The 72089-nt window shown below is 38.2% G+C and overlaps 1 protein-coding gene and 1 pseudogene across 3 annotated transcripts; both read right to left on the reverse strand.

The window, feature by feature from the left end:
- Nucleotides 1-8086: 8086 nt before the first annotated feature.
- On the reverse strand, nt 8087-32904 carry LOC311584078 (disintegrin and metalloproteinase domain-containing protein 26A-like). Of its 2 annotated transcripts, none has more exons than XM_084758127.1 (2): nt 32573-32904; nt 8087-10580 (listed from the first exon to the last, which is right to left on the reverse strand). In XM_084758127.1, the coding sequence occupies exon 2, from the start codon at nt 10455-10457 to the stop codon at nt 8334-8336; it is 2124 nt and encodes a 707-aa protein (XP_084614253.1). In that variant the 5' UTR covers nt 10458-10580; nt 32573-32904; the 3' UTR covers nt 8087-8333. The 2 variants fall into 2 exon arrangements, with proteins under 2 accessions (XP_084614253.1, XP_084614254.1); XM_084758128.1 differs by lacking the exon at nt 32573-32904 and adding an exon at nt 27926-28028 and having other exon boundaries at nt 8110-10580.
- Nucleotides 32905-46743: 13839 nt separating this feature from the next.
- LOC311585005 (disintegrin and metalloproteinase domain-containing protein 25-like) lies at nt 46744-48793 on the reverse strand (annotated as a pseudogene). The gene is made up of 3 exons: nt 48770-48793; nt 48200-48677; nt 46744-47490 (listed from the first exon to the last, which is right to left on the reverse strand). The product of its transcript is annotated as a disintegrin and metalloproteinase domain-containing protein 25-like (transcript).
- Between the last annotated feature and the right edge of the window lie 23296 nt (nt 48794-72089).

The raw sequence follows: 72089 nt of genomic DNA on the forward strand, positions 1-72089 counted from the left end.
AAAGCCTTGGGTTGGATTATACCCCAAAGCTTTCATATGCTGATGAGAAAAATGTATGTATTCTTTGGTGTTTGGGTACAATATTCAGTAGCTATTTTGATGTACACTGTCAATTAATTTTGATATTTATTTGTATTTTTTCTCCAATAGATTTCTATTGAAGAAAATAGAGTATTGAAACCACTTGTTTTTAATGGATTGATGTTAAAGTCTCTTAGGAAATAGCATACACAAGAATTTGGTGTATGCATGTTGAAATCAGTAAGATTTTTTATTAAGTGCCCCTTGGATTAGATTTATTTGAAGTTTACTCTATAGGCTATTGTGAGAATTAAACCTGCTTGTTTCCTGATATAGGCATGATTGGCCAGATTAAACCATGTATAGAGTATGACATGTGGTATTCAGCAGATGGGATGGCGATTTTGGCTGTCAACTTGACTATATCTGGAGTAAACGGGAATCCATAAACAGAGAGCACACCTGTGAGAAATTTTCCTGCTTGGTTTGAAGCGGGTGAATCCACGCCTTTGATATTGAGGCTGGAAGGCGTACTTAGGCCGATAATGAGGAACTAGAAGGTGCTTCCTCATGCCTTTCATCCAATTCTTGAGTCTGAAATACACGCCTTTAATAAGGGCTACACCTTCTGCTGGAAGTCTATATAAGGACATAGAAGAAGGAAGCTTTTGCTCTTTGCCTGCTTGCCCTGGTCTTTCTGGCACATCCTGTCCTTCATGGGAATTGGAACCCAATTCCAATATACAGAATACTCTCAATTACAATAGTTAACATGTGGAAAGATGAGGCTTCAATCAGTGAAATAGGACTAGAGCCATTGATACTGTAAAAAAATCAGTCACTAGGGGAAGGTCTATGTTCTGAGTTAGGAATAAAGGTTACCTTGATGACGTTGTTATAGAAGAGTGGTGTACATACCCTTAAGTGCTTAGAACAAGGTTGAACAATGGGGATGGGTTGAGCCATTTACAAAGATAGCCCAGGGTTCAATAAACCTTTCACCAACTTTTTACAATTATTAACTACAACTCTGAATAGAGCAATATCAGATCCAACTTCTAGAAAAAATTTTAATTGAATCTTTAGCCCTTAAAATGCTAATGCTGAATTCAAAAAGGCTGTTAGACCTTAAGTGCCAGATCCGTACCTCTTTATGAAAGGATTAAAACTACCGGATATAGGAACTAATGCTCACAATTAAATTGTGTTTGGACAAACAATTACAGGAGATATAAAGACACAATGTGCCAATTGCTGTGGCTGTGAAAGATCAGGTCACTCCCAAAAGGACTGGAGACCAACAACTCCTAAGGAAAAATTCTTCTATAATAATAATAATTCAGGGAGAAAGTTCCTGTAAAATGTAGAAGACGTGAAAGGAACAGACGTCATGAATGTACATCATTCAAAGATATTCAAGGCAATTTTTTAATGTCAGGAAGTTGACCAAGGGGGCTTTGCACAAGGTCCAACAAGAAAAAATATAACATGAGCTGTTGATGTACTTTTAAACAACTATTTTTATTTTGGGTTCTTTATACCTCTTTATCTCTTTTCCACCCCAATACCTTCCAACACCCCAACACCAGGTAGGGAAGAAAAAAGGTTAGTAGGGAGAGGAGGCATAGCTTTCCTTAGTTGCTTCTTGAAGCTTAGGGTTGTCAGGTTCCTTGGGGCAAGTCCAATCCTCATTTTAGGATATCTCTGACTTCTTGTCTTACTGCATCAACAGCAAGCAGGACCAGCAGGGAGGAAATCCCAGCAGTCTTCCTCAGAGCCCCCAGTCTCTCTTTAGGTCTGGCTTTTATTCCCACTGGCAAAGACCATGTTCCTGTACAAGGTAGTTCACAGCTGACGAACATCACTTGCCCTCTTAGGAGGCAGTTATCAACAGGACAAACTGGAGCAACCCCCATATCCCATACCTGGGATTAAAACAAAACAAAAAAAAAGTTTACATATAAACCAAAACTTCCACAACAATGAGCCATTTGTTTCCTGTTTACTAAGGAAAGGGTATTCTGAAAAGTAACTTGTTATAAAAACAAAAACAAAAACCTAGTAGTTTGATTTTACTAATAAAAACACAGGATCCAGATGCTGGGGTGAAAGCATACTAGCTCAGAAAGGCAGAGCAGCACCCAACTGACCTTCCTACTCAGCTCACTTCTCAGAAGAAAAAGTCTTTTTTACTCAAGTCATGTCCCAGATGGAAAAAGCCAAAAGCCAAAAGCTCTTTCTTATTCTCAATGCTGTCTTAAATACACTTCTCTCAATGTCCCTTCTTTCTGTTTAATCCTTGTCAGCTGGTTTCTTCCTCTGCCTCTTGACCTAAGGTTAACATTATTTAATCTTGTTTACAGAAAGCTCTTAGATTAAACGTGTGTGCTAGGGCTGAGCCACACCATAACCACCTGTTTACAATAAACAGAAAGCTCTTGAATTGAAGGTGTGCATTGGGGATGAAACACACCAAACAATAAACAGGATTTTACAGTTCATAGTCTCAGGGTTCACAATGAGATCAAATATCCTACACAGCAACTAGAAAAAATAAAGGCCTGATAGGACAAATAGGGCTACTCAATAGTTAAACAAACCATTTAACAGAGATAGAGTGATTCCTGTGGATGAAACAAGAGATTCTAAAGATATCAAAACAAAACAAAAGAAAGAAACAACAACAACAAACAACAACAACACCCAGATATCTTGGCAAACTACTATAAGTAAGAGAGCAAAGTTAAAATAACAGATGGATCTGAGATTGAAGAATTGGTGGATACTGGGACAGATATAATTATGCTCTCACAAGAATCTTGAAATCCATTGTGGCTACTTCAAAGGGTATCTACACAGCTCCTAGGAATTGAGACATTGTCTCAAGTAAAACAAAGTTTAAAATGGATTAAATGCACAGCACTAGAAGGTTATGTAGGATCGTTAAAGCCATGTGTGGCACATATAGCTATGAACTTATCAGAAGAGATTTACTGCAACAGTGGGAAGCACAGATCAACATTCCTCGAACTGTAGAGACAGGCTGTAAAGAAGGAGATGTTCCTAATAAAGAAATTAAAAGATGTTTTTAAAGACAGTTACAGACTGGCCACACTGACCATAAGCAGGATGTAGCAGACACTGACTCTTAACCTTTATATTGGAGAGCCATTGCTGGTAGATAACCAGCAAATGTTAATTGTTTTACTTGTGGTAAGAAAGGTCATTTCAAAAGAGGTTGTAGGCTAGGTGTTCCTGGAAAACAATGTTGTTTTTTTTTTACATATATTTAAAAAAGGAAAGGCCCCAGACTTCCGGAATATGCAGAAGGCATGGCAAAGGCTGACATTAGACTAATGAATGCAGATGAACAAGAGACAGACAGGGTAACCCACTGTTGGGAAATGCTCATAGAATGTAAGGGGGAATTAAAATCTCCCAGAGATGGATTGAATAGAGCTTTGTTGAGTTTAGAGTTTTTGAATGTCTGGGAGATATATATCACAGCTATATAGTCATAGTCATTAAAAAAAAAAAACAGCAAGAATTAGTCTCAATTCTGAACATGTATGCTCCAAATGCAAGAGCAGCACACTTATAAAAGAAACATACTAAAGCTTAAATCACACATTAAGTCATACACAGTAATAGTGGGAGACTTCAGCATCACACTCTTGCCAATGGACAAGAAACAGAAGCTAAAAGGGGGAAACAATGAAACGAATAGATGTCATTAATCAAATGGACCTAACAGATATCTACAGAACATTTTACCAAAACACAAAAGAATATACCTTCTCAGCACCTTGTGGAACCTTCTCTAAAACTGATCATACACATTGTCACAAAGCAAACTTCAACAAATACAGGGAGATTGAAAAAAACCCCTTATGGATTAAGCTGGAACTGAATAATATCAGAAGTAAAGAAAGTTTATAAACTTATGAGAACTGACTAACTCCCTACTCAATGACTTCTGGATCAGGGACAAAAGAAAAAAAATCAATTAAAGACTTTCTGGGATTCATTGAAAATGAAGGCACAAGATAAGCACATTTATGAGACACAATGAAAGCAGAGCTAAGAGGAAAGTTCATAGAACTAACTGCTGCTGTAACAAAATTGGAGAGATCCAATACTAGCAACTTAACAACATATCTGAAAGCTCTAGAACAAAAAGAAAGAAACAAACCAAAGAGAAGTAGACGAACTATGGGCTGAATTCAATAAATTAGAAACAAAGAGAAAAGAAAGAATCAATGAAACAAAAAGCTGATTCTTTTAGAAAACCAAGATAGACAAACCCTTGGCCAAACAAAACAAAACAAAACAAAACAAAACAAAACAAAAACAACAACAAAAAACTATTCCATGGAATAGAAACAGAAAAATCATTACCAAACTCATTCTATGAGGTCACAGTCACCTTGATACCTAAACCACATAAAGGCTCAACAAAGAAAGAATTTCTGACCAATTTCTTCTATGAACATTGATGCAAAAATACTCAATAAAATACTCACAATCTGAATCCAAGAACAGATAAAAAATATCATTTCCATGACCAAGTAGGCTTTATCCCAGACATGCACAGGTGGTACAATATATGAAAATCCATCAATGTAATGCTTCATATAAGCAAACTGAAAGAAAAAAAACCACATGATCATCTCCTTAGATACCAAAAAGCATTTGACAAAATTCAACACCCATTGATGTTAAAAGTCCTTGAGAGATCAGGAATACAAGGTACATGCATACACATAACAAAAGTAATATACAGAAAGCCTATAGCCAACATCAAACTAAATGGAGAGAAACTTAAAGCAATTCCACTGAAATCAGGGACACCACAGTGCTGTTCACTCTCTCCATATCTCAATATAGTACTTAAAGTCCTAGCTAGGGCAATAACACAACTAAAGGAGATCAAGAGGATACAAATTGGAAAGGAAGAAGTCAAACTATCACTATGTGGATGGTGTAATAGTGTACATAAGCGACCCTAAAAATTCTACCAAGGAACTTCTACAGCTGATAAACACCTTCAACAAAGTGATTGGATACAAAATCAACTCAAAAAATTTTAGCCCTCGTTTATATAAAAGACAAACAAACTGAGGAATAAATTATGGAAACAGCACCATTCACAATAGCCAAAAAAACATAAAGTATATTGGTGTAACTCTAACCAAGCAAGAGAAATACTTGTATGGAAAAAACTTCAAGTCTGAAGAAAGAAATTGAAGAAGATATCAGAAGATGGAAAGATCTCCCATGTTCATGGGTCAGTAGGATTAACATAGTTAAGATGGCCATCTTACCCAAAGCAATCTAGACATTCAATGCAATCTCTCTCAAAATGCCAACACAATTCTATACACACCTAGAAAGATCAATTCTCAGCATCATAAGGAAAAACAAAATCCCAGAATAGCTGAGACAATCATATACAAGAAAAGATCTTCTGGAGATATCTCCATCCCTGATCTCAAGCTGTATGAAGAGCAACAATAATAAAAACCCCATGATACTGGCATAGAGAAAGACATATGGATCAATGGAATCAAATTGAAGACCAAGAAATAAACCCACATACCTATGGACACTTGATTTTTTGACAAAAAAAGAAAAGAAAAGACAAATTTCCACAATGGAAACATCTTCAACAAATGGTGCTGGTTTAACTGGATGTCTCCGGTAGAAAAATGCAATAGACTATTGTTTATCACCTTTCACACAACTAAAGTCCAAGTGAATTAGAGACTCTTCATAAAATCAGACACATGAATCTTTTAGAAGAAAAACTGGGGAAGAGCTTTGAACTCATTGGCACAGGAGACAACTTCCTAAGCAGAATGCCAAAAGCTCAGGCTCTAAGATCAACAATTAATAAATGAAACCTCATTAAACTGAAAAGTTACCATAAGGCAAAGAACACTGTCAACAGAACAAAATGACAGCCTACAGACTGGGGCTGGGGAAAGATCTTCACCAACTCTACATCTGACAAAGGGCTATCCAAAATATATAAAGAACTCAAGAAATTAAATACCACCAAACCAAATTATCCAATTAAAAATGAAGTGCATAATGATACAGAGAGTTTTCAACAGAGAAAGATGGGGAGGCCTGGTGGCCCTCAGAGGAAGGATAACAGGCTATCAAGAAGAGACTTGATACCCTATGATCATATACAGGGGGAGGAGGTCCCCCTCAGTCATAGTCATAGGGGAGGGGAATAGTGTGAAAGCGGGAGGGAGGGAGGACTGGGAGGATACAAGGGATGAGATAACAATTTAGATGTAATATAAATAAATTAATTAATAAAAGAAATACCAAATGGTCAAGAAACAAAGAAATGCTCAATGTCCCTAATCTTCAGGGAAATGCAAATCAAAATGACTGAGATTTCTTTTACCTTACACCTGTCAGAAAGGCTAAGATAAAAAACTTGAGGGACAGCCCATGCTAGCAAGGATGTGGGGAAAAGGGAAGACTCCTTCACTGAGGTGGGAGTGCAAACTTGTGCAATCACTTTGGAAATCAATCTGATGCTTTCACAGAAAATTGGGACTAGTGCTATTCTAAGAGCCAGCTATACCACTCCGGGCCATATACCTGAAAGATGCTCTACCGTACAAGGACATGTGCTATGTTTATGGCAGCTTTTTTCATAATAGCCAGATTCTGGAAACAACTAGATGTCCCTCAACTGAAGAATGAATAAAGAAACTGTGGTATGTTTACACGATGGAATACTGCTCAGCTATTTAAAAAAAAAAAAAAAAAAAGGAAATCTTGAAATTTGCGGGCAAATAGATGGAACTAGAAAGGATCATCCCAAGTGAGGTAATGCAGACTCAGAAAGACACCCATTGTATATACTCACTTATAAGCAGATATTAGCCACATAATACAGGATAACCGCACTGCAATCCACAGACCCAAAGAAGCTAAAACAAGGAGGACCCTAGGGAGGATGCTTAACTCTCATTCAGAAGGGCAAACAGAATAAACACCAGAAGCAGTTGAAGAGTAGGAACAAGATGGGAGCCTACAATAGAGGTCTTCTGAAAGACTCCATCCGGTGGGGGGATTGAAGCAGAGGCTGAGACTCATAGCCAAACTTTGGGAGTCTTACAGAAGATAGAAGGACCTGAAGTGGACAGGAACTCCACAAGGAGACCAGTGGAGCCAACAAATCCTGCCAAGGGGTAGGTGCTGAAGAGACTGATGTACCCACCATGGACCATGCATGGCGTGGACCTAGACCCTCTTCCCAGATGTAGCAGATAGGCAGCACAGTCTCCTTGTGGGTCCCATAATATGGGGAGTATGTACTACCTCTGACCTGGACTCTGGTGCCCTGTCATTTATCATTTTCCCCTAGTGGGGCAGCCATGCCAAGCTACAGAGGAAGAGGATATAGGCAGTCCAGATGAGACTTGATAGGCTAAGGTCAGATGTTAGGGGAGGAGGGTACTCCTTTCTGAGGACTAGGGAAGGTGAGGAGGGGGTGAGGGAGAGAGGGAAACGAGGGAAGAAGAGAGGGACCAGAACACAACAAGGGAAGGGCCTACAATTGGGATGTAAAGTGAACAATAAAAAAAAAGCATAAAGCTCAGCAGAGGTAATTGGCCATATGGCACTCACAGACTACAATAAACAGGATATTAACTTACGAGCTAGTAGGAAAACATGCAAAACTTTAGCCTAGGTGATTATAAATAATAATAAAGTATCAGAGGGATCTGGGGGTGAGGTTTAAAAAAAAAAACACAAACTTCCAGAAAACGTCTTACTATATCTCATTCTGGCTCACCTAGGGCCAGATTTTAGCACACATGAATTGCCATCAGTAAATAGGGTTCGTGGGTCCTTCTCTGTATGTGCAAAGCAAGAAGAAAAGGGAAAGGAGTTTAGAACTGAGAGAAAGCAAATGCACAGAGCCACACATAGAGGTCTGTGGGTTAGACCTGTGCTTATGGAAGACAGACATAAATTTCATTAAAAGTAAGGCAACAGATTGTTTATAATAAAGAAAAGTGTGAATGTGGTAGGACTTTCTTTTATTTGGTGGTAAATGATTCTGATACTTAAACATGGCAGGTCTCTAGAACGTTGGGCCTGGGATCCCAGATACACACAGTGATATTTCTATGTTCAGAAGTCTACATACTAATAGATAGTGAAATTCCAGTAGGATACATACTTTATATATATTTTATTATTTTTGTTGTTGTTGTTGTTGTTTCTGTTTGACGTCGTCCCTCTCAAGTAAATTTTAGCGTGAAAGTTCAGGTTTTTGCCTATTCCTCTTCTGACTCATCTTCAGACATTTTTTTCTTCAGAATTAGAATAAGGAAAAAGAATAACAAAACCACAAGAGGAATGAAAAGAAACCACAGGTTATTTTTACGCTTAGGCGGCTTCTTAGTAATTTTCCCTGGAGGTGGTCCACTGTCTATACTACCTCCAAAGCCCAATGCTAGACAGTATGGTGGGGCCCATTTGAAACGACAATGGCAGTGGCGTTTATTGTTGCAAATTCCATGCATATTGCATGCTCTTTCTGAACAGTTGGTGTGAAGCACAGACTTACTGACACAACTCCCTTCAATGCATAGATGGTGGGATCCACAGGGGGTGCCATCTTTCACTGATCCACTGTCATACAACCTACTTCCAAAATGATATTCCATGGACCAGCACGTCATATTTTGGAAGTGAGTCCAGTGCACTGTTTCATGGCTTCTTCCTTGTGGAATCTTTTGCACATTCTCACACTGAATTCTTCCACAGAGTACATCAGTAGGATTGCATCGCCTATAGGTATAGCTGTCGTTACCACAGTTACCAAATCGGTCACCCCGTTTGTTCATTTCCATGTAGCAAATCTCATTCGCACTCCTAGCTTCATTGCCAAAAATTCTCTGACACTGTTCCTGACGTCCATGACATTGCATTTCATAGCAATAACCTTTCGTGCAAGGACTGCCGTCCTCCTTATATGCGTCTTCTGGACACTCTGCTGAAGTGCCATTGCACCACTCTGGAAGGTCACATTCACTTTGCTCTTCTCTACACACTGTGCCTGGTTGAATGAACTGGCAATCTTTACAGCAAAGCCCAAAAGCACATTGAGCACCAGATCTGAAATTACAATTCTCCCCACAGCATGAATCACGGACACAGGAGTCAGAGTCTCCGCAATCACACTGCTCTCCTTCTTCGACTATGTTATTCCCACAGGTGGCTGTCGTGTTTAATGCCATTGCTACATCTGGAATATTGTGCACACAGGTTTTTCTCATAACAACTGAAAACATTTCTGAATAGCTACAGTTGCTGAATTTGTCAGAATTAGATTTATATGGGGCCATTATGCATTGTCTTCTCCCACAAGCACACCCGTACCCATCATGAGACATGCCCAAATTATGACCCATCTCATGCGCTATAATGAATCCCATGTCTGACATTGAATCAGAAACAAAACTGTTAACTGCACAATTACTACCTGAACAAACAGTAGCTACATTAGCTAACCCTAAATACTGACCATATCCTTGTCTGGCAAAAAGATGTATGATATCATGTCTAATTTTATTGCCAATGTTTTTTGCCTTCCAATTGCAGAACTTAGTTAGGACATTAAATATACTTTCTTCCACATTGACATGATTTTTTTCAGTCCAAATTTCAAGTGAGGTTAAAACCACTTCTAGATCTATTTGAGCATAATATTTATTTATTGAATTGACCATTAGCAAAATATCGTGAAGACATTTTGTGGTATTGTATTTTCTATGAACGTACCGTTTATTGTCTAATACCACAAAGTATTCAATATACTTGTGGTGGGTCCACCAGTTCTCAATTGGATTTTGTAAAAGTATGGAGTCACTGCTTTCTTGAAGCTTTACTTGTCGTGCTATTTCCTCTTCTGTTAAGGCACATCTCATGGGAATCGACTCTGACTCCTCACTGTCCATTTTGTAAGCCAGATGTTCAAATGTGGAAGTTGACCCCTTGGGCATGATTTCGTAAGTTGTGCCATTTATCCCTAGTATGCCTTGCAAGCTCCCCAAACAGGTGTTAATAATTACTGTGGATTCTGGATCTTCATCCACATAGCCGTGGTAGTAGCAATCACCCTTCACAAAAGGCTGTTCTGCTAGGAGATCTCCTTTGTCACTGTAGGTGAACAGTAAGAAGCTTCTGGATATGAAGCTTTTCTTGGGCTCCAAGGTGATAATGTGTCGCTGTCCCCCAAAGTACAGCCTGTAGGAGAGCCAGTCTGCAGGAATACGTTTCCGAAAGTCAGTGACCCTCAATGGTACCACTACTTCTGGAGGGCTACGGTATTTAGAATGTCCAGTTGGTGACCATTCAGAGAAGAGCAACATCCACAGGCAGAGCTGAAGGAACATGGTCCTTTTGTGGATCTGTGGGCCTCAGCTTTGCTCTCCTAGTCCTCACTTTGTCTGGATGCATGCAGCATTGGCCTTTAATGATGTGTCCTCTGGTAGAGTTGATAAATCAGAGTACCAGGACTAAAAGAAACAGTGAAATGAAGGGCAGACAAGGTTATAGGTAAATCATGTTCAAGTCAGGCTAGAAGATGAAACAGCAGAGATTGGGCTAAAATAATGACTTCCAACGTGTGTGAACAGTGTACATAAATTTTGTTTAATTGTGGTATAATATACTTGTTCATCTGCATTTATTTCTTAAAATTTAATATCTATCCATTGACTTGTGTTTCTACCAATAAAAGTGTGTGAGTGCATGTGTATATGTGTGTTTCTATGTAGAAGCCAAAAATTAGCCTTGGATTGCTTTCCTATGTCACTACCCACACCTTGGTTATTGACACAAAGTTGATCTCTAACATGTTGCTTGCTAAGAAGGGGATGTCAGCTGTCCAGGAAACCTCAGCAATTTCTATGTCTCTGCCTCCTTAGTCCTGGCACTAAAGGATAGACCACTAACCCAAGCCTTTTACTTTGGTTCTGAGGACCATTGTCATGTTTCTATGCTTGTGAAGCATTTACTTTACCAACTGAACTATGTACATTGTCTTGTATCATAAACTTAGTATATGATTACTTGCAAAAATAATCAAGTTAGGAAAGAAATGTACTACCAAATACAATGTCAAGAGCCTACAGAAGAAAAGCAATCAATCAATGGTATTTAAGAACAATATAATGAAATTATAATTAAATTTCTGACATGCTGGTTCATTATCCATTACTTTTGATTTAGATTCAGTAACTATTGTAACATGTATATTGAGTGGTGCGAGGAAAAGAATTATTTATTTCTAGTACAGTAATATTGATATTGTACCAACAATTGTACATCAGAACTAATGACTAAAATTATAGCAATAAACAGAAAATTAAGAAAAACATTTTAATGAATAATTGAGGAAGCTGAGTCTTACATTAATGTAATTACTTTTAGCAATAACTTTATCATCCAGAACTATGAAGAAAAGATAATATTTTCATCCCAAATTTGATACATCTTTAACAACAGAGGCTTCAAGTTGACCCTTAGATGTCACCTTTTATTTTACCTTTTTTTCCTCTCCACAACTTTACCAAATTCATCAATAGCTAGTTACTTACCAACAAAGCTCTCTATAATTTAGGACATATTATCAGACAAAAAAAAAGCTCTAGAGTCATAATAATAAAGTAATGAAAGGAGAAGTCATCCTCAGATCTGAACTGACAGAAAATTAAGGGAGGTGTGTGTTCACTTCCGAATAGTTTGTGCTTCTGTTCTTCAATCTGAATCTCCTGATCTCCTGGAAGACTTACTACCAGGTGCTCGGATGACATCTTCCCTTCTAGTTATACCCTTGATCATGACACATTTGTAAAGTCCATCTTAGTAGGAAAATTATTTTTTTTCTTTTGTTTGAGAATGCCCAAGAGAACATACATTCTTTCCTTTCTTGTCTTTCATGGAGAAAGTTCTAGATTCAGGAGCCTCTCATTTCTCAGAACCCAAGAGTTCCTCTACCACTTCTGCTAGTTATTTTGTTTCCTCTTCCATGTTACTAAGTCTGACTTCCTTCCCTTCCTGTGCTTCATTTCTTGATATCTTCGATGTGAATTAATCCCATTTCCTAACTTGTAATTTTTCTCATACATTGTAAAATTAGCTGATCTCTGTATTTTTGTTGAATATGCAATTGTTGTTCCTATCTATTTACACAATTTTGAACCTAATATGGAATATTCAGCGTGCTCCCAATGTTAGAAAATAATTCCTCTTCTTTTAGAAAATCCTCCGTGGAATCTAGTGCCTGCCTCTAATTGTATCTTCCTATGGTTAAGGACGCTATCAGAAGATTTTGAACACCTGAACCTGTAGTTGCTTGATCTATTTCACCCAGCTGTTATTAAATGCAGTGCATAAAAATGAGTATCAGAGAAGATCGGTGAGTAGCTGTAGAGGGACACATTTCTCTGGCAATTTAATTAGCTGACACTTGAGAAAATATCAATCTGGGACTAGTGTATTTTATAAGTGCATGAAGGCAAATGATGTCAACAAGTTTACTGATTAAGATTGCAAATGTTTGAAATCTTGATTACCTGCTATTGTGTTTCATCTATCCATCCATCTTTTAATATTATTATATTTCATAAATTTATATTTTATATTTATATTATATTCTTTCCAATCTTTGGACTTCCACTAGAGCTCATCTCCCAGTCTACCCAACTTTGTGTTGTTCTTCTCTAATAAAAACAAATAAAACAAAAGAAGAAAAAAACACAACAAAAATATGGAGTTCAATTTAGGCTGGCCATCATTGGATCAGTCCTACAGCGAGTCAGTGAATGAGGATGATATAGCCTATGCACTCCATCAAAGAAAACCATTTTTTTTCCTACTTTTTGCAGTTATCACTTGAAAAGAGCTTCCTGGCTAGGGGTAAGGCTTCATAAGCTGCCTTTAAAAATTGTTCTAAAAAAATAAATAAAATTGTTCTCACACACAACACGTTTTGATCATATTTTTCTAGGGACAAGAATTAGTGTCCTCTTCTCGTGCTTAGGATTCTGTCTTGCTTGTATAGGTCTTGTTCTCATAGTTTCTGTGAGTTCATTTGTGTGTCTCTGTTCTGTTCTATCTGGGGAATTCACTTTTCTTTCTTTTTTAAAGACTTTCAAATTACTTAATTATCAAGGAATCGATACAAAAATGTTACTTTAGCCATTAGCAGATGTTTACTATCATTTTGTTATGCCTAGAAAAAATATTTTATTAGTTATTTTTTTAAATTTTTTACATATATATATATCATTACACATATATACAATAAACTACCTATAACAAGAAAAACCATGACACATCAGGAATTATATAAATGTTACATTCTTAGTGTTTTGGATATTTATATTTGACAGTCTTGAAGAAAACATTTTTCCTATCTTGGTGCATATAAAATTCTGAATGTAGCTCAGTCTCCAACATATCTTGTCCTTATCAAATTAAAACATCTATCTAGACCTAAAAGCATCTTAACACCTAAACAACTAAGCTTTATTATAAAACTAAGCTACCTGGTCTTCAACTCCATCAGAGACTTGAGAAGGGATAAACTTGATTACCTGAGTATGTTGGGAGTGCAGGTTAGTAGCTTTCCAAAAGAGAAGACAAGAGACAGTTTTCTACCTGAACAGTCAGGCAAAACTTTCTATAATGTTGGAGCATCTTCTTCAGCCTCCTGGCTCAATATATCTGACAGACAAATTTGTGAAGCAGGAACTATTGAGGACTTTCTTACCCTGTCTTAGCAGAGTTTGGCCATCTATTCTGCCTGTATCCAAGCTTGCCCTTTTAAAAGGCAGAATTCTGTCTGTGGTAAAAATGAGGACATTTTGCCCAGTGATTTGTTTGCTACATTTGTAGCCATCTCCATAAGGAGGTTCTTTGATGCTCATCATCTGCTTTGAGGTAGGCTGGGTGTTGCCAGGAGTTAACCGGTCTCACTGTCAGTGAATCTTTAAAATAATAAAAAACATTTTAAATGCCATAGTCTGCATGTCTCTGAGGTTTTTGAACTATTTTACTATTTTACCTTATCTTTCTATAGAATCTTATCTATCTGCCACTCCTAAGATGTAAATTCCTGTGATAAAAGTAGACTAGTAATTGACATGAAAATGATTTGATCAGCTAAAAATTAACTTGCATAACTTATTTATCCTAAACATCCTACAATAGCAATTTCAAAGTATTGGGAGTAAACCTTGTATTATGATTGAGTTATATGGGTAGAATACCTCATGTTAAAGTATATATTAGAGAATATATACACACACACACATACATATGTATATGTATATGTTGGTGTGTATGAAGAATAAACTTACATTTGAATTCTATGCTAATAATTATTCTATAATATAATAATAATAAAACCAAGTCTTGATTCTTTGCAAAGATAGACAACCCAAATAAAACTCTTGCCCACAGTAACCAAAAAGAAAGAGAAGACCCATATTAATTTACAGATGAAAAGGAAGCCCTTAGGCACATTATTAGTGAAAGCCATGATATCCTGGAAGCAGGCTATCTGAATGAGACCAGATAGGCTGTGGTCATATAGTGGGTGAAGACATCCCCTATGTCAGCAGTAAAGGGAAGGGGAATAGGGAAAAGGAGGGAAGGACATAGGGAATGGGAAGATACAAGTGAGGGGATAACAATTGTGATGTAATCTGAATAAATTAAAATAAAAACCAGAAATAGAAATAATTTCAATAAAACCATAAGGGCAGAAAATAAAAAGAAATCCTGAAGTATCACATACAAACAATATATTCCACTAAAAATGAGTAATCTTCAGATAGACCACCTGTTAGTACACAAAACAAGTTCCAGAAAATGGAGGAAAATTGAAGTCACAATTCCATCGAACCACCACGGATTAAAGCTGGATATTAGTAACAAAAGCCTCTTTTATTTCTGCCCCCTTTCCCTGGTGACTGTCCACATCTGCCCTTGCAGCTTTTCTTTTTCCTTGTTCCACTGGTTTGTCTGAAGTGTTGATACCCAGGAACGCATTGTCTAGAATCAGGTAAGTGATATTCATTCCCCTTCATCTTCTCCATCTCCATCACCTGGTTTCATCCCCTCCTCTGTGGTAGACACCCTGCAAGGGCTAGTCTTCTTATTTTGCATCCAATGCACAGAGACTCAAAAGATCCTTTTGGCAGACCCAGCTTTTCTTCTTGCAGACCCTCTCAGCTGCTTTTATAGCTCATATCCATTACTTCCTTTCAGATCCCAATACCTAGAAAGAGTTTCTCCCCAGGACCCACAGTGACCACACATGATAGTGACACAGAAGCACAAGATCAGATATTAACAGCTAGAATTACAATTACCCAGAACCTAGATGTGTAGAGGACAGATAAAAAACACAATCAATGAAATTCAGGACAATATGTCTTCACCAGAGTCCAGCAACCCATCTATAGTATATAGTGAACTATGACATAGCTAAAGCACAAGATAAGGACTTCAAAATTGCTATTATGAATATGTTAAAGGACCATAAAAGTACATGAATACATCAATTTATGAAGTACAAAACCACAAACAATTAATGGAATGGAATAAAGAAGACAGCTCAAGATATGAAAGTAGAAATGGGATGAAAAAAAAAAGGCCCCCAAACAAAAGGAAAACTAGAAATGAAAAATTTAGGAATGCAAACAGGAACCTTAAAGGTAAACCTTACCAACACAATACAAGAAATGGAATAAAAAGCAGAAGCATTGAAAAACATGAAAGAAGAAATGGATATACAAAACATTCAGAAAACCTGGGACACCATGAAAAGACCAAATCTATGAATAATAGGAAGAGAACAAGTAGAAGAAGCTCAGGTCAAAGGGACAGAAAATATGTTCAAAAAATTATAGAAGAAATATTCCCTAACCTAAAGAAGGAGATATTTATCAAGGTACAAGAGCCACCCAAGACACCAAATATAATGTATCAGAAAAAAATCCCCATGACACATGATAATCAAAACATTAAACATACAGAAAAAGAGAAGAATACTAGAGGCTGCAAGTGGAAAAGTCAAAGTAGCATACAAATCTACAGCTAACTGATATCATAAACCAAAAAGACCCAGCTGATAATCACAGGAATATTTCATTCAAGCACAAAAGAATATACCTTCTTCTTAGCAGCCCATGAACCTTTCTCCAAAATTCACCATGTACCCAGAAACAAAGCAAATCTTAACAAGAACATGAACATTTTTGAAATAGCATCTCGTATCCTACCTGATCACTATGGATTAAAACTGGGCATCACCAACAGAAGCAAGAAAAAGTTTAAAAACCCATGGACACTGAACAACTTATTACAGAATGCAAGAGGTAGAGAGCATGGGACTGGGAGGAGAGGCCAGCGTGCTATGACTGGGATGTAAAGTGAACAAATAAATAGATAAATAAAATAAGAAAGAAATGTAAACTTTTAGAATTGAACAATAATGATTACACATCATACCCAAATTTATGGGACACATAAGAAGGCAGTTAGTTCTAAGGGACAAGTTCATAGCACTAGGTCTGTACATAACCTGAATGTTCTAAAACAAACAGAAGACATAGTACCCAATGAAATAGGTGGCAAGAAATACCAGGGTTGAAACCAATATAATGACAAAAAACAAAAAGAATACAAAGAATCAATGAAATAAGGAGTTGTGTCTCAAGAAAATAAGATTGACAAACCCTTAGCCAAAGTAACTAAAAGGCACAGGGAGAAGATCCAAATTAGCAAAATTAGAAATGAAATGAAATGCATAATGAAAGTCACTGAGGAAATCTGGGGAACCAAAAGTCCATAGTTTAAAATATTGTACTCCTAAATATTTTATATAGCCAGATCATGGAAACAGCCTAAGTGTCCCTCAATAGAAGAATGGATAAAGAAACTGTGGTACATATACACTATGGAATACTACTCAGCTATTAAAAACAAGGAATTCCCGAAATTTGTGGATAAATGGATTGAGCTAGAAATGATCATAATGAGTGAGTTAACCCAAAAGCAGAAAGACTCAAATGGTATATACTCACTTATATCTGCATATTAGCCCAAGGGGCATGTCCCATGAAAGCCTTCAGTTACCAGGAAACTGGGACAGAGGGGAGGACATCCCATTGAGACTCTGGATGAGAGATGCATGGGAGAATAGCAAAGTAGAAGGATCCAGAGGGTCCTACAAACCTACAAGTAGAACATTATGGTAGGCAGATTTGGGCCCAGGGGTCCTGCTCAAACTAAGGCACCATCCAAGGACAATACAGGTGGTAAACTTTAAACCCCTACCCAGATCTAGCCAATGGTCAGAACAGTCTCCACAATTGAGTGGAGAGTGGGATATGACTTTCTCACGTACTCTGGTGCCTCACATTTGACCATGTCCCCTGGAGGGGGAGACCTGGTGACACTCAGAGGAAGGACAGCAGGTTACAGAGAAGAGACTTGATACTCTATGAGCATATACAGGGGGAGGTAATCCCGCTCAGGAACAGTCATAGGGGAGGGGAATAAGAGGAAAATGGGAGGGAGGGAAGAATGGGAGGATACAAGGGATGGGATAACCATTGAGATGTAACAAGAATAAATTAATAAAATAAAAAAATTATTAAAAAAATTTTTGTACTCCACCAAATTGGAAAATCCAAAAGTAATAACTTTTCTTGATTATATACCACCTACTAAATTTAAATCAAGATAAGCAAAGTAATTTAAAGAAACCAAAAATCCTCAGTGAAAGAGAAGCAATAATTGAAAGTCCCCTTACTCCCCCAGCAAAAAAAGTCCATGGCCAGATGGGTTTTTGACACAGAATTCTACAAGATTTTCAGAGAAGAATTGGTAACAGTACTCCTGAAATTATTCCACAAAATAGAAACAGAGGGAAAATTCTCAATTTTTTACAATACCAAAATTATCCTGATAATTAAACCACATAAAGGTCCAACAAGGTAAGAAATCTACTGAACTATATTCATAATTCCCATTATGAACATAAATGCAAAAATTCTCAGTAAAATACTTACAAACCAAATAAAGTAACACATCGAAAAGGTCATCAAAAAAAGGTCATACACCTTGATCAAGTAGGCTTCCTTCCAGATAGGCTAGGATATTTTAATATATGTAAGTCAAATAAATATACTCTAATACATAAGCACACAAATTTCAGTTCCATCTGGAAATGCAGAAAAATCCACGATAGCTAAAACCATAACAGTATAAAAACCAAAACAAAACCAAAACACCCAGTTACAAAACAAAACAAAACAAAACAAAACAAAACAAAACAAAACTCTTAGAATTTTCACCATCCCAGATCTCAATACAGCATGGTATTGGCAAAAAACCTGACACTTAGATCAATGGAATTAAGTTGAATGTTCAGACATTATTCCACACACATACGGACATCTATTTTTTAATAAAGAAGCCAGAAATACACATGAGAAAAAGACAGTATCTTCAACAAATGGTCCTGGTCAAACTGTATGACTACTTATAGTAGAAGAATGCAAAAAAATCTGTATTTGTCACCCTGCACAAAACTCAACCCTTAATGGATCAAAGAACTCCACATAATGTCAGATACACTGAACCTGAATTGAATAGAAAATGGAGAACAGCCTTGACCTCATTGGCATAGCAAAAGACTTTCTGAACAGAACACAGCACAGGCACTAAGATCAACAATTAATAAATGAGATATCATGAAACTGAAATGCTTCTGTTTGGCAAAAGAAATAATTACTCAGACCAAGGAAATTAATAATTGGTTGTTTAAAGCCCACAGAATCAACTAAGCAGGCCTCTTAGGAGCTGACCAAGACTGAATAGTCAGTCATGGAGCCTGCATGGGTTTGCACTAGGTTCTCTGCATTTATGGTGTGATTTTTTTTAAATCTTGGGGTATTTTTGGGATCCCTAACAGTGGGTGTTGGGATGTCTCTGACTCTTTTGCCTGTTATTGGGATACTTTTCCTCCTACTGGGTTCCCTCCTCCAGCCTTGATATGAAGATTTGTGCTTATTCTTATAGCATCTTCTTTTGCCATATTTGGTTGATATCACTGGAAGACCTGCTCTTTTCTGAAGAGAAAAGGAGGACCAGTGGATCTGGGGGAGAGAAGATGTGGGGGAGGGACTGGAGGGAAGGGAGATTAAGGAAGTTTTGTATGAGACAAGAACAAATAAAACAAAGGAAAGAATTGGTTATTTGAAATGTTAAAAGACTGACAAAATTTCAGTCAAACTAAGGAAAAAGGACAGAAAAGATACAAATTAATAGAAGGAGAGTTGAAAAAAGGTTACATAAAAACAGACACTGAGGAAATTCAGATACATTTAAAACACATATTTCATCAAATTCAAAAACCTAAAGGAATTGACTAAATTTCTAGATGTTTAAGACCCACCAGATTTGGGCACAGGGGTCCCGCTCAAACTAAGGCACCAGCCAAGGACAATACAGGCGGTAAACCTTAAACCCCTACCCAGATCTAGACAATGGACAGAACACTCTCCACAGTAGAGTAGAGAGTGGGATATTACTTTCTCACATACTCTGGTGCCTCACCTTTGACCATGTCCCCTGGAGGGGGAGACCTGGTGGCACTGAGAGGAAGGACAGCAGGTTACCAAGAAGAGACTTGATACCCTATGAACATATACAGGGGGAGGTAATCCCCCTCAGGAACAGTCATAGGGGAGGGGAATAAGAGGAAAATGGGAGGGAGGGAAGAATGGGAGGATACAAGGGATGGGATAAGCATTGAGATGTAACAAGAATAAATTAATAAAGGAGAAAAAAAAAAGAAAAAAAAAAGACCCACCAAAGTTGAGTAAAGGTAAAATAAATTTTTTTTATTTTTTAAAAGGACCTAACGAGATCCATATCATTCATTGTGACAAAAGCACTAATTAAAAATCTGAGAACTAGAAAGCCAGGTGAGTTCAGTGAAGAATTCTACCAGGACTTAAAAGAAGATTAACACCAAAAGACTAACACCAGTACTCTGCAAAATGTTCTGCAATATTGAAAAGGAAAGAACATTTATAAAACACGTTCATAGAACTGTTCTGATCCCGATACCGAAATCAGACAAAGCCATGACATAAAAGCAATTTATGTGGTAATACTTTTAATAAACAAAGGCAAACTAGCCCAACCATCACCAGAGAGGCTTCATCCAGGACCTGCTGGGAGCAGATGCAGAGAACCATAGCCAAATATTAGACAGAGCTTGAGGAACCCTGTAGAGGAGGGGAAGGAGTACTGTAGGAGCCAGAGGGGTTGAGGACATCAGGAGAACATGGCTCACAGAATCAACTAAGCAGAGCACACAGGGGCTCACAGAGACTGGAGTGACAAGCATGGGGCTTGCATGGGTGTGCACTAGGTCCTTTACATCATGTTATAGTTGTGTAGCATAGTATTCTTGTGGAAAACCTCATATTCTGATTTTCTGCTCTTTCTTCTGCTTTTAGGACCCTTTTCCTTCTTCTGAGTTGTCAAGTTCAGCCTTGATATGAGGGTTTGTGTCTAGCCTTATTGTAATTTGTTATGTACTGTTCTGTTGATATCTCTGTGAGGCCTGTCGTTTTCTGAAGGGAAACAAAGGCGTAGAACTTGGGAGAGAGAAGAGTGCCAAAAAAGAATGGAGGGGAGGGAAAATAGTCACGATGTAATGGGAGAATAATATATGTAAATATACATATATATGTACATTATTTTAAATAAAAACCTGATACCAGTATATGAACATATCAAACTATCCAAATTGATTGAGTCAGCACAATTTTGAAGACACAACGATGGTTCAACATATGTATGAGCACACACACACACACACACACACATACACACACACACACCATCGCCACCACCACCACCATCACCACCACCACCATGACCCTACCACCCCCACATAAATAAAGGACAGAAATATCATCATTTCGTTAGATACAGAACAGGCCTTTAATAAAATTGAAAACTCATTCATGATTAAAATCTACATAAGCTAGGATGCAGCAGAAATATTTTAATACAGTAAAGATAATAGGCAACAAATCAAAACCCAGCATCATTCTAGACAAAAGGTCACAAAAATTATGAACAAGAAAAATGTTCATTCTGCTTCTTCCTCTTAAATCCAATCTTGAAGACTTAGCTAGAGCAATAAGAGAAATGTAGGTGATAAAGGGATACTAATGGTAAAGTAATCCTTATTTGCAGATGAAATGTATGTAAAAGTCCCTAATATCACCACAGGAAACTATTACAGGTGATAAATATATTAGGCAAAGTAGCTGAAAATAAAATTCACATATAAAATTTCATCATCTTCTATATATAAATTAGAAGCACATCAGGAAAGAAATCAAGAAAAAATACCACTTACAATAACCTAATATACATACATGCATATACCTACATACATACATAATATACACATAATACATATATACATACATAGACATATTTAACTTGGAGTAAATCTAACCAAGGAAGTAAAAGACTTGTACAAACACACTTTTAAGACAGTAAAAAAGAATTCGAAGAAGATATGGGAAGACCTCCCATGCTCATGGATTGACAGGATTATATTGTGAAAATATTAAGCCTATCAAAAGCTACCTACAAATTTGATGCAACTCCCATCAAAATTTCAATGCAATTATTCACAGAAATTGAAAAGAACAATGTTAAATTTTATATGGGAACACAAAATGCCCAATATAGTCAAAATAATTCTGAACAACAATATCAACAAAAACCTGCTGGAGGTATTACAATTCCAATTTTAAGTTAAACTACAGAGCTATAGTAACAAAACTAGCATGATACTGGCATAGAAAAAGACTCTGCCTATTCCTTGGCTGTTTCCATCAGCTGCTAGATGAGGCCTGACAGAAGCCAGTTATGCTAGGCTCCTGTCTGTAGGCATAGCAGAGTATGATTAATAGTGACAGGGGTTGGTTCTCTCCCATGAGGTGGGTCTCAATTTGGGCCAGTCATTGCCTTGCCATTTCCTCAATCTCTGCTCTAACTTTACCCCTACAGTTCTTATAGGCAAGACACTAAATGACTTTCAAAAATTAATGGGAAACATTAACTGGTTAAGGCCTACAATTGGACTGGCTACCTATGAGTTAAGTAACTTATTTCAAACGTTACAAGGGGATTCAGATTTAAATAGTCCAAGATGTCTAACAGATGAAGCAGAAAAGGAGTTAAAGTTGGTAGAACAAAAACTACAAAAGGCCTATGTGGATAGACTTGATCCTAAACTTGAGTGCGTTCTGGTTATTTTGCCTTCAAAACATTCTCTGACTGGGCTTCTTATGCAAAGGGAAGACAGGATCATGGAATGGATATTCTTAGCAAGTAAACAAAGTAAAAAAATTGAAGACATACATAGAAAATATTCTGAATTGATTACAAAGGGAATAATAAGATTGTGTCAACTGTCAGGGACAGGCCCAGTGGAAAATGTAGTGCCTCTTACTAATTCTGAGATTATTTCATTATGGGTAATTAATGAAGATTGGCAAAGAGCTTGTAGTAACTATTTGGGAGACATTAATAACAAATATCCTAAGAGCAAACATATACAGTTTACAAAGTATTGTAAAGAGGACACCAATACCAGGGGCACCAACCTTTTATACTGATGCAAGTAAGTTGGGAATGGCTGGTTATAAGTCTGATAAAGTGACTAAGGTGATCAAAAGCCCATTTATCTCCATTCAAAAATCAGAATTATTTGCATCCTTATGGTACTGTTGGATTTTCCTGAATCTCTTAATATAATTACTGACTCTCAGTATGCAGAAAGGGTTGTTTTGCATATAGAAACTGAATTAACTGTATTGTTTATGGAACTGTAACAAATCATCCGAAGTAGAAACTATGCCTTGTATATTACTCATACTCAATCCCATACAGGTTTACCAGGTCCACTGGCACAAGGAAATGAGGAAATCTACCAATTATTAATAGGAAATGTGCTCAAAGCCTCAGAATTTCATGAAAATTATCATGTTAATTTTTTACATTTTATAATATTAAGCACATTATTGGTATACCACACAATCCAACAGGGCAGGCAGTTGTTGAAAGAGCTAATCGTACCTTACAAGAGATGCTTATTAAACAAAAGAGAAAGGTAAAGACCCCCAGGGACAGATTAAATAATGCTTTGTTGACTTTAAATTTTCTCTTTTTAATTTTTTATTTTTTCCTTTTATTAATTTATTCTTGTTACATCTCAATGGTTATCCCATCCCTTGTAAATTTTCTTAATGTTGGTGATGAAGGGACAACAGCAGCTGAGAGACATTGGGTTATAGAAAAAAGTGAGGAATTAGGCCAACCAACTTACTTTAAAGATTTATCTACCATGGACTGGAAACCTGCAATAGTTTTGAGATGGGGCTGGGGGTATGCCTATGTTTCTACAGGGAGTGAAAAATATAGTTGCCAACAAAACTTATAAAGATCAGATCTAACCAGGAAAGACCTCTTGGTACCTAAAACATGAGTGTGCTCATACAGAAAGGGAAAACTAGAGATACCTGGTTCTTATAACATGCCATTCTTTCATACAGCTTGGATATTACAGGTCAAACAAATGTATATGATTGATGGCTTACACTGCTCGAAAATGGACAGATGTTTATCTTTAGACAATTTGTACGCCTTGCATATTCCATAAATATACTTGATACCCTATGAACATATACAGGGGGAGGTAATCCCCCTCAGGAACAGTCATAGGGGAGGGGAATAAGGGGAAAATGGGAGGGAGGGAAGAATGGGAGGATACAAGGGATGGGATAACCATTGAGATGTAACAAGAATAAATTAATAAAGGAGAAAAAACATTAAAAAAATAAAAGTACTTATACTAGTACTTTTAAAAGTTTGCTTATTTTCAGAGCAAAAATCAGATAATTATGAAGACAAAGCAGGTAGCCTGGATGATTCATCAAGGACTACTTCAGATACTATTTCTTCAAGAAATTGCATGCATTTCAACTTTAAAAAAGCTCTAGCCAGAGTACGTGTGAAAGTCATACCCCACTCTCCACTCAACTGTGGAGAATGTCTTGTCCATTGGCTAGATCTGGGTAGGGGTTTAAAGTTTACCACCTGTATTGTCCTTGGATGGTGCCTTAGTTTGAGCAGGACCCCTGGGCCCAAATCTGCCTATCATAATGTTCTTCTTGTAGGTTTCTAGGTGCCTCATATTTGACCATGTCCCCTGGAGGGGGAGACCTGGTGGCACTCAGATTCTGTCTCACGGATACGCACTCTCCTTAAAGCCCTACCATACTGTGTCTCTGTGGCATTAATAACATTTAGTAAATCTCTTTCCTAAAAGGACAAGTCACTTCACATATACTCTGGTGCCTCATATTTGACCATGCCCCCTGGAGGGGGAGACCTGGTAGCACTCAGAGGAAGGATAGCAGGCTACCAAGAAGAGACTTGATACCCAATGAGCATTTAAAGGGGGAGGAAGTCCCCCTCAGTCACAGTTATAGGGGAGGGGAGTAAGGGGAATATGGGAGGGAGGGAGGAATGGGAGGATACAAGGGATGGGATAACCATTGAGATGTAATAAGAATAAATTAATAAAATAAAAAAAGGCTAGCCTAAAGGATTGGTCCTAAAGAGACTTGACAAAAACAGATGCAGCTAGCTTTTCCAGTGCTTGGTCAATATCTTATTTTTCTAAGGGTACCCCAAAGATTTTTTTTTCCTAAACAGCAAAAAGCAATTTCTGAGAGAATGACACCCCCATTCCCAATAAGTGAAATGGCTGGTTTTGGTGGCCTATCAATGTTCATTTTTACCTAGGGATGTTAGTTATAAGTTAATAAAAGTTTCATTCAGGAATTTCTTTCTTCTATCCTTCTTTATCTCTTATCATTCTATTCTATGTAGCATTAGAGAAAAAGGGGGAATAAGGGAAAGATATAAGGAAGGATACAGATTTGTAGAATGAAAAGTAGATTATTAAATCTACTAGCTTCATATATTTTCCATTGGTATTGTAGATTGATGGAAATTTAAGACTTTTATTCAACCATTGCTTTATGTATTGTACATTATATGTTGATAGAAACTTAAAACTGTAAATTGTATGTAGGTTGAAACTTAAGATCATTTTGTTCAACTTTTACTTAATGTATTATACATGTACAACTCATTTGAAAAGATGATGTACAGTTCTAGTCTTATGAAAGCTAACTGATATAATTTGTTCATGATGGTCAGAGATAGAAATTGGTAGTTGGTCACTTATAAATCTTGTCAGATACTAAATTACTTAATTATAGAATAAGCTTTAGTTAGTTTCTTATATATGTTTTTAAAAGGAATAGGTAGGTAGGTGATGGATAGGATAGATAGCTGGTCTTCAAACACTTCAGAGATCCACAGAAAATGCCATTTAATAATAAAGGGCTTTTATGACAGAGAGACACATGCACTCCTGGCAGCACCTCCAGTCTAATTATGAAGACATCAAGATATGATAGTGGCAGATAGCCTCTAGACTGTGGAATTGTGCTTATCTCCGCTGCTGATGACAGACTGACCATCCACAATGATCAAGGCTGATACTGAGAAACTGACTGCCCAGCCTTGCAGAGACCAGGTGGGCCAGTCCTTCAGGATTCCTGTTTCAGAGCAGTCTGTCAGATGGTTTTGGGCCAGTTGGCTGAAGACTGGATGCGCCAGCGGTGGAGAGGAACCTGTGACTGTCCAGACAGTCAGCTCTCTCTGTTCTGTCTATACTACTGGAGTGCTTGCCTGCACTTCCTTCATACTAGGTAGTGTTTCCTTCTGGGGGTCTCTGATGGGGTTGAAGACTAGATAGCCAGTGTTGTTATTTTTGAAAAGCTCTGGACGCTAGGATAAGACTCCGTAGGATAGAATAGATAGTGAAATAATTTCTCTGAGATTGTCAAATACAAATGGACTGGTCATTGTAAATGTGACTTTTACTGGATAATTCGCATAATTATTTTCATTGTATATAGTTTCTTATATTTAATAGAAAGGGAGAGATGAAATGGAGATAAACACATTTCTGTTTCTGTTTTGATCCCAAGTTTGGGAGGGATGTTTACCACTTAGATGTGAGAAAGTAGGGTGTTTTTCTACATAGAGGTTGAACTACTTTGTGGGGGAGCTTGGTGAAAAAAAAACAGCCTTGGTCATATATATATATATATATATATATATATATATATATATATATATATATATATATATATATATATATATACCCAAAACAGGAAGAGGGGGCTTTTGCTTGGGACTTGGCTTTTGGCTGTTCATCCCTGCACTTCAAGAGGCTCCTAAAGAGAGCTTTGGACTCCAGCTTAGGCTTGAGGTTGCAGCTGCTGCACCGGGTTCCAACAACAACTTTGGTGGAATTACTGGCCCTGCTGAAATCCTGCTGACTATGCCAGAGACTGATATCCTTAAGGTTTCATTGTAAGTGTTCATTAATATTTTTTTCTGATTCTTTGGGTTAGTCAGGTTGTTAGGGAGGTAGGCTCGTTTAATAAGTTCATAATAAAATATAAGAAAATTGAGCCTACAGGGGAGTTTTGTGGAAGAGTGGGAGAAAGGATAGAGAGAGCCTGAGGGGTGAAAGGTGCCACAAGAAGACCTATAGAGTGAACTAACCTGGGTCCATGGGGGCTCACAAAGACTGAACCAACAACCAAAGAGCATGCTTAGACTGGGCCTGGATCCCCTACACAAGCAGATGTGCTGCATGGTCAAAATGTGGGTCCCCTAACAGTGGGAGTTGGAGTTGTTTCTGACTCTCTTGCCTGCCACTGTATCACTTCCCCCTCTCTGGACTGCCATATTAGGCCCCAGTGGGAGAGAATGTGCAATTTGAGGTACCAGGGTGGTTTGATACCCCTGGCCGTCTCTCCTCTGAGAAGAAGAAGAAGAGGAGAGACTGGAAAGAGAGGAGAGAGGTGGCTGGGATCAGTCTGTACTGTGATTAAATAAGTAAATAAATTGACAGAAAAAGACAAAGACTCTGACAAAGGGAACATCAGGCCCTCTTGACAACAGGAGTCACTTTATCAGAATTCAGAGGGTTCATAGTGACACTGTTCCAATTCTTCAGTCAAGCTATTCCCACACAGCTCTGTGGTCATTTGCCTTTCTCCAGGTGCTAGGGTGTTCAAACATGTCTTCTGGCAATGTAGTCCCGTAACAAAGAATAACTGCAACTTCTGAATGTATTGAGTGTTTTTTCTTTCCCTTGGGCCATTATGCAGTTTCTCCCGTGTTTATAATACTTATCATTATGACCTATACCCAAATTATGACCCAGCTCATACACTATAGTGCACAGAAGGTCTAATACAAAAACTCTGAGTCAACAGTATTGACTTTGAACACAAACTGTTCCAACAGTGTTTAGTCCCAAATAACCAGAGTGTCCTTGTCCTGCCCACAGGTCTATGACAACATCATTCCTATGATATTTCATGTTTTTTTCTTTTCCAATTGCGGAAATCTTAAGATGTGATATATACTTTATTCTACTTACATCCGATTTTTGTTCTTTCAAGGTCTCAAGTCAACCTAAAATCACATCAGAACCTGCAGAACCTATTTGAAAGTAATAGCTACTAATTCCACTGATACTTTCTGATAGGCTGGGATGTTTTCCATATAAACAAATTGATTATTACCCAATACCACAAAATAGTAAATAATCCTTTTATGAACCCACCAGTTGTCATAACTGCTTTACCTCAGTGTGAGCATTTTACTTTCTTGAAGTTTCATTTGTCATTCTATTTCTTCCTCTGTGAATCCACATGTAATTGAGAGTGATTGTGTCCTAGATGTCTACTTTGTAAACTAGATGTTTAAATGTAGAGGAAGGACTATAGGGCATGATGTCACAAACAGTAACATTTATCTCATAGTATGCCTTGAAAAGCTTCAAAGCAGGTGCTTAGAGCCATCATGGATTTTGGGTTTCTATATACAGTCATGGTACTAGCAGTCATTCTGGACAAAAGGCTGTTCCTCAAGGACATAACCTTGGTTAGTGTACTTGAACAATGGGAAATATCTGGATATTAAGTATTTTGGGGAGCTTCACGGTGATAATGTGTTTGTGCCCTCCAAAGTGCAGGCTATAAATCTGTTAGTGACCCTCAAGGGTATCACCAATTCTTAGGCGGAGTTCACATGAGCATATATAGCTTTTAGCCATACAGAAGGGAGAAGTAATTTCCACAGTCAAAGCTGCAGGCAAGTGATCTTCATACTGTCACCCAGAGCCACCAAGTCCTGTGAAAGAACACACGAGGAGAAACAGTCGGCTTTTCATGCTTCGCTGCTATGGATTCTTTCAGAGTTTATCAGAGCATCATGGTTAAAAGGAAAATGGAAATGAAAGACAGAACAAGGTATAGTAAAACCATAACCAAATCAGATAGGAGAAAATGATAGAGAATGGACTAAAATGGACTGGATTTTAGTTTGAGGTATATAAACTGTATTGTGTTTTTTTGTTCAGTTGGATTAAAGTATCCTTGTTTCTTCAGAGATATATTTCTCATACACACTCAACTTTTAAAACTATTCCTCCTTTCCATGTTGTTTCTCAGTTTATCTTTTTACAGCTTTCTTCATCAACAGTAAAACTCCCATCTAAAATTGGTGTTTTTTATTATTGAATTTCTGCCACAACCTACAATTTAGGTTGTAAAGCTAAAATAAATTCTGGCTTATTAAGTACACATTGGATGCTCATTTCACCCCATGGCTTGTCTTTGCCATAGGTGTCAGGGAATCCTTTTAAGACAAACATAATCCTCATTTTGATTTTAGGGTAGATGTGTATTGTAGGCATGAAGGCCCAGGTTGTGTGGATTGTGTTCATGTTTCTAGAATAGGTGCTTCTATCTGTGTGTGTAGGACAGAGTTTATCTGAGACTATTGCTACTCTGGAGGCATGTGTATTGATTCTGTATTTTACTTACTTCACACTAGTATTTTTTCTTTTGTTTTGAGTGTTTGTATGCTTATTTGGATATGTGTGAGTATGTATGTGTGAGTGTATGTGTGGATACGTATCTATATGTGTGTGTGTGTGTGTGTGTGTGTGTGTGAGAGAGAGAGAGAGAGAGAGAGAGAGAGAGAGAGAGAGAGAGAGAGACAAAGACCTAGACAGAGAGAGAGAGACAGAGAGAGAGAGAGAGAGAGAGAGAGAGAGAGAGAGAGAGAGAGAGGAGAGAATGTTTAGATCAAGGACCACTTTAGAAGGCACTGAAAAGTCACTATCCACCTTGGTTTTTTAACAGAGTTTGACATTGACTTGAAGCTCAGCAAAGATGTTCAGCTGGTTAAACAGTCCCAGAAGTCTTCTGTCTCTACCTCCCAACAATGCTTGGATTCCAACTATGTGCTACTATGCCTGGTTGTTATGAGTATACTGGTGTTGAAATTCAGGTCTTCATGATTATGATGTACATCCTTTACCACCTATGCTATCACTCCCATCCAGTGTAATCACTTTATAGACATGAGAGTGTCCTATTGGTGGAGAAAACTAACCTCCTAAGAAGAGAATTGCCACACAGAATGCCAAAAGGCCATAAAAGATAATTCAGTGAAAAATATTTTGAAGATACGTCCCCATGAAAACTGTACCTACCAGGATAGTGGGTAAGAGGGGAGGACATCCTATTGAGACTTTAGGTGTGAGAAGCCTGGGAGAAAGAGGAAATAGAAGGATCCAGCGGGTCCTGGAAAATTACAGGCGAGTCTGGGCCCTGGAGTCCTCCGCAAACTATGGCAACAGCCAAGGAAAAAATAGGCAGTAAACTTCGAACCCTTACCTAGACTAGCCGATGGACAGGACAGTCTCCATTGTTGAGTGGAGAAGGAGATCTAACTTTCACACAAACTCTGGTGCCCCATATTTGAACATGTCCCTTGGATGGAGATGCCTGGTGGCACTCAGAGGAAAGATAATAGGTCACCAAGGAGAGACTTGATACCCTATGAGCATATACAGGGGGAGGAGGTCCCCCTCAGACACAGACATAGGGGAGGGGAGGGGAGTAGGGGGGAAGTGGGAGGAAGGGAGGAATGGGAGGATACATGGGATGGGCTAACAACTGAGATGTAATATGAATAAATTAATTAAAAAAAAGAATATTCTTGTAATACAAATACAATAGTAATTGACATGACAAATTTGATCAACTAACAATTAACTTGTATAATTTACTTACCCTAAATAGCATGCAATAACACCTTCAAAGTACTGGAGGTAAATCTTGCATTCTACTTGAGTTTATGGATACAGTATCTCATGTTAGAGTAAAATTTATATATTGTGTGTGAAGAATAATTGTAAATTTGAATTCCTATTTTGTGCACCCCACACACCTTATACATTTATAAGTTTAGGAGTATATTACGCTCTTGAGAAATTATATGTTTTCAGAACAAAAGAACTGGGTAGTAAAGCTGGATCAGACCTGATCGGATTAATTCCTCACAGCATAATGGATGCTGACATCCTACATCCTTCATGTTCCAGCACCAATTGCTTCAGTTTCTGCTCATCAGAACAGTACAGTTCCCAGCACAGCTACAAAGAAAGCTTCCAATCCCAATTGGTTCAGCATTTCATACTGTCCCACGGAGGACTTCTATTAAGCCTGGATTTTCTCAACATTTAGAAACTGGACGATGCATTCTATTCCTAGCATTTTTAAGCATTTTCCTCAATTTTATTTGGGCCCCTACAAAGGAATTATTCATCCCAAGTCAGCTAGAAGAAACCTTAAGAGAACAATGCCCCATTTCCCTTAATGGGGTTTGGGTAGGTTTTGGTTGCTTTCTTGGGACATGGATGTTCATTTTCACTGGGGAGTTTGTTACAACTTATTATTGGTCTTATTAGAGAAAAAATGAGGTTGGTTCAGGGATATCTTCTCTTTTCCTATATCTTTCTTTCTTAGGTTGGGAGATAGGAATTGAAAAGAAAGAAGGGGGTATATACAAATATATAAGGATGCTATGACAAAAAGCATATTACTGAATCTTCTCAACTTAAGGCCTTACTTGTTACTCACAAGGTTATTTTTAATTGGTTGGTATAGAATTTTGTATATTGGTACAAAATAATTTCAATTTTGATACATTGGTATTGGAATGTTCAGCTTTTTAAAAAACTGTTGATGGATTTCTTTATTTTAACATTGTATTATTAGCTTTTACCTAAACTTACAATAAACTAGACTAGACTATAAAAAAAAAAGAAAAGAAAAATTTCTGAATTGGTGATTAAAAATTTGACATGCTAGATCATTGTATATTACAGTTTTGATTCACATTTCATAATTATTAGAGTATATAGATTTGTGTTATCATAAAAAAGAATTATCCTCTTTAAAAATTTAGCACCATTGAGATTATACCAATGGGAGTCTCAGAATCTTCTATTAAAATGATATTTTGAAAGTAGGTATTAGAAAAACGGAAAGATTATTTGTGCAAATCAGACTTTGCATTCATTAAATTACTGTACATAATGATTCTAGAGCTCATAGGTCCTGAGAAAATAAAATATTTTTTTTATTGAAAATGTGGTCCAGAATGATAATAAGAAAGTCTTCCTGGCAACTCACTAATGCCATCACTTATCCACTGCTCCCCCCATCTTCATCTAAGTCATCAACACCTAGACATATACCACCAAAGCTCTTTCATTTAGAGAACATGGAATCATACTAAAAACAATACAGAGCAGTACACACATGACACAAGCAATGTGCCAACTGCTAAATGAGCCACGCTTCACATTCTGAAATCTATAATTTCAGTACTCAGACTAGAGGCAAGAAGACCAGTAGTTCAAGACTGCATTGCAAGCACCAGAATAGCCTGAACTATGTGAGACCATATTTAGAAACAAACAAATGCCACCTGGCTAAATGAAGGTATATGTCCATGAAGCTCATTACTTTTATAAAAGATTCAAAGTAAAGATCAGACTACCTCACAGTTGCCTTGATACAATTATTTAATATCAAACACCATAGATTATGTAGAAACATTTAAAAATACGAGCATGAATTTTAATCTCCAGATAAAACAATATTGCAGGTTTTCCCATGACTAGAACTGCCTAGGACACTGCCAGCTGTCATGATAAACTACAACAACAACAACAACAACAACAACAACAACAACAACAAACAACAAAACCCACTACAGAACCACCAAAGAAAGATAGGAAACTATAAAATATTTAAAGCAGATGCCATCTCCCAAATCTGAACAATTGGTAAATAATTATGGGATGAGTATTTATTCACCTACTAATTATCTATCCTTATGCCCTATAGATTGAAACTCCTCAAAGACTCACCATGGTGAAGTGATGTTCATAGCCCTCAATCCAGCTCTGCTGTTGACTCACTGGTCACACTTGTCTTCTGATACATGATGAAGAGAACTCAAGGGTCCTCCTTTGTCTCTCATGGACAAAGTTCTAGAATCATGTGCCAGCAACAGAAACCTCCCAGTGCACAGAACCTAGAGACTGATGAGATTCTTCTCAACTGTCCCTCAACCAAACTTGCCAGGAATTCTTCCATGTAGGACTGACTTCCTCATTGTCATCTGCTGGGCTCCAGTATCTCTGTGTGGACATATCACATCTTATTACATCTATTGCATTTTGCTTTGTATGAACAGCTGAACTCTATATTTCCATTCATATTTCAGCCTTTTTTTCAGTTCATTTCCTCAGTAGTGGACATGATTATGGAATATTCTTAAGTAAATCAAATGCTCAAGAAATTTTCTATCCCCTTTACAATGTAGACTAAGGAACCAAGCATCTGTCATTTCTTGTCTTTCAGTAGTCAACGAATATTGCAGACATTGCACACCTGCTAATGAAGATGCTTTGTTTATTTCATGTTTGTTGTCAAAAAACTAAGGCACAAACAGAGCTTAGAAAAGGAGTGGATAAAATAACACAAAAATGATATGCTTTGTTAGCAATTAACTAGATGATACTTGAGAAACATCAACCTGAGACCTATGCTTTTTTTAAAAAAAGATTTATTTCCTTGTTATGTATACAGTGGTCTGTGTATATCTGCAGGCCAGAAGAGGTCATCAGGTCACATTATAGATGGTTGTGAGCCACCATGTGGTTCCTGGGAATTGAAATCAGGACCTCTGGCAGAACAGTCAGTGCTCTTAACCTCTGAGCCATCTTTCTAGCCTGAAACCTATGCTTTAACAGGCTGACTAAGACAAGTGTTGGAAACAAGTCTATTTACTAATTAAGGTTGCATGACCCCTCTCAATGTACTTCCTTGACCCTTGCATCTTATATCATTTGTATTCATGTCTTCACCATGTCCCTTTTTGAACTATCACACCTTTTTTCTCTTTGTTATCACATTGGTTCTATACAAACTGATGTCACTCTGATGTTTTTAATCTTTTTAAAAATTTTTTGTAAAATAAAATCATTCATATTACATCTCAATTGCTATCCCATCCCGTGCATCCTCCCATTCCTCCCTCCCTCCCACTTTCACCCCATTCCTCTTCCCCATAACTGTGACTGAGGGGGACCTCCTCACCCTGAGTATGATCCTAGGGTATCAAGTCTCTTCTTGGTAGTCTGCTATACTTCCTCTGAGTGCCATCGGGCCTCCCCATCAAGGGGCCATGGCCAAATATGGGGGACCAGAGTTTGTGTGAAAGTGAAAGTCAGTCCCCACTTTCCACTTAACTGTGGAGAATGTCCTGTCCCTTTTCTCGATCTAGGTAGGGGTTTGATGCTCACTGAACATATTGTCCTTGGTTGGTGCCATAGTTTGAGCAGAACCCATGGGCCCCAATCCACCCATCATAGTGTTCTTCTTGTAGATTTCTAGGACCCTCTGGACCCTTCTAGTTCCCCATCTCCTATACTTCTCTCACCTAGAGTCCCAATAGGATGTCCTCACCTCTATCCGACTTTCCTGGTAAATGAAGACTTTCATGGGACATGCCCCTTGGGCTAGTGTCCAGTTATAAGTGAGTATATACCATTAATAATGTTCTAGCACATGTGTTATAAGGTAACATAAATCATTGTATTAAATAGCACGCATTTGCCATCTCGCACATTTGGAGTTCAAAATCTCAATATCTTGTCCTTAGGGCAAATAATAATCCTGATATTGCTAAGTGATGGCTAATTTCAGGAGGCTCCTTCAACTTCTCATAGTTTCCCAGGCTTTTTGAGCATAATTGTATTGTCACTTGCTAGTCCCTGTTTCTCAATTTTACTCCATTTACTCCAGGCACTAGTTATATGAATAAATACAGTTAATAAATAAAAACCTGATTTCAACAGCCAAAATCATATATAGCAATAGGCAGACAATTATAGATTTGGACGACAGTTTAGGTGAATTTGCAAGAATTTATTTTAAATTTTATGAAGAACTAGGGGAGTGGGAAGTTCTGGGCATAAAAGGGAAAATAAATTCTTTTTTATTTTTTATTTTTTTTGCTCTATTTTTTCTCCTTTATTAATTTATTCTTGTTACATCTCAATGGTTATCCCATCCCTTGTATCCTCCCATTCTTCCCTCCCTCCCATTTTCCCCTTATTCCCCTCCCCTATGACTGTTCCTGAGGGGGATTACCTCCCCCTGTATATGTTCATAGGGTATCAAGTCTCTTCTTGGTAACTTGCTGTCCTTCCTCTGAGTGCCACCAGGTCTCCTTAAGCCTACCACAGTGACAATTACTCTGATTTTATCATCACACATTATAAATGAATTAATAGTGTATCACAAATACTCCAAAGAGGTACAAAGAGGTACAAATACATGTGTGAAAAAAGGATAAATTAGATATTTTTTCCATTTCTTTTGTGATGTAATTTAATTACAACATTTCTCTCTTTCTTTTCCTCCCTGTGAGCCCTCCTTTATACCCAGCCTTGTTCTTTTCAGCTTCATGGCCTCAGTTTAACTAATTATTATTATATAAATTATATATATATATATATATATACATGTAATAATAATTATGTATGTGTGTGTATTTTTAAATATAGTCCACTTTATCAAAATATTATTACTTGTATTGTATTTTCAGGGTTGAACATTAGTCATTGGATAGCAATTGGTGTGTTCTTTCATTGGGGGGATCACCTCTTCTAGTCTTAGCTTTACTCAGTTGCTTATACTTTTTAATGTAGGAGTGAGGCCTCGTGGGCTTTTATCCATCTAGTTTGGCATGGTAATTGGTGTCACCCTTGTTCAACTCACATGTGGGCAGGCAGTCTCTTGAGACTTTATGGGTGTAGCTTATATCGCAAGGAGACAACAATTTCACAGCAAACTCTGTGATCTTTTGCCTCTTAAAATTTTTTTCACTCCCTTTTTTGCAGTGTTCCTGACCGTTAGGTGTGGGGCTGTTTTGTAGATGCATCTTTTGGGACTGGGCTCCACAACTCTGCGTTTTAATTGGTTATGGTTTTCTGTAATATTCTCCAGCTGTTACAAAGAGAAGTTACCTTGATGAGGGTCAAGATAACACTTGTCTGTGGGTATAAGGACAAACGTTTGTAGGTTATTATTGTGGAATTATGCTGGTTGAGCATATTAATAGTTGTAGATTCTGCTCCAATAACCATGATATCCCTAGCACTGAGTAGCTGGCTAGGTTTCCAGTGTCAGGCATGGCCTCCCTCTTGTTCGGACTGTTTAAGTTCAATTAAAAGCTGTTGGTTACAGCCAACATACACATGCCACTATTGTACCCTTAGGGTTGTCTTGCCATGTTTGTCATTCATGTGGTCTACAGGTATCATATCTGTGTAGGACTGTTGGTTGCATCCCTCATGTGGAGGCTTCCATGTCACTTTCTGATATCTTTAAAGCTGGTCCTCATGGTGAGTGCTTTAAGGTAAGTCCCAACTAAAGGGGTCTCTGTGCCCTGTTTTGAAAGTGCTAGGATTCCTCAGCAATAGCAACTTACCTATAACCAAGGAAACAGAAATAGACTATATTCTGGAAGTCTCTTGGTTTTAAGGAGTTTCAGTTATTCAGGTTTCACCTTTAGGCCTTTCTTCCATTTGGAGTCAATTTTATATAAGATGAATATAAAATTTTATTCTTCTGCATATGAACATCTAGTTTTCCCAGAAACATTGTTCATGATGTTTTATTTTCTCTAACTCATGTTTATGGAGTCTTTGCCAAATATTAAATGGCTGAAATTACATGTTTACATGTTTGGGTCTTTAGTTTTGTTCTGTTGGCTACATTTCTATTTTTGTGTCAATAACATACTGTCTTTATTACTATGGATCTGTAATATATTTAAGATCTTGACCTGTAATCCCTTCAGCATTGTTTTTGTTGATGTTGATCAGTACTGTTTTGGTTATTTAGTATCTTTTCTGATTCTATATGAACTTCAGGGTAGTTTTTATTTATGCAAGAATGTGATGGGTTTTTTGATTAGGGTTGCATTGTATCTCTAAATAGCTTTTGAGCTTTTGGCAGACTGATCATTTCTTTTTTATTTTACCATGTCGATTTTACCAATCTTTGGGTATGAAATGTCTTTTAATAGACATAAATCTAGTGTCTTTTTCTATCTTTTTCTTTAGATGTTTAAAAATTTCACTGTAGATGGCCTTCACTTTCTTGGTTAGGTTTATTCATAGATATTCTATTTTCTCTGGAACTCTTATGAACAGAAGTGTGTAGATAATCTCCTTTGTAATTTGTAGTTGGTGTATCAAATGCTAATTTATTTGTGCAAATTGATTGTGTATCCTGCCACACTGCTAAATTTGTTATTTTTAGAAGTCCTCTGGTACAAATTTTGGGATCTCTAATGTACAGTATCACGAAATCTGTAGAATGGGGTAGTTTGAGGTCATCTTTCCATAGTTGTGTCTCCCTCATTTCCTTCTCTTGCCTTATTGCTTTAGCCAGTATTTAAAAAACACGTTGAAAAGGAGTGGGGATAGTGAACATCCCTGTCTAATTCCCAACTTCAGTTGGATTGCTTCAAGATTTTTGCTACTAAGGATGATGTTGGATGTGGCTTTCTTGTATTTAGCTTTATTATATTGAGGTATGTAAGGGCCTTTAGGCCCTTAATCTCTACGAGTTTTATTAGAAGACTGTATTGGAGACTATAAAAGGCTTTTACTACATCTTTTGAGATGTCATATAATTTTGTCTTTAAGTATATATATCTGGCTTATTATATTTATTGGTACAAGTATGATGAAGAATCTCTGCATTTAATGAATAAAACTAATGTATAATGTATACATAATGTATAATTTTTGATATATGTCTGTATTCTGTTTGCAGTTATTTTGTTGAGAACTTTGAGTTTATGTTCACTGGGGATATATGATATGGCCTTGGGTTTCTGTTGTGTGTCGTGACTTTACTTCTGTTGTAAAATGATAGTGGCTTCATAGAAGGAATTTGAGAGTGCTCCTTCTGTTTTTATATTTTGAATAGTTAAGAACTGACTGTAGATCTCTGGATTATTGCTAGAATTCTGTAGGAAATCCATTTGCTCTAGATTTGTTGTTCTTTTTACCTTAAAGCTTTTTTAATATTAAATCTTTTCATTTGTTTTGACTATGTTTATATTGTTAATTTCTTGGGTTTGGGGGAGCCTAGTTTGGCTGAATCTATAAATTTGTCACTTTCCTTTAGGTTTTCCAGATTCCTGGAATGCATTTATAAAAATATTCACTTACAATAAATTAAATTTTTGGGTGTCTGTTGTTATGATTCACTGTTTGTTTCTAATTTTGCTAATCTAGGGCCTCCTTTTTTTCTTTTGGTTAGTTGGTCCAAGGGTCTGCCAACTTTGTTTATCTTTTCAAAAAAACATCTCTTAGAGTTATTAATAATTTTTTGGCCAACCTCCTTAGTCATCAGGGAAATGCAAATCAAAACAACTCTGAGATTCCATCTTACACCCATCAGAATGGCTAAGATCAAAAATTCAAGCGACACCACATGCTGGCGAGGATGTAGGGAGAGAGGAACCCTCCTTCATTACTGGTGGGAATGCAAACTAGTACAGCCACTTTGGAAATCTATCCAGTGCTATCTCAGAAAAATGGGAATAGGGTTTCCTCAAGACCCAGCTATTCCACTCCTTGGAATATACCCAGAAGATGCTCCAGCACACAACAAGAAAATTTGCTCAACCATGTTCATAGCAGCCTTATTCATAATAGCCAGAACATGGAAACAGCCTAAATGTCCATCAATAGAAGAATGGATAAAGAAATTGTGGTACATATACACTATGGAATACTACTCAGCTATTAAAAACAAGGAATTCCCGAAATTTGTGGATAAATGGATTGAGCTAGAAATGATCATAATGAGTGAGTTAACCCAGAAGCAGAAAGACTCAAATGGAATATACTCACTTATATCTGCATATTAGCCCAAGGGGCATGTCCCACAAGGGCCTTCACTTACCAGGAAACTGGGACAGAGGGGAGGACATCCTATTGGGACTCTAGATAAGAGGAGCATGGGAAAATGGCAAAGTAGAAGGATCCGGAGGGTCCTAGAAACCTACAAGTAGAACATTATGATAGGCAGATTTGGGCACAGGGGTCCCACTCAGACTAAGGCACCATCCAAGGACAGTACAGGCAGTAAACTTCAAACCCCTACCCAGATCTAGCCAATGGTCAGAACATTCTCCACAGTTCAGTGGAGAGTGAGATATGACTTTCTCACGTACTCTGGTGCCTCACATTTGACCATGTCCCCTGGAGGGGGAGACCTGGTGGCACTCAGAGGAAGGACAGCAGGTTACCAAGAAGAGACTTGATACCCTATGAACATATACAGGGGGAGGTAATCCCCCTCAGGAACAGTCATAGGGGAGGGGAGTAAGGGGAAAATGGGAGGGAGGGAAGAATGGGAGGATACAAGGGATGGGATAACCATTGAGATGTAACAAGAATAAATTAATAAAAAAATAATTTTTGGCATTTTTTCTTTGTTTATATTTATTGAATTTTGCTCTGATTTTTATTATTTCCTGCCATTGATTGGGTTTGAATGATTCATTTTTGTTTCTTTATACTTTTGAGTTGAATAATTAAACTATATTTGTTATTTCTGATTTGTGTGTTTGTGGGCAGGCATAAATATCTGTTGTAGGATTGCTTTTAATGTGTACCAGTGAATTTGCTGTGTTGTGTTTTCATTTCCATTTAGTTCCAGGAAGCTTTCTTTTTAATTTGTCTTAATTTCTTCTTTGACCCATTGATTGTTTAGTAATGAGTTCTTTATTCTCCATGTGTTTATGTATTTTTTAGAGTGTTTGCTGTTAGTTTCAAGTTCACTTCATTGTGATCAGATAGTATGCAGGGAGCAATTTCAAACCTTTTGAATTTGTAAAGACTTGTTTTGTGTCCCAGCATGTGATCTATTTTAGAAAATGCCCCATAGCTGCTGAATAGAATGCTCATTCTTTGGTGTTTGGTAGAATATCCTGTAGATATATGTTGCATGTATTTTCTGGATGGTGTCATTTAATTCTGATGGTTCTGTCTTCATGTTTTGTCCCAAACCTGTCTGTCAGAGAAAGTAGAGTATTGAAATCAACTCCTTTCAGGGGATTAATGTTATTCTGTATCTTTAGTTCAGGTAGTAGATTGTGTGTGTGTGTGTGTGTGTGTGTGTGTGTGTGTGTGTGTGCGTGTGTGTTTGTGAAACAGGCCAGCCACGAATTTGGTATATGTATGATGTGTTTAGGACAATAATGCCTTCTTGTTTAATTATTTCCGTGATTAAAATGAAATGCTCCTGTTTATCTCTTCTGGTTAGCTTTAGTTTGAAATCTGTTTTTTGGGATATTTGCATAGTAATTCCAGCTTCCTTCCTGGTCCCACCTGAGTACTTTTTTTCCATCCTAGTACTCTAAGGCAGTGCTTAGCTTGAAACCTGAGATTTGTTGCTTATAGGCATCAGATAAACGGATTTTTGACTTGTTCCATCAACCTGTACCTTTTGATTAGAGAACTGAGGCAACTGATATTTAGTATTGAAATGTGTGTGTTAGTTGCGGTTATCATGTTGTAGAATTTTGGCATTTTTGTTTGTGTCCTCAGTGGTATTTTGTGCTTTAATTATTATGGCTTCATATTTCTTTCTACAGTCTTTCTGCTATGTTCATTCCTCTCTTCATTCAAAAATAATGCTTCCTGTAGTTTCCATAAGTTTACTAATGGTTATTATTGGTTGTCAACTTGACTACATGTGAAATTAACTAAAACGCAAGTGTCTGTGTACACCTGTGCAGGATTGGGCTCTTAATTAAATTATGTGAAGTGGTAAGAAGCAATTTCGACGTGGATCTTTTGAATTGAGAAGATCCACATTTAACCTGGGCCACACCTTAAGGTAAGACATAGAAGATCTTCTGCTTTTTATTTGCTTGCTCTTCCTCTTGCTGGAAAGTCCATTCTTTCATAATCGTTAAAGCCTACTTCTTCAGGATTCTGGAATATACTAAAAACAAGCAGAAATATCAGACTCATGCACTGAATAACTACTGGATTCTTGGACCTTACATCGGTAGTCATTGTTAGACTACCTTCACTAGTTGGACCACAGCCTATAAGCTCAAGATAGGGGGTTATTTATTAGAATGGCTTATAGGCTGTGGTCCAGCTAGTCTACAGACACACACACACACACACACACACACGCACACACACACACACACACACACACCATATATGTATATTAGAAAGGACAAGAAAAGTATATAGATATAGAAGATAGATAGAAGATAGATGATAGATAGATTCATTTTATAATTTTTCTTCCTCTAGGGAACCTTGACTAATACAGGTTTGTTTTGTATATAAAAATTTTAGGCTGTTTATACTGTGAAAAAATTTTCTTTCTTCTTAATTCATGGTAGATAGTTTTGCTGAGCATATTGTTTTAGCTTGGTTATTATATTTAGGACATGGAATACATTATTTCTTGCTTTAAAAGTTTGAATTGAGAAAACAGTCACAATAAGACAAGGCAAATACTCTTAGAGACACATTTACTCCCATTTTAGGAGTCCCACCAAACCCATTAATCTAATGGCTATAACATATACGCAGACTCTGTCCTTGTCTCTTCAGTTTCTGTGATGCTGTGTGAGGCCTGTTTAGTTGAGTTGGTGGGCCATGTTCTCCTGGTAAAATTGTAGGAGTAGAAGGGATGGATGGCGGTTGCTCATGTGGTCGTTAAACCCTTTGAATTCTTAGAGGAAGTTTATAATTGGTCTTTTGGTTTTTGTATTCTTGAGTTCATTGAGGGAATTTTTACTGGACCAAGAGATGTTGAAGAGAAGACACTGGCCAGATCATATATGTTGTTGGTATTCTTGCAATAAAATCTGTGCATGTGGACCTCATTTGTTAGTTCTGAGTTTGTTATGGATGGAGCAGGGGAGATAAGAAGAGAAGATGTGTTGTCAGGTTTGGTATAAATATTGGAAAAAGATAGAGGAAATAGGATAAGGTGGACAGAAAGAGCTGGGATTGTATAGAGGATGTACTTCCTGTTCCAATGGGAGTGCGGGGGTAGATAGGTTTGAGAGGAAATGTTGGATATAACATAGCAGAATCCTATGGTTTAAGGAATAGTGACCTAAACCTAGAGCTCCTCTGTGGTGAAGGCAGGGAAGCCCATACTAGGATTGCACATTGGTTGTGAAACCATGGATAAATCTGGGAAGTTGCCTAGAAGACATTGCGTAGGTGGTCTTGCATGCTTTTTCTTACCAGGCTAGACCCTGGAGGAGGAATGCAAAGGTTAGGTATGAGATGAGGTGATAAAGATGGTATAAAGGGTCCTCTGGGTAAAATCAGGTTAACTTATTAAATTTAAAGTGAGAGGAAGCAAGCATAAGTATTGAACTAGCTAATGTATAATACAAACTTATGTCTATATACTGGTGGATAGTGTATTTATTTGTGTTTTTGTAATATTCATATTACTATCACATTAGTAAATATATGACATTATTGTTTGAGAAAGTTTTTTAGGTTAGCACACACAACAAAGAATATCTTCATGACATCTTCATACATGTGTGCCACCATAGTTTGTTCTCACGCATTATCTTCTCCCATTTCTTTATTCTTGGAAACAATCCTTATTAATGACTCACTTTTGGCAATGACATGACAGGCATCAGCAAGGATACTGTGTTAACATTTTAGCTGCATTATGTATGACCTATTAAACTTTTACGTAGCATATAATGACCTCATTCCCTGCTAATTCTTTTGCTTCCACTCTGATAACAAATGACAAGGCCACTAACCCAATGAGAGGTAGATGTCTTCATCCCTGCCTCAGAAGCAGCATATGTAAAACTTAATTAGAACATACTCAAGGAACCCTTAAGCTTCTTTTATGCAAAGTCATTCATGTTCCTGAAAATGAAGGAAAAACCTACTTTAATGTGTTTATTTCTTCTAGAAATTATATACCGGACAAGTGGAAATCTGTATTCATTCTGCAGCAAGTTTTCAGAATGAAGTTTAAGTTTGAAAGAAAAGACTAGGTTCATTAATACTATTGATTAAGGGAGAGAGTGCAGAGCTCCTTAATGGTTACAATGAACACCACCGGTCACTCAGAGGAGCATTGGTTGTTCAATTGCAAAGTCTTCTAAGCTTCATTTGGAACACATTGGGGGTGAGTAGTGGAGAACTGCTGGAGGCTCCTAGACAGTAGACAGGAGAAAGCTGGGGTCTCCCTGTACTGCTAGCAGAAAGTAGACCTTCAGTGATAGAAATGGAGAAGGCTGACAAAGTGGTTTTGTTTCCTCTTGGGGCTCCATGTAAAGCCATTTTCTGACCAATGCTCCACTTATAGCCTAGTGAGGCCCAGGGGGAAAAAAACTCCACAGGGCTGTGCCCACATTCTTGGCTCAGTGATGCTAAGGTAACATACATATGCATCTTCGGGTCACTCATTTGATCACTACAAAACTTCAGAAGTAAGTTTATTCTTTTCAGCTTTTGGCAATCCTGGCCTTAGTAGGATAATGATGCCATTTTGTAAATCACTTTAATTCCTTGCACTGGGGAGGTGCTTCAGCGTGTAAATTACCTGCTATTCAATGTTGAGCATCCTGAGAACCAACAGAAAGCTAGGCACAGTGCCATGCATCTGTATTCCAGGTGCTCCTCAGTGAGATGGCAGGCAGGGCCAGGAGATGCCCGGAAGCTCCAGGCCCAGCTCACCTGCCCTAAACAAAAGTGAACAAAGGCATGTGTCTCATAAATCATCCAGTGTCTAACCTCTAACACCCATGAGTTATTCATCAGTAACATAGGAACATATGCATAAATATACATACACCATGTACACATGTGCGTGCACACATGCACATACATACTACAAATATCCTAAATATAATACAATAAAAATATATCTACTAAAAATGCTTTAGCTAAGACACATTGTAATTATATTTTCAAAATTCAAAGACACAGAATTTTGACATTAATAAGAGAAAAGCAACTCATCATATACTATGGAAACTGATAAGATTATCATCAAATTTTTAAAGAAGAATATGAATGACTTTAGTCAAAGTACAAATAAAATAATATGATAGTCAAAAAGCTATATCAAGCAAAAGAATCTTGTAAAAAAGACACATATCAACCTTTTTCCAGACAGCAAAAACAGATAAAATTCACCAACACTACACTTGCATTTGGACATACAAATTGCAGTGATGAATGCAAATATGTAGATGAATATATAATAATGCATTATTAAGTGGCATTGCATAAGTTAATGATAATTATTGTATGTTAAAAACAAAAATATTAAGTAAAATTGCAACCACAAATGTAACTAAGAATATATATGTATGTATATATATATATATATATATATACATATATATATATATATATATATATATTAAAAGTAAGCAATGCGACTTCGTTAACACAGAATATGTTAAGTGTGTGGTTGCCTTGTAGTTGTCTTAAAGATGGTTTAAGTTAGGTTCTTACAACCATATACAGATCACTTTAAGCAAAAGATAAGCTTATTGAGTAATCACAAAATGCATTAAAAGATACATCAAAGATAAAAAGAGCAAAATAAGCCACCCACCCATCATGGCAATTTGTAAATTCTTGGAGTCACCCTGCAGTGCAAACCAGAACCTCAGGTGGAAATTCTGGAGCTGCTTTCACACCCACTACTGACACTCAGAGCCTAGTTAGAGGTCTCTAGAGACATCCTCTTGCCCTGCCCCCTTGTCTATCAACCACCACGCCTACCTTACTGATATGGCATCTTGGTTTCAGAACCCTGAATTCAAACTAGAAATTTGAGGATCAAGTGCCCACTGTCCCCATTGTCCACCACCTCCCTCACCACTGGGCCCTTGGTCCATGTGGAGGCATTCCCCAAACTCTACTAGGAAAACACTAGGGAGAATCCATTTTTCTCATTACCATCTGCTAACCACACAAAGTTCCACCCACGGCACCAATCTGGGACAGTTTGAATGTACACCTAGAATTTAAACTTGAAGTTGAGGAAGGAACTCCAAGAGGCAGTCTACCCACCTCCAGACCCTGAGCCACTTCTTCCTTTTCTTTGCTCCTGGTATCCATGGATACCCATCCAGAACCCCAGCGAGAGACATGCAAAACTAGTTCTCTCTCTACGTCTTCTCCACTATCAACCATCCTGCCTCCTGTGCTAATATGGGATGACTTAGGATTCTGAACCCAGAAACCCAAAGCGGCCCCCGACAGAAAATTAATTACCAGTTAGCTGATACACAATTTGACATGTTGGTATAACATTAAACAAATGCCTAAACAGCCACTCAACAAAGGCATATAAGATATTAATACAAAGAAAGACTCTAGAGGCTGAAACCTAAAAATATGAACATTCAAGACAATCCAGCTCCCAGTAAGCCCCTGTAATAGTTGTTTAGAAAAGCGATACAGCTAAAGTACAAGACAGGAAATTCAAAAATTTCAAATATTTTCAAGGAACTCAGAAGAAGTGAACAAAGGCCTGAAAAGGGACTGTGAAGACTAAAGCAGAATGAAGTAGCGGAGAACGATTATTAAATGAAAATAGAGTTAAAAAAAGAAATAAGAGTCTTTGAGGAGAAGCCAAACTCAGAATAGAAGCAGTAATTAAAAAATATCCCAACTAAAATAATTTAGGGTAAGAGGAATTTAGTACAGAATTCTATGACACAATCGAACAAGAACTAACGTCAATATCCCTCAATTTATTCCATTAATAGAAACTGAAGGAATATTCCCAGATTGTTTTTTATAAAGCCACTTTTTTTCCAGATTACAAATTCAGACAAAGATTCAATGACAAGAAAATTATAGACAAATAGCTCTTGTGCACAATGACATAAAATTCTCAGTAAAAAACTTGCCTCCCCAATCCAGCAGGTACAGGAGTGACTTGATTCACATAAATCAACAAACACAATCCACCACAGAAAAGGACAAAAGGGAAGAAACTACATAACTATTTCAGAAGAGAAAGCCTGTGACAAAACTCTAACATCTCTTCATGAGAGGAGTCCTGAAGCGACAAGAATACAGGGAAATAGTATGGCGTAATAAAGGTAAGTTACAAAGAGCTCACACCAACACAGTTCGACATGGAGAGAAACTCAAAAATTTTCATTAATATTAGAAATGGGACAAGGATTTTCACTCTCTACATTTCTGTTAAATATGGGACTTGAAATATTTTTTATAATTATGTTTTTTATTTTAATTTATTATAATTCATTCAGATTACACCCTGATTGTTATTCCCTTGCTGTATCTTCCTGTTCCCACCCTCCCTCAGTGTTCCATCTTATTCTCCTTCCCTAGACCTCTGACAGAAGGGGTGCTCCTCCCCCACCATATGACCACAGCCTATCAGGTCTCTTCTGGAGAGCCTGCTTCTCCTTCCACTGTGTGCCTGCTGGGTCTATCCGCCATGGGGAAGTGTTCAAATTCAGGTAGCAAGAGTTCATGTCAGAGGCAGTCCCTGCTCTCCCCACAGCCATGGAGAATGAGCTGTCCATTGGCTGGATCTGAACAGGGGGTCTAGGTTTACTGCATGCATTGTCCTTGGTTGCTGCAGCAGTTTGTGCAGGCCACCTGTGTTCATATCCATTGGTCTTGATGGTCTCCCTGTGGGACTCCTAAATCCTCTGGGTCCTTCCATGCCCCATTCTTCCATACCACTCTCTATAGTAAAACTTCATATCAGGCATAAAGATTCCTCTAGAAGATCTTTTATTGTACAGAATTTTTTTTTTTTTAGCTATTCTGGGTGTTTGGTTTTTCCAAATGAAGTCGAGAATCTATCTTTCCACTTTAAAGAATTGTGTAGGTATTTTGATAGGGATTGCATTGAATCTGTAGATTGCTTTTGGTAAGATGGGCATTTTTACTGTATGGATCCTCCGGATCCATGTCTTTTTTCACAGGAGGTGGGTGGCTGTCAACACTCCCTCCATCGCTCTTTTCCTTGCAGTGTGGTGACCCTGCACATATTCAGGGTCACAATGGCAGTGGTGTCTGTTGTTGCAAATCCCTTCATGTCGCAGGTCTTTGGTGAACAATGACTTATCAACACAGACTTTTGTACATTCTCTGTCGTTGCATATGTGGTTTGGGGCACAGTCTGTGCCATCCTTCACATCACCGATGTCAGGTCTCACTATCCCCAAGTGGTAGTCTGTACCCCAGCAGGAAACCTCATTGAAGTGATGCCAGTGAACAGTGTGGTCAGTTCTCAGATGAGGAGGCCTTGTCATCATTTTCACATGGAATTCGTCCACAAGATACTTGAGATACTGCATTTTACATAATACCTCTATTAGTAATTCCAGGGTTGCCAAAGCGGTCACCCCGGGTATTCATTTCCTTGTAGCAACTTGTGGTTGCACTCCTGGCTTCCTTGCCAAAAATTTGCTGACACTGGATTGTACTGTTAACACATTTCTTCCCATAGCGGTGACTACCACCACGACAGTGCTTCCTGTCAGATATGCACACATCTTCAGGGCACACACTTGAGTTTCCATTGCGCCACCCTGGAAGGTCACATTCAATGTTTTCTGCTCTACACACTGTGCCTGAAGGCCTGAACTGACAGTTTTTGCAACAAAGCCCTAAAGCACAGTGAGCACTGGGTCTCAGAACACTGTCATCCTGGCAACATGAATCTTTTATACACAATTGAAGAGTTTCACAATCACACTCCTTTCCATTTTCAACTACCCCATTCCCTTATTTCTCCAATGTCACTGTAGCCTGAGCCCGTTTATTTGGTAAACCATACAAACAATTATTTGTATAATTATGGAGATAATTACCATGCCTGCAGTTGCTAAATGTTGTGCCCTCACCTTTTGTTGGGGACATTAAAGAGCTCTTTCATCCACATGTACAGACTTATTTCTTTTCATCATGGACCATACCAAAATTATGGCCCAGCTCATGTGCCACCGTCTGGGCAAAGCTAGCTGCTGAGGAACCCATGGAACTACCAATGCCACAATTAAAACGAGAACAACAAACAGTTCCAACACAGGCTATGCCAGCTACTATGCCATATGAGTAATTGACAAAAAGATGTGCAACGTCATGCTCGTGCCGTTTATCAAGGTTCCGATTCTTCCAGTCATGAAAACATCCTAGAAGAGCATCTAACTTTATTTCTACTTCTAAAAGATTTTTTTCTCATTCCACATCTCACGTCCCTTTAAAACAACCACAGTATCCAATGGAGAATAATAGACATTCATTACATTTAGAACAGTAATTATATCTTCATACACATCTGAAAAATTACTTTCCCGATAGACAGATGATTATCCACCACCACTGTAAATTCCATAGTTATTCTGTGGTACCATCAGTCTGGGTAGCCACTCTGCTTCAGTGTGAAATTATCATTATCTTCAATGTTTAGTTGCTGTGCTATTTCCTCTTCTGTTAAGCCACATCTCATGGGAATTGACTCTGCTTCTTTGCTGTAGATCTTATAAGTGAGATGTTCAAAGGTGGAAGAAAAGCTCTTGGGTTTTATTTCATATGTTGTACCATTTATTTGAAGTGACCCTAGAATCCCACCAAAACAGGTGGTAAGATCAACCATGGATTCTGGGCCCCTGTCTGTATAACCATGATGGTAGCAGTCATTCTGCACAAAAGGCTGGTCCTCAAGATGAGCGCCTCTGTCCATGTAGGTAAACATAGAGAGATGTTTGAATACTAAATTCTTCTTGGGCTTCATGGAGATAACGTGCCTCTGGCCCTCAATGTACAGGCTATAGGACAGCCATCCTGGAGGCCAAGTGTCACGTATTGTATCAGTGACCTCATGGGTGTTACCACTTCTGGTGGGCCCCTGTGTTGTTCAAAATGCCAAAACAGTGACCATAAAGATAGGAAGAGCCATGTCCCCAGCCAGAGCCACAGGAATGTGATCCTCACAACTACCAGGGCTTCAAAAACTGTTGTCATGCAAGCAATGGAGTGTTGGAAAAAAGCTTCACTGCTTTGTCCACTTGCTGTCCTGATTGTATTCAGTTCTGGCTTTTACTGGTCTGTCTTCTGGCAGATTTAGCCCATTAACACAACAGTACTAAAGGAAACAGGAAAAAGAAGGCAAAAATATGCTTGGGTAAACCATGACTATATCAGGATAGAGGAGAAAAAGCCGGACATGGGCTAATATGGGTCAACATTTGGCCAAAAGGGTGACATTAGTGCAGCTTTTTGGCTTTGCTCTTCAAAAATATTTTTAAAAGAAGATTTACTTTATAAATCATTTATGTGTGTGTTTATGTGTTTGTGTTTGTGTCTGTCTGTCTGTGTGTGCTCAGGTGTGTGAGGGTACCAGTGGATGGCATAGGTTATCCTGGAGCTGGAGTTACATAAATTGACTAATTGTAGATACTACAAATCCAATTCTGGTTCTCTGAAAGAGCAGCAAGTTCTCTCAGCCAATCAACCATCTCTTCGGTGCCTTAAGCTTTAATTGTAGTAAAGCACAGTCAGGGCACTGTGGGTATACAGAGTGATGATTGACACATGCTGAGAAATTTCCCCTACTAAGATGAAAGACCAATGGCTCTGGCTAATATTTAAATTTAAGTATGTTTGGGAACATTTTCATAAAAATTATTTTTTAGAGAAGGTATTAATGGAGCCAGGCATGATGGCACATGCCTTTAAACCCAGCTTCACAACTCAGAGAGGCGGAGGGAGGCAGATCACTGTATGTTTGAAGCCAGCCTGGTCTACAAAGTGAGTCCGAGACGACAGCCAATGTTATACAGAGAAACCCTGTCTTGAAAAAACAAAAAACAAAACAAAACAAAAGTATTAATGGAAAGCTAAGATTCTTGGCAGATTTATGTTAATATTGAATAAGTACTAATGCTAATACATTTTAAAGAATGAGTTTTTTTTTAATTATATTAGAGGGAATCTATTTTTCACTTAGATTTTTATGAGAATTTATTTTTAAAGGTACACTGTCATTTGTAGTACGTGGCCACTAATATGTATTTCACGGAATAAACCATTACCTTTTTTTTCCCTCTTACACTGCACAGTCAGTGTAAGCCTCATTTGCCCCTTGAAATAATTTCTGACTACCATGTGTACCATTGCTCTTTAAAAAATAAACAAACAAATAATAAACAAAAACAAAACACTAGAAAAGCTGAAGGCAGAAGCATCTTGGACCCTGGGATGCTAAATTGATACTCATGCACGTTCATATTTCATAATCTGTTATGGAAGAAACTGTATCCAAAGGTATAGGCCATGTGGAAGGAGCTGAAGATTAAAATGATTAGGAAGGTACTCCTGGAGAGAGGTGGTCCTGAAGTGCTTCCAGTAAAAAAAAAAAAAGTCAATCACTATACCCAAGGCTCATTTTGTTCATTGAAGAGTCTTCTAACTGTTCTTTCTCTGCTTTCTCTTCCGGCTCACAGGATTGTGCCTATCATCCATGCCCACAGTGAAGCGCTAGGCTTACTACTGCTGACTACACTGTTCCCACAGTGGAGTGAATAAACAGTTCAGACCGAAGACCAAAGGCTCTAAGATTTATTTTTCTCAAATAATCCTAAGCTTTTAAAATATTTTTCTTTAATTTTCTATCTTTCTTCAATAGCACACAAGCTCCTCAGCTGAAAATAAACATTGTTTTTCCTTTTTGTCAATTGATATTATTAACTTTAATCATGGCAGTTTAAATCGCAAAACCCACACAATTTTCTTTGCTATTTCCTTTTTCCCTACATGTAGTGGTGCCCACAGAGGTATGTGTGAATATGTGCACTGTGTGTGAGTACAGTGTATTATATGATACAGGGATGTGTTTGCACATGTATTAAGTTTGTATTGGGTGCTTTTTCACTTGCTGGGTCATGTGTTGAGGACATATGAAGGAAAAGGTTCAGGAAAAGGCATTTGAGGACAGTATCATGAAATTGTGATTGAAATTCTGACATCCTGTCACTCTACATGACTGTCTTGATATAGAATAGATGAGTATTGTAGGGTTTAGAATTGTGCCATAATATAAAAGAATTATTCACCACTGCCAAGGTACTGTTGGGATTGCAACAATTCAACTTTGTCTTAATTTAATTCACAGACTTCATTCTAGAAGCATGTGATAGAAACGCAAGCTTAAAGGAATATTCGAGCCAGACCACCTTTTCTTACTCTCACATTATCTTACTCTGTTAGAGCTCCCAACTCCTGAGAAAATACAACATTTTCACTAAAAAAAATTAGTACAGAGCCATAATAACGGAGTCTTGCAGCTTATTATCTCACATACCGTCTTTTATCTATTCTCATCAGAACTATATCACTTCATTAATTGCTAGCAAGTTATTGCCCAGTCTTTCTCCCATCAAGCCTATACTTAAACACATTAAAATCTCTTTATAGTTACCTAACACAATAGAAGAAAGTAAGAAATAGTAAAGTAAATCACCACTTTCCACATACAGACAATTGGAAAAAAAATATGGTTAATGCAAAGGTAATGATATACTAATTGTTTATGCTTGTCTTTAAAAGCTTACGAGCAGGGGAAGTGATGCCCATGGCCCCTTCTCACTACGGCTTTCCTCACAACTCATTTGCTGTGTATATCTTCTGATCACATACTTTTATTTGATACCTCACATGACAAAGGAATGTAAGTCCTCTTTTTTGTTTGTCATGGGGTACATTCTATATCTATGTGCCTAGTGACAGGAATCCCCCAGTCTACAGAACATGGCAACCAACTGAGCTGCTTCTCAAAATCAGTTAAGTCTGAATAGCGCACCCCTGTTTGCTATGCTCCAATAACTTTAATATGAATAAATTTCATTTCTTCACTTCTATTCCCCTTATTCCTTCAAAATGGCAAAACAAGTTTATGTTCTGTACCTTTGTCCATATTGCAGACCTTATTCCTGTTTATTTTCTCAATAGTCAAGTATGCTATGGAACCCTGAAGTATTCCAAGTCCCAGAAAATCATTCTAATTCCTTTTATATAGTCTAAGAAACTGAATGTCCATGGTTGTTTGTATCATTCACAAGTCAGTGAACAACTGGGCATCTGCAGATGGATTTTTCTTTTTCATGAGTGTGGGAAAAAGGTTAACAAAATTTAGAAGATGGGGAAGGAGTAAAACAATAGTACCGAGATGAACTAAAGCTGCCTATAACTGGCTGATAATCAAAAAGACAGCACCCCTACATCCGACAGAGGGCTAATATCCAAAGTATATAAAGAGCTCATGAAGTTAAACACCAACAGTCCAAATAACCCAACTAAAAATGTGGCTCAGAGATAAACAGTATTTTCAGTAGAGGAATCTCTAATGGCTGAGGAGCACTTAAAGAAGTGTTCAACGTCCTTAGTTATCAAGGGACTGAAAATCTAAACGACTCTGAGATTCCATCTTACACTTGCCAGAATGGCTAAGATAAGAAACTTAAGTGACAGCTCATGCTGGCAAGGATCTGGAGCAAGCGGGACACTTATCCATTGCTAGTGGGAGTGCAAACTTAAAACCACTTTGAATTTAAATCTGGTGGCAGCTCAGAAAATTGGGAATAGTACTACCTCAGGACCCAGCTATACCACTCCTGGGCATATACCCAAAAGATGCTTTATCCTACCACAGGGACACTTGCTCAACTATGTTCACAGCAGCTTTATTCATAATTAATAGCCAGAAATTGGAAACAGCCTAGATGTCTCTCAACTGAAAAATGGATAAAGGAACCTTGGTACATTTACACAGTGGAATACTACTCAGCTATTAAAAACTAAGACACCATGCAATTTGCTTGCAAATAGATGGAACTAGAAAATATCCTGAGTCAGATAACCCAGACCAATAGAAACATACATGGTATGTATTGACTTATAAGTGGATATTAGCCATAAACTACAGGTTAATCATGTTACAATGCACAAACCTGTAGGAACCAGGCCTGACTGGACTGCCTGCTTGTCTTGCTGTTTCATGTCCTGTTTCTAGCAGCTTCCACGTCTGTGTTTATCTTGGTTAGCTAGTCAGTCGTGTTTACTGCTCTGAGAACGCGCCCCTCCCTTCCTCAAGACTTTTCCTCCTGTGTGCGATTACCTCTTGAGGGATTTCACCTGGGAGGAGGATTCCTGTTTGGTTGCCTATAAGAAGGCTCTTTGGAACTCTGGAACAAAAATAATAAACTGCTGCTGTGGCTGCTACTCTCTTAGCACGAAGGACCCGCTGTGTTAGTGTGTGTGTGTGTGTGTGTGTGTGTGTGTGTGTGTGTGTGTGTATGTGTGTGTGTGTGTGTGTGTGTGTGTGTGTGTGTGTGCGCGCGCGCGCGCACATGAGTTAAATCCGCAGCCCCTTGCCCTCCAATTGGTACCACGCGGGCGCCACACAAACCCAAAGAAGCTAAAGAGGGTCCAAAGGCATATGCTTGAACCTCACTCACATGAGGAAATAAAATACACTTTGGAGTAGATGGAGGGAGAAAATGGGTGGGGAGAATAACCAGGTAGGAATTAGATATCGGCAGAGTGGGAACAGGCGTTGGGGGAGAGGACCTGAAAAGAGAACAGAGATCAGTGGGGGAATCTTTGGGATGGGGAGACTCCTGAAAGTCTGTGGGGTGCCCCTTGCTGAGACACCTAGCAACAGGGGATATGGAGCCTGAAGTGGCCGCCTCCTGTAGCCTAGAGGGCCTCCCAGTGGAGCAAGGAGCATAACAACCCACTAATAAAATCTTCCGACCCAAAATGTGTCCTGCCTACAAGAAGTGTAGGGATAAAGATGGAGAGAGGGACAAGCCAATGACTGGCCCAACTTGAGACCCACCCCATGGGATAGAGCCAATCAGACTACTTAGATAGTCGGCTCTGCCTGCAGATAGGAGCCTAGCACAACTGTCTTCCGAGAGCCTTCATCCAGCAGCTGCTGGAAACAGATGCGAAGTCCCACAGCTGAACACTATGTGGAATTTGGGGAGTTTTGTGGAAGAATGGGAGGAAGGATTGAGGGAGCTGGATGTGTCAAGGACACCACAAAAGTAGACTAACCAGGGCAGATGGGGCATCACAGATGCTGAGCCAGCAAACTAGGAGGATGCACGGGCTGGACCAAGGTCCCTACACATATGTAGCAGATGTGCAGCTTGCTAATGGGGGTAGCGGCTATCTTTGACCTTGTTGACTGCCTTTGGATCCCCTAGCTGGGCTGCCTTGTCTCAGTGGAAGAGAATGTGCTTAGTCCTGCTGTGACTTGATGTGTCAGGGTGGGTTGGTACTCATGAGGGACCTCCCCTTCTCTGAGAGGAAGAGGATGGGAACAGGGACAAGGGGCAAGAGGGTGGGACTGGGAGGGGAGGGTAATCAGGCTGAAAAGTGATTGGATAAACAAACAAACAAACAAACAAATAAATGAAAAAAAAAAACTAATCTGAGATGAGTGTTTTAAAAACGCTCTGTGAAACAAATGGTGGAAAAGAATGTAGTCGCCATCTCCAGATCCCAGCAATCCTAATGAAAACAACCTGGAGAACCCAACAACAATGGATATAAATGAAAACCACCTCAAATCCTTAGTAAGTAAGATGATATTGGAAGAATCAAATAAATTTTGTAAACAAATGCAGGAGGAAGCAAACAAGAGGGCTGATGACTTAAAAGAGTCATATAAAGAGGCATTTGAAGAATTTCAGAAAAACACAAATAACCAGATGAAGGAAATTATTAAAACAGTTCAAGACCTGAAGATAAAAATGGAAGAAATCATAAAAGAACGCACGGAAGAAAAACGCGATCGAGAAGCATCAGAAAAGAAAGCAAACATCTCAGAGGTGGCCTTATCTAACAGATTGCAAGAAATGGAAGAACGAATATCAGGACTTGAAGATACAATCGCACAATTGGAAACAATCATCCAGGATAATGCTAAATCTGAAAAGTTCCTGACACAAAGCGTTCATGAAATAAAAGACAACATGAAAAGAAGAAACTTGAGAATAATAGGGATAGAGGAAAGAGAAGGTAACCGACTCCACAGCCCAGAAAATATCTTTAACCGAATAATAGAAGAAAATTTCCCCAATTTGAAGAAGGAGATGCATACGAACATACAAGAGGCCTACAGAACACCAAATAGAATAGACCCAAAAAGAAAATCTTCCCGCCACATAATAATAACAACACAAAATATACAGAACAAGGAAAAAATATTAAAAGCGGCAAGAGAAAAAGGACGAGTAACATATGAAGGCAAACCTATCAGAATCACTCCTGACTTCTCAGCAGAGACCATGAAAGCCAGAAGGGCCTGGACAGAGGTTCTGCAAACGCTAAGAGAACACAGATACCAGGCAAGACTACTATATCCAGCAAAATTATCAATAACCATTGGAGGTGAAGACAAGATATTCCATGACAAAAACAAATTCACACAATACCTAGCAACAAATCCGGCTTTACAGAAGTTACTAGAAGGAAAACTCCACCCCAACCGGTCAAACTACAACCAAAAATACATAAGAAATAAATAACTACACCATTGCAAAATCACAACTTCACAAAAACTCGATTGTTATAAATACCAAAAATGAAGGGACTTACCAATCACTGGTCATTAATATCTCTCAACATTAATGGTCTCAACTCTCCAATAAAAAGACACAGACTAACAGAGTGGATGCATAAACACGACCCAACATTCTTCTGCATTCAAGAAACACATCTCAACCACAAGGACAGACATTGCCTCAGAGTGAAAGGTTGGGGAAAAATATTCCAAGCAAATGGTCACAAGAAACAAGCTGGGGTAGCTATTCTAATATCTAATAAAATAGACTTTCAACCAAAATTAGTCAAAAGGGACAAGGATGGTCACTTCATACTTGTCAAAGGTAAAGTCAACCAGGAAAACATCACGATTTTGAACATCTATGCTCCGAATACAAGGGCTCCGACATTTGTAAAAGAGTTATTAACAAAGCTTGCCCCATTCATCGATACCCACACATTAATAGTGGGAGACTTCAACACCCCACTTTCACTCAAGGATAGGACTTTGATTTCAAAACTAAGCCGGGAAATAACTTCATTAACCAATGTCATGAATCAAATGGATCTAACAGATATCTACAGAACTTTCCACCCAAACGCAAAGGAGTATACCTTTTTCTCAGCACCCCATGGAACGTTCTCTAAAATTGATCACATAGTTGGTCACGAAGCAAACCTCAACAGATACAAGAAGATTGAAATAATACCTTGTATCTTATCAGATCACCATGGTCTAAGGCTGGACTTCAACAACAATAGAAATAACAAAAAGCATACCAACACGTGGAAACTAAACAACTTTCTACTTAATGACACATGGGTCACGGAAGAAATAAGGGAAGAAATAAAAGACTTCCTGAAATTCAATGAAAATGATGGAACAACATACCCAAATTTGTGGGACACATTGAAAGCAGTGCTAAGAGGAAAATTCATAGCACTAAGTGCCTTTAAAAAGAAAATGGAGTCATCCCACATAAACAACCTAACAACACATCTGGAAGCCCTAGAAAAAAAAGAAGCAGAAACACCCAAGAGGAGTAGACGCCTGGAAATAATCAAACTCAGAGCTGAAATCAATAAATTAGAAACAAAGACAACAATCCAAAGAATCAACAAAACCAAGAGCTGGTTCTTTGAGAAAATTAACAAGATAGACAAACCGTTAGCCAATCTAACTAAAAGACAAAGAAAAGCTATCCAAATTAACAAAATCAGAAATGAAAAGGGAGACATAACAACAGACACCGAAGAAATACAAAGAATCGTAAGGACCTACTTCAAAGACATTTATGCCACAAAATTTGAAAATTTAAGGGAAATGGACAAATTTCTCGACCGATTCCATTTACCAAAATTGAACCAAGACCAGATAAACAAATTAAATAGCCCTATTTCGCCTATAGAAATAGAAGCAACCATTGATAGTCTTCCAACCAAAAAAAGCCCAGGGCCAGATGGTTTCAGCGCAGAATTCTACCAGTCCTTCAAAGAGGAGCTAATACCGATACTATTCAAGCTATTCCGAAAGATAGAAATGGATGGAATATTACCAAACTCCTTTTATGAGGCCACAGTCACATTGATACCTAAACCCCACAAAGACCCAACAAAAAAAGAGAATTTCAGACCAATTTCTCTTATGAACATTGATGCAAAAATACTCAACAAAATACTCGCAAAGCGAATACAACAGCATATCAAAGACATCATTCACCATGACCAGGTAGGCTTCATTCCAGGAATGCAGGGATGGTTTAACATACGGAAATCCATCAATGTAATCCACCATATAAACAAACTGAAAGAGAAAAACCATATGATCATCTCTTTAGATGCAGAAAAAGCATTTGACAAAATCCAACACCCATTTATGTTTAAAGTTCTGGAGAGATCGGGAATACAAGGCACTTTTCTAAACACAATAAAGGCTATATATAGCAAACCAATAGCCAACATTAAATTAAATGGAGAGATACTCAAGGAAATCCCTCTAAAATCAGGGACCAGACAAGGCTGCCCACTTTCCCCATACCTCTTTAATATAGTTCTTGAAGTTCTAGCCAGAGCAATAAGACATCAAAAGGAGATCAAGGGGATCCAAATGGGAAAGGAAGAAGTAAAATTATCCCTATTTGCAGATGATATGATAGTGTATATAAGTGACCCCCAAAATTCCACCAGAGAACTCCTACAGCTGATAAACACCTTCAGCAAATTGGCAGGATACAAAATAAACTCAAAAAAGTCAGTAGCTTTCCTATATACAAATGACAAACAGGCAGAGGAAGAAATTAGAAAAATTACTCCCTTCACGATAGCCACAAGCAATATAAAATATCTAGGAATAACCCTAACCAAGCAAGTGAAGGATTTATTTGAAAAAAACTTTAAACCTCTGAAGAAAGAGATTGAAAATGACATCAGAAGATGGCGGGATCTACCATGTTCGTGGATTGGAAGAATCAACATAGTAAAAATGGCCATCTTACCAAAAGCAATTTACAGATTCAATGCAATCCCTATCAGAATACCTACTAAATATTTTGTAGATATTGAAAGAACAATTCTCAACTTCATATGGAGAAACAAAAAGCCCAGAATAGCAAAAACAATCCTTTACAATAAAAGATCCGCTGGAGGAATCTCCATACCTGATCTCAAGCTGTACTATAGAGCAACAGTAATTAAAACAGCATGGTACTGGCACAGCAATAGGCTAGTGGATCAATGGAATCGAACTGAAGACCCAGAGATGAATCCACACACATTTGCTCACCTGATTTTCGACAAAGAAGCCAAATCCATTCAATGGAAAAACGACAGCATCTTCAACAAATGGTGCTGGTCTAACTGGATGTCTACATGTAGAAAAATGCAATTAGACCCCTATTTGTCACCATGCACAAAACTCAAGTCCAAGTGGATTAAAGACCTCAACTTAAAACCACAGACATTAACCCAGTTAGAGGAAAAAGTGGGGAAGAGTCTGGAACTCATAGGCACAGGAGACAACTTCCTGAACAGAACACCAACAGCCCAGGCCTTAACATCAACAATTAATAAATGGGACCTCATGAGGCTGAGAAGCTTCTGTAAGGCTGGTGACACTGTCAAGAGAACAAAGCGACAGCCTACAGACTGGGAAAAGATCATCACCGACTCTTCATCTGACAAAGGTCTAATATCCAAAATATATAAAGAACTTAAGAAATTAAACACCACCAAACCAAATAACCCAATAGAGAAATGGGGCGCAGAGCTAAACAGAGAATTCTCAACAGAGGAATATCAAATGGCTGAGAAACACTTAAAGAAATGCTCGACCTCCTTAGTCATCAGAGAAATGCAAATCAAAACGACACTGAGATTCCATCTTACACCCATCAGAATGGCTAAGATCAATAACTCAACTGACACCTCATGCTGGCGAGGGTGTGGAGAAAGAGGAACACTCCTGCATTGCTGGTGGGAATGCAAACTAGTACAACCACTTTGGAAAGCTATCTGGTGCTTTCTCAGAAAAATGGGAATAGGGCTTCCTCAAGACCCAGCTATTCCACTCCTTGGAATATACCCAGAGGATGTACTACCACACAACAGGGACATATGCTCAACCATGTTCATAGCTGCCTTATTCATAATAGCCAGAACTTGGAAACAACCTACGTGTCCCTCAACAGAAGAATGGATAAAGAAACTGTGGTACATTTACACTATGGAATACTACTCAGCTATTAAAAACAAGGAATTTCCAAAATTTGTGGACAAATGGATTGAACTAGAAATTGTCATAATGAGTGAGTTCACACAGAAGCAAAAAGAGCTAAATGGTATATACTCACTTATATCGAGACACTAGCCCAAGGTGTACGTCCCCATGAAAAACTGTACCTACCAGAATAATGGGTAAGAGGGGAGGACATCCTATTGAATCTTTAGGTGTGAGAAGCCTGGGAGAAAGAGGAAATGGAAGGATCCAGTGGGTCCTGGAAAACTACAGGCGAGTCTGGGCCCTGGGGTCCTCCGCAAACTGTGGCAACAGCCAAGGAAAAAATAGGCAGTAAAAACCTTGAACCCCTACCCGGACTAGCCGATGGACATTCTCCACTGTTGAGTGGAGAAGAAGATCTAACTCTCACACAAACTCTGGTGCCCCATATTTGATCATATCCCTTGGATGGAGATGCCTGGTGGCACTCAGAGGAAAGATAATAGGTCACCAAGGAGAGACTTGATACCGTATGAGCATATTCAGGGGGAGGAGATCCCCCTCAGACACAGACATAGGGGAGGGGAGTAGAGGGGGGAAGTGGGAGGAAGGGAGGGATGGGAGGATACATGGGATGGGCTAACAACTGAGATGTAATATGTATAAATTAATAAAAATGTATTAAAAAAAAAAAAAAAAAAAAAAAAAAAAAGAATGTAGTCGCCTTTAAAGGAGTTTAAATATCTGTTAAGTATCGCTTCTGCCAGTGTGTCCATTTTCCTTCCACTGTATTATGTCCAGGGCCGCTCTTTTCCCCCCACATTGTTTACAGCTTCCATCAGCGCTAGCTGTTAGCGGGACCTAATTTGATCAGACAGTTTAGCTTTCCTTATTTGTTTTCTGTAACTTTCTTTACAAAGCAGCACAAACTTGAACAGCACACATACGCTGTGTGACAGATTGGGAGGCCAGAGCCCCAGGACAATGTGCCCTCTAGGTCACATGTTCTCTGATGCTGCTAAGGGAAGATTGATTTCGTGACTCGCCTTCAGCTTCTGGTCGTTCCCTGTGCTCCGGAAGCATATACAGTTAATCTCCACATGGAATTCTATGTGCTGAATTTCACGACATTTCCATGAACACATGTTTATATCATATACTAGGATATAAGAGAAAAGCCATTTTTTAGTCAAAGTTTATATATGATAAAAAAGATTCTTATAAAAGAATTATGGACATACATGCAGTCATATAAAACGTATAATATATGAAATGAATGTTGCTTGCTATATTCACTCTTGCATAGCAGCTTCTGGCACCTTGAAAGGCAGTCAGTAGGAAGAACATATTCAAAATATTTGTAATGAACGTATTCTATAAATTTGAAGTCTCATTACAGTCATCAAATTAGTGCACTGAATTTATCCACAGCCATGCTGCAGATAACATAATCCTAGTAGTTTTGAGAGACTAGAGCTTAGACAGACCTCCTGATAGGCAGTCCGATAGGGACAGGGGCCATGGCCAGGTCAGAGCTAAAGATGGTGAGCTTAACGTGCACGCTGACTAAGAGGAGGGAAAACAACCAAACCAAACAAAACAAAACAAAAAAGAAAACAGCTGACCACAGCCAACCACACAGTCTCAAATGATTTGTGAATTTATATTTTCCTGTTTTAAAAATGTGTCATTTTACCTCTTTTACTGTGATAACAAATCATCTCACTTCATAATGACTGTGAACCTTCTAGTTGAAAGCCACAAACCACTGAGTGCTGAAGGCGGACCTGGAGATTCTGGCTTCCTGGGCTCAACTGACAATGAGACCCCATGTCTCAGGGCTGCACAAAGTCTATGGTTATTTGACAGAGAAATTTAATTGGTTAGAAAAACAGACTTCATTCTACCAGCTGCCCTTCTGTACATTGAAACAAGTTGATTTCTGTTGTTGTTATTTATTTGCCCAATGATTTTAAGCTAGCCATATCATTTTAAACAGGCATCCTGATAACTCTTCTTTAATTTGCTGGGGTTTGATATTTTATTGGCACTTAATAACTGCTTCCATATATTAGGTTTATCACAACCTTCCAGAGTTGTGATTACATTTCAATTAGATTTGTGCAAAATGCTGAATTGCAAATTCTTTTCAAACAGAATGAAATGGCCTATCGCTCTAGCTCTACCCACTCAGACAGTTTGATTCATTTGACTTAATATACACTTATAACAAATTGGCCTAGTAAATTTGCATATAAAACAGCACTAGCCCTAAAAGGCTCTAATGTAAACAATTAACTTCCTGTTTTTATCTTGCCGAAACACTGGTTTCCTACAGAACAAAACCCAGCCCTGTAATGTTTATATTTTTGTCCTCATGGTAGGGAGGAAAATATTCAGGACACAAATAGCCTTCTTGTGCGGCTTTGCCATTTAGTCCTTAAGACCTTTCAAATATTTTCTCAATGCCTGCTTATGTTCGTTAATATCAAGGGCACTGGGGAGGTTTTTGTTTGTTTGTGTTTGTTTTACTGAGTTTAACTCACTTTTTGATTTGAACAAAAGTCCTGCACAGGTGAGATGACTCAGTGGATGACAAGGCGCCAAGTCCACTGGACCCACATCATGGAGGCTGAGAACAGGATCCCAAAGGTTGTCCTCCGACCTCCACATGGCCACTCTCACGTAATTCATGAATGCAACTAAAAACATGAAAAACAAAACACTTTTCAGAAGTGAGGTTTAATTAGAAAAAGATATGCCTCACAAGCAGGCTCACCTAAATTTAAATTTCAAAGCACATAGGCCAGAAACTCCTCCTTTTCAGAGCAAATATTTCAACTTCATCTTGTTAGGCCTATAAATTCTTGAATCCCTAATATGACAAGTTTGTCTTTGTTGCCTTGACATGCTGTTTTTTTCTTGAATAAAATGCACAGAATATCAAATGAACAAGAATACTTTGTATGTAATGTCAAATAAACAAAAGTATCTCACTGATTCTTCACTGTGCCAATGACCACAGGTAATTTATTTGACCATAAAAATTGGCATAGAATTTTGCCATAGCATAAACTCTGGTGCCTCTGATTTGGTCACTTCTCCTTGTTCAGGAGGCCCAGCAGGCACACAGAGGAAAGGGATGTAGGCTATCCAGATGAGACCTGGTAGGCTGTAGTCATATGGGGAGGTGGGGGGGGGGGAGGAGGAGAGCCCCTCCTGTCAGAGGTCTAGGGAAGGGGAATAGGGTGGAAAAGGAGGGAGGGTGGGAACGGAAAGATACAAGTGAGGGGATAACAGTTGGGATGTAATATGAATAAATAATTATAAATTATAAATAGAAAGAAAAGAAGAATGTTGCCATAGCTATCCTGAATGTATTATGCTTCTTAAATTTTAACAATTATTTACTTGACTATGGGCAACTTTGATAAGCTTTAGAAATTAGTGTGTGGGGTGGGTAATTTTTTAATAATTAAAATTTGGGTACTGTCAGGATATAATACATTCCAGCCACATTTACTTCTTCTCTTTTATCAGCTCCTTCTCTCCCCTCACTAGGTCCATCTCTCATATTCATGCTTTTTTGTTTTGTTCTTGTTACTGCTTTGTGATGTGACCCACGGTTTGCAGAACTGTCCACTGAATCTTGTGTGGCTCACAAGTGGCCGTATCACCAAGGACAATGACTCCCTTTCTCCAGCAGTCCTGGGCTGTCAATAGCTCACCTGAGTGGGCAGGGACACAGGTGTCCTTCTTCTATCTCCCACTGAATGTTTTATGGCCATAGCCTTGTGTAGACACTGCGCAGACAGCTAAGTCTGTCAGATAATGCCCACAAGACTGCGTTTTGTGGACCTCCTCATAGTACCTGGATCTTACACTCTTGCCAACTGTTCTTTCATAAGCCTTGGAGAAAAGGGAACTTGAGGTATCTGTCTCAAAGCTGAGTACTCAGTAGTCTTGTTCTCAGCCCCTAGGGCAGTTAATAGACTCTGAATTAACCTCATGTGAGTAGGTCATATCTCTTCGTCTCCCTGCCTCCACTATCACATAGTGTGAGTCCCCTGAGGGTACCTTCTTAGTCGTCTCAAATCTTAATACAAAAAAATGTGCATAGATGATGGCCAATAAATATTTACTGCACAGTTATAGAAATTCAGTTAGACATTAATATCATAGTATCAACAAACAAGAAGGAAAAAAACCCATCACGAGCCTTGAACAAAAGACACTTACTGAGAAATACTGGGAGACAGAGGCAGTGGCAACTGGCCTGTGTTCTGAGGAGTACAAACATAGGAGCTTCACAAAGAAAAGCCCCAGAGTTGTGAATGGCGTTTTCCTCAGTCAGCTGGTGGAGGCAAGAGGCGATTCTGTGTCCGGTCTCTGCTTTGTAGTTGCATTTGCAGCAATGAGGAAGAAAGCAAATTTGTGCAGTGGGACTGTGTGCAGTTTCTGTCGTATATGTCCTAGTTCACATGGTCAGAGCATTTCCCGTGAGGATGTGTACAAGCCCTGACTTCTCACTCCTTTCAGCTCTGTGAAATTTGCAGGCAAATGGATGGAGCTAGAAAATACTGTCCTCAGTAAGGTAACCCAGACCCAGGAAGACAGGCATGGTATATACTCACTTGTAAGTGGATATTAGCCCAACATAGATGTCTTCTGTGAGACTTCACCCAGCAGGGGATCAGGACAGATGCTGGCACTCCCTGCTAGAGTCCAGGTGTGAGTGGTATGGAAGAATGGGGGGATGGAAGGACCCAGAAGGTTCAAGAGCCCCATAAGGAGATCATCAAGGCTGCCGGATCTGGACCCAGTGGGGGCTGCACAAACTGATGGACCAACCAAGGACAATGCATGCAGTAAACCTGGACTCCCTGTTTAGACCTAGCCAATAAACTGCTCATTCTCCAAGGTTGTTGGCAGAGAGGGTACTGCCTTTAACATGACCTCTGTTGCCTCCAATTTGACATTGGCTTACATTAGAGAAAATAATTAAACAACTTTAGGAATTGAATTTATTTTTACATTCCAGGGAAAGAACAATCAAATAAATCTTAGCTAGAATCTTATAGTTTAACATGTTTGGATCAAAAATACACATAGGCCTATACTATGTTAGTATGTATGCATATGGGAGTAGAGATGTGTTCATTTATTTTTTGAATAGTGAGATAACGGTTGAAAGGTGGAAACTTCTAGTTCCTACATGATTAAATTCTCTTGCTCATTGAATAAAACAATCAGCACTTAGAGAATTTATGTGTGTCTTCTGGTACAAATGTGATGGCCGAAATCCTTCGTTAGATACTTTACATGTCTTCAGAAATGAAATGCTATTGACTTTTACACCATAAAGTGTTTTTGTACACATGCTGTTGTAAAGAAAAAAAAAACTGGAAAGAATATGTTGATAATTTGATCAAGTTCTCAATGGTACAATATTTAACTATGTGATATAATGGTACTGGAAAATATATTTAAATATTTAATTGGGTAAAATTAAAATACAGGAAATCTTCCTCAGAAGTTGTAGCTCCTGGTAGAAGGTGAGCGTGGCATGAACAATGGCCTTTGTTCAATCACTAGAAATTGTATCTAAATATTTACATTTTCAGAAATGGAACCTTAAAATCTACTATTCTCCCTAAAGTAATTCGAAAACTATCAGCATAGAAGTTACATTATTTTAATGGAATTTTATTTTAAACATTAATAATACAAAACTGTCAAATAAAAAGCCATCATTATATGAATTTATAGGGCTGGGGCACATTCATGTCATCATCATCATCGTTATTGTTTGTTATTGTTGTTTTCTGGGGCTTCTTACTAGCCTCAGGATGAATTTGGTCTGGGATGAGTCATTGCTTTTGTAGTTTGAAGCACAGCAATTAAGTATATCTCCCCTGTTAGACACAGCTTGATGAAGTACGGAATTTCTGGTCCTGGTGACCACTAACTTTCTAAAAATGCACTTGGGTCAGAACTGGCTAATCGTTTCTCTTCTCATCTGCTCTCATCAAGTCTGGTGGAACTGAAGACTTGCCTCTCCCTAAATATAGGTAATGTGAATTTTCAACTCCCAAGTTGCCTTCATAGGGCATGAATACCTAAACACCTCCTGTGCAAGAGACAGAATCAAGATTCTATGTGACAAGGCTACTTTGAACCAGGAAGCACAGCCATAGGAGAATATCTTTGTAGCTTAATTTATTACTTAGTAATAATAAAATTACATTCTCAGCATGGGAACGTAGGCATAGAAGAATTTCTTTAGTATTTGCCTCCTAGGTGGCAGATTTACACACATTTTTTTTTAAAGAGGTGCTTAGGCTACGTGCAATCAGCACAGCACAGCACATGTGATGAGCCCTCATAACAGTACGTGACATCACATGAAAATCAATTAAGCTCCTTCCAAAGCAGATGTTTTTCCTTGCTAAATTAAACTAAAATTAAACTAAAAACCCCTGATGCTCCCTATTGATGCATCCCTTGCTAGATTAGTATATGCATTTGAGACACAACATTGAGATAACAACTAGAAATGAACTTCACATAATCTTAATCCACTTGATTGCCCTTCCTTTCCAGGTAAAACATTAAGAATACTTATGTCAGAAAATGGGATCAAAAATAATTTCTTGTTTTCTTCAAACTCATTGACCCACTTGAATTTTTATTGACATATATCACATGTACATTGTAAGGAACTTAATTATGAAATTTTCATCCATGTACATAATAGATTTTGATAAATTCACATTCTATTAACCTTTGTTTTCCTTTTTATATTCTCATTGACCCCTTACTGTTCCCAACTAGTCTATTTTGTGTGTGTGTGTGTGTGTGTGTGTGTGTGTGTGTGTGTGTGTGTGTGTGTGTTTGGTGACTTGACTTTCATTATGGTTGCTATCAAAAGCATAGGAAAAGGATAATTTAGAGGAGCATTAAGGATTTGCTACTAGCTGCACATCAAGAAAATGTTTTCCCTTTGCCTTAGTTACTTTTCTTTGTTGTTGTTACCTGATAGATAAAAATACCTGAGAAGCGTAACTTAATGGGGAAATGGTTTATTTCAGCTTACAGTTCTAGTCCATCATGGTATGGAATTTAATGTAGCTGAAGTTAAACAGGAAGTCATATCACATACATAATCAGGAAATAGAAAGATATGAATGTTTGCACTCAGACCATTTTTTTCCCCTCTCATGACATGGAATGGTAAGTTTCATATGTCAATTAAACTAAGACAGAGTTTCAGGAGAATTCTCAAATATCTATCTCCCATGAGAGAATTCTAGAACTCATCAAGTTAAAAACTAACCATCATACCCCTCCAGAAACCATAAACAGCTTGCATACTCTCATAGAAGGGTAGGGCCTCTGGATCCACTTCCCTCACATCAACTGGCCTCCTCTTGTACATACTTTGGCAGGTCATCACACCTGGTTTAAGCTCAAGAATGAGATGGCTACATCATTCCCCAGAGCTGTTTCATTTATACCTCCTTTTCTGCCGTGTTCCATGAACCCTTGGAGGAGGTGAAATTGATGTGACATTTGTGGTTGAACATTTAACAGTCACTTATTTGTAGCACTTTGACTAGGTATGAGTCAATAACATTACTACTGCCCACGGCAGAAGGAATCCTCTCTGGTCAAAGCAGGCCTGATCTCTAGGAATAAACATAATTATTTAGAGTGCATTTGACAGGCATGCTATGTTGATTTAGCAAAACAACAGCAATAGATTTTCCACTACAGTCTATTATGATCTTCCCAGCCAGGCATTTGAATGGGCTTTCAGCACCAAATCTGAATTTCTTTCTGTGAAGTTTACCTCATATTCAGTGCAGTGGTTGGTTCCTCCATAACAGAGTTACCATTATTGGATCAGTGGGCACATCTCTCGTATTTAGTCAGTAATGTTGCATACAGAGAAAGTCTACTTTTAAGACTGTTGATGACAGTTTTTAATCCTAGCAGCTTTCAGGACACTTTTAAACTTATATGGTCAGTTAGGATACTTACGTCTGACACAATAAAGGCTATTTCTAGAAAGAACCAAGTAAGTCTTTGGGAGAAAGCAATAGTTTGCTCAACTAATACATTTTAAAAAATGATTCTTTAATAAATACCTGAACATTTCTTGGTTCAGATATGATGCCCCTCCATGACCATTCTAATTTTTCTAATTATTTTGCCACAGGCTCTCATTTCCTAGAGGGTTATATTACAGAAATCTGTGTCTAATTATTATTCAGTAGCTTGTTAGTCTACAAGCATACTTCCCCCCGACTTTAGTGAATATAAATATATGAATTTCAGACAACCTACTACTTTGAGATGGTAACTTTTCCTTTGTTGCTGTAGATCCTAACAGACCTATAGAGCAATTATTCCTTGTAACGTCTTTTCCCAATAAACTCCACAATAAAAAACCATCCCTCTAAAAAAAACTTCATAAGAATTATTGCTGTGTGCTTAATCTAGCCATCACATCATTTATTTACTCAATTATAATATCTAAAAGTATATTGTCTTTTACTATTTCTCTAGTAGAGTAGCATGAAAATTTGTGTTTCTCGGAACACAAAAGTTGGATGACAGTACAAGAACCATATGTTATCAATTTGGTTGATTTTCAAGCAAAACTGAGCATTTCAGAGTAGTCAAGAAAATGTGAGTTCTTGTATATTAAGCATGGTGATACTGAGAGCCAACAATTTTTTGAACTAGAAAAAAATGTTGCAAAAACAATTCTGCCAGTGCCTTCTGATGCTGCTTGGAACTGACAAAGCAGATAAAAACTATTTCCTATTCGCTCATTATTTTTGAAAATGATAGTGTGGATGGCATCTAAAAATCTCTAAGAACTATGTCTTCAGTGCTAACCAGTGGTTGAGAAATTGAGGCAAAAAGGTTTCTGGATATTTTCTTCCCATTTGTCTATGTCTCTTAATAGACTTGACTCTAGACTCCAGTTTCCATGACATCTGTAGTATTGACAAACTCGAGCCCTAGCTAACTCATCTACTGATACTGGATTATGACCTAAATTCTGGCTCTCAGTGATCATTTGAAACATTTGTATTTACTGACCATTACAAGAGAAATTTTATGAAGTTCCTTAAAATGCTGCTTTAAAGTTCCATATTCCTATGAGCCATGTTACATTTGAGACATCAGTCTTTTCTCCCCTGTAATTCCAAGTATGCATGAAGTAACAGCATCATAACAAATATTTGGCCTATTTCCCGTGTGCTTTGCCCTGGTGTCATCTGATTACTGAGTACTGGGCAGACATTCTAAGTACAAAGAACTCTCAACCTTCTAATCACAATAGCAAATGTTAGGTTTGGGCTAGAGGTGATTCAGGCAATCTTCATCATAGCTGACTGAAATTCTCACTTTGAACAGGGAAAGACAGGCACTCTACTGAGGAAATATCCTATGATCTGTAACCTACACTTCTACAAAGGAAGTTTATCCTAGGAAATGGGAAGGTATGAGTGGTACATCCCATAGGATGGAAACACATTTACCAAAAGACCAAACTTTTGTGACCTGCAGCCCAGTAATTGCCAACCTGACTATAAAGATGCACTATGGGTGCCTCATCAGCTACAGGGAATGGAATGGGTCCTCTGTCTCTGAAACCTGTAAGAGGGGACCACCTGATTCTGTCTCACGGGTACACACTCTCCTTAAAGCCCTACCGTACTGTGTCTCTGTGGCATTAATAACATTTAGTAAATCTCTTTCCTAAAAGGACAAGTCATTTCACACATACTTTGGTGCCCCATATTTGACCATGTCCCCTCAAGGGGGAGACCTGGTGGCACTCAGAGGAAGAGTAGCAGGCTACCAAGAAGAGACTTGATACCCTATGAGCATATACAGGGGGAGGTAATCCCCCTCAGGCACAGTCATAGGGGAGGGGAATAAGGGGAAATGGGAGGGAGGGAAAAATGGGAGGATACAAAGGATGGGATAACCATTGAGATGTAACAAGAATAAATTAATAAAAAAATAAAATACAAGGACAAGTCACCTTAGCATCACTTTTGATGTCTAATTATGAATTCTAGTGGAAAGAACTTGCTCAAGATTTCCAGAGATAAAACAATAATCAGACAAAAGGCAGAGACTCCTGTTAGATAACACAAATTCTTAATTATTCTTGTATCTTGATGCAACAAAAAGAGGAATTACCAAATAAAGAGAGCAGTGGGCATAGAAAGAATTCCAAGTCAATTGCTATTGTAAAAGCAATTTTCAGTTGTTGTCTCAGAGGATTACTGCCTCCATTGCTAGCCTAGGCTTTTCCTGGAAGCTTCTTGCCTCCATACAACCCAACTTAGACCTAGAATGTGTTAGCCTCTGAGACTTACTGCTTAATAAGCTCACCCTTATTTGTTCTTTCTGAACTCTGGGCTGACTGGTTCAACTCAGCTGCTCTGGCTCAAATTCTTCTCTCAGCTGACTTATACAATCTGGCTTCTCTCTCTGCCTGGACTTGCTCTGCTTGGCCTCAAACCAACTCAACAGTCTGCTCTAATCTGGCTTCTTCTCATTTTCTGGCCTATTCCATCTTCACCTGAGTTCTCTCTCTGAAACCCACCTCTCTATTAATATGCTGATAAAACTGCCTCTTAAGTAGATTTCCTTCCCTCTCTGTTCTAATGAGAATTGGGCATTATTGTGTTCTGTCTGATTCATAACCTTTTCTGGCACCAATTAGACATCCCTTTCAAACACGAGTGTTTCCTTCTACAAACTAACTTTACCTTTGTTTGGGATTAAAGGCATATATCACCATGCTTGGATCTAAGCTTTTCTTTACCTAATACTTTTTACCAGGGTGGCCTTGAACCCAGATCTGTTTGTCTCTGTCTCTTGGATTAAAGTCATGCTCTATTCCATCTCGATCACATAAACCTAGAAGGCTTTTGGATGTGATCTCTTCACAGACAGGCATGCTCTGAATTAACATTGGGCATATTTATAGGACTCAGCTGAGAAACTTCTAAAAAGAAACAATCTGAAGATCTTTTGGAGAAATCTCCATCCCTGTTCTCAAGCTGTACTATAGAGCAACAATAATAAAAATGGCATGGGACTGGCATAGAAATAGGCTGGTTGATCAGTGTCATTGAATTGAAGATCCAGGATAAAACCCCACATATCTACAGGCACTTGATTTTTGATGAAGAAGCCAAAACCATACAATGAGAAAAAGATGAGAAAATGGTGCTGGTACAACTGGATGTCAACAGGTAGAAAAATGCAAGTAAATCAGTATTTATCACCCTACATAAAACTCAAGTCCAAGTGAATTAAAGACCTCAACGTAAAACCACATACACTAAATCTGTTAGAATAAAAAGTGGGGAAGAGCCTGGTACTCATTGGTACAGGAGATAGCTTCCTGAACAGAAGACCAATAGCTCAGCCTCTAAGTTCAAAAATTAATAAATGGGACCTCACAAAACTGAAAAGTTTCTGTATGACAAAGGACACTGTCAACAGAACAAAACAACAGCCTACAGACTGGGAAAAGATCTTCACTAAGTCTACATCTGACAAAAGGCTACTATCCAAAATATATAAAGAACTCAAGAAATTAAACACCATCAAACCAAATTATCCAATTAAAAATGGGGTACAGAGCTAAACAGAGAATTCTCAACAGAGGAATATTGAATAGCTGAGAAACACTTAAAGAAACGTTCAGTGTCCTAAGTTATTAGAGAAATGCAAATCAAAATGACTCTGAGAAAGAGGAACAACCCTCAATTGCTGGTGGGAGTGCAAACTTGTATGATCCTTTGGAAATCAATCTGATGCTTTCTCAGAAAACTGGGAGTAGTGCTACCTCAAGATCCAGCTTTATCACTCCTGGGAGTATACCCAAAATATGTTCCACCATACAACAAGGACGTTTGCTCAACTATGTTCATGGCAGCCTTATTCATAATAGTCAGAATCTGGAAAGAACTTGGATGCCCCTTAACTGAAGAATGGATAAAGAACCTGTGGTACATTGACACAATGGAATTCTACTCCACTATTAAAAACAAGGGAATCTTGAAATTTGCCGGCAAATGGATGGAACTAGAAAAGATCATCCTCAGTGAGGTAACCCAGACCTAGAAAGACACTCATGGTATATACTCACTTATAATTGGCTATAAGCCCAACACAGAAGTCCTCTGAGAGATTCCACCCATCAGGAAATGGGACAGATGCTGGGATTCACTCCTGGACTGTGAGTGGAGAGCTGAGAGTAGTACGGAACAATGGAGCAACGGAAGGACCCAGAGGGTTCAGGAGCCCAACAAGGGAGGCCATCAAGGCCGGTGTACCGACTATTGCACCAACTAAAGACAATGCATGCTGTGAACCTAGAAACCCCCCTGTTTAGATCTAGCCAATAGACAGCTCTTTCTCCATGGTTGTCGGGGGAGCGGGGACTGCCTCTGACGTGAACTCTGGTGCCTCTGATTTGATAACTTCCTCTTGGTGGGGATGCCTGGCTGATGGCACACAGAGGAAAGGGAAGCAGGCCATCTAGATGAGACCTGATAGAAAGTGGTCATATGGGGGGGGTATTGATGGAGCATATGGTGGAAGATGGAGGGAGGGGCAGAATGGGAAGATACAAGCATACAAGTGAGGGGATAACAATTCGGGATGTAATCTGAATAAATTGTAATAAATTAAAGTTTAAAAATTAAAAATATAGAAAAGGAACAGTTTGGCCATCTCTGTGAACAAGGCAAAAACTCTCTAAGCTTAGCCAACCTATGGGTAGAACTTCAGGACTGAATACAGTACACGATTAAATGGAAGTTATAGCAACATGGGAACAGACGGCGATTAGAACACCTACTGTGCATAAAGTCCAGCATTGATCTAGGCACATGCGCCCATTATCTCATTTAATCATCTTTATGGCCTTGTAGAAAAGGTAGAAAC

This window comes from Acomys minous (assembly GCF_964271855.1).
Source record: "Acomys minous genome assembly, chromosome: 15".
NCBI classification, from domain to species: Eukaryota; Metazoa; Chordata; class Mammalia; order Rodentia; family Muridae; genus Acomys; species Acomys minous.

What these genes read in the sequence shown, in the direction of transcription:
- LOC311584078 (XM_084758127.1), bottom strand. Translation starts at nt 10,457, where the DNA reads ATGTTCCTTCAGCTCTGCCTGTGGATGTTGCTCTTCTCTGAATGGTCA.